Source organism: Pollicipes pollicipes, unplaced genomic scaffold (assembly GCF_011947565.3).
Source record: "Pollicipes pollicipes isolate AB1234 unplaced genomic scaffold, Ppol_2.1 Scaffold_1600;HRSCAF=1878_pilon_pilon_pilon, whole genome shotgun sequence".
NCBI lineage: Eukaryota > Metazoa > Arthropoda > Thecostraca > Pollicipedomorpha > Pollicipedidae > Pollicipes > Pollicipes pollicipes.
This window is the reverse complement of record NW_023595962.1, coordinates 10,760,903-10,832,402: the sequence shown is the minus strand read 5'-3', so window position 1 is coordinate 10,832,402 and position 71,500 is coordinate 10,760,903. Positions and strand designations below refer to the sequence as shown.

The following is a 71,500-nucleotide window of genomic DNA, read 5'->3' as shown; positions in this document are numbered from 1 at the left end:
ATCCCGTGCAGGTACAGCCCCCGTCCGCACGCCGCAGGCTACTCGTACCAGCCCCGCAGCTACGGCTACCAGCAGAGCGGCTACGGCTACCAGCCGGCCGGCTACGACCGCACGCCTCACGGCGGACACGGGGGCTACGCTGCCCCGGCCTACGGTCAGTCAGAGCTCAATTGAGGTCGGCTAGGGTCGGATACGTAGCGGCGAGTAGGCACAGTTGACTTCACGCTTTGTTCGAACTGACTGTGCTTGGCGCTTGGGCGCTCTGTTTTCAGGCAGCTTCAAGTAGTCACTAATGACGCTTAGAATGTTTACTCCCTCGCCATGTGTTGACGCATGATCTATGCAGAGATGCTAGGACTGTTTTCTTTTCACTTCGATGCTTTTGTTACGCCAGGTCGATTGTAAATAACCAATGAAGTACAAATGAGTTCCTTGCTAAAACGTATCATCGCCCCGGTAGACTACAGACCTAGACCTGTTGCAACCTTCTACAACATGAGGTACTGACTACCTCAGATAAATGTGACTACTCGGCCCCTCTTCTGGCGGGGCGTGTTTGTGACGGTATCGTCTCGTCCTTAAGGGATTGCCTCATAGCGACTGAATGCAATGTCTGACGAAGTGGGAGTACATTGCGGTACATTTGCGGTACATTGCACGGTGTGAGTGCAATGTATCACGAAATGAGTGTACATAAGGGAATGTTTCGTACATTTCAGAGCTCTCCCACTACTAGAGCGTTGACTGGCTCCCAGGAAAGAGGCCTAGATCTGCTGAACGTCTAGATAATGAAGGCGTCGATCCACTCTACCTTTCTCGGCTGCTAGAAACACTTTATTTATTGCACTGCATTGAACACAGGCAATGCATGCGCATGAATCATGTTTCTCGCTGTTGATGTCTGCTGCGGAGTGTGGAAGGAATGCAGAGTGATTTTGTGTCACGTACCTGACTTCAGCGAGTGTACCGAGAGATTTGTGCGCTGTAAATAAACTTTTGATTTGTGTTCTCTGTTTCTCCACGTTCACAGAGGACTGTGCTCAGCCAATTGTGAGATAACAAACCACTATCAGAATGTAACAGACAACGAGATGGTTTACCTCGTGATGACACTAAATCAGTAGCAATATGACGTCACGTTCGTACTTGCTTAACGTAAGCCGGCTAAGCTGCGACAGTGAATAACGCCAGGGCTGGTAAGTGCGTATGTTCTGCTGCGGATCAAATTCAATTGAGGCCAAATTGTTGCAAGCAGCAAGTGCAAGTGCGGCGCAGTATAAGGACATTGCCGTCAACAAAGTAGGCATAAGCCATTTGACGAAAAATGGCAAGAAAATCAGCACAATCAACTGCTGGCCTGGCTTGGCATATCATCTGACGCCTGTCTCATGACCACAATTCTCAATAACATTTAAACACAAGCATACGATGCACTCAGTAATACATTGACTTTCGATAAGTTTCAGGGAAAGGTGCTGCCACTAAGAGCACAGACGGACTAGCCCCACATTACGGAAAATCCTGGTCAGAAGAGTTTGTACTCAAACTCCACACTCGTGCTGGCTGGTATTCAGGCTGAGCCTTGGCCCACGACTGCATTTTCTTCTCTCGTCCGCCACGGAGTGACGAAGGGCCTGAAGCAGCCACAGCAGCTGCTGAATGCATGGCAGGACCCCGACCAGTTTTAGACGGCCTGAGGAAATGAGGCTCAATAATGCAGCATCTCCGAAGCCCGTGCACCCCATACCAAAAATAGGTGGGCGCTCCAGGCCCGTCAGCCAAGCCCATCCTCTAATAGCTGAATAAAAGTACCATAATAAAGGATGTGAATAGAAATACACGTCTTAAAGCCGTGGATAAAAAGACAAGGGCACCACGAGAACAGGCCAAAGCACACGCAGTCAAAAAAATTGATTCAGCGCACATCTAGCGTCGCCGCGCGCCACCTCTCGGAAGATCGGAGAACTACAAGTGAACACTGTCACGCAAGTGTTCTGTGGAGCAGTCAAACAAGGACATGATAAACAGTATATGTACTAAAAAGTGAACTTTTATTCTTTAGATAGTTTTTCTCCACTTAAACGGATACTACCAGCTGTAAGTGAGGTTACTTCATCACATCTGATGCTCTCTTCCAACTCTTCAAATGTATAACACTCCCTTGAAACATGCTCCAAGCCTGATGCGACTTATGTCGCCTGTCGCTCGCCTTTTGTATCGTCCCAGCATTGCTCATACAAGTCAATGTTGTGTTTCTGCACTACATGGGAAGGAGCAAGGAGCACATACTACACAGGAGCATAATGGACTCCGGATTCAGCTCAGAGCAAGGAGTAGACAGTTTAGTATGACACTGCATTCCTTTACGACACTGTTGCCAAACTGGGGCACTACTTTGTTAGAGCATATGCCATGTTTTGCTTAGATTTCATGTGGAATGCAAAGCTCTGCATCAACTTACCACAGCGTCTTTACATCTCTACATTTTGCACCCGTAATACATTTGACACGGTTTGAAAATACCTGCTTTTTGTGCCCTGAAACCGCTTTTGCCATGCTGCGTCGTATCTTGCAATTTCACAATCTTGTATACGCTGTGTTATTTGCCGGAAGTACGAGTCCCGCGAATGCTAGGCAGCGCGTACAACTTCGAGAGTCACCATCCTGCCATAACCGTGAAATCCCACTTGAGTTCCCTACCAAAATTGAGCACTGGAACTGCTCCTGACCATACCATGGATCCTAAGATTTGACTCAGTCTGTGGAAACGAATATTTAGGAAAATTTCGAATGTTCAACCACCAACAGATAGCCGTTTTAAAGAGACCACAGAAAAAGTGTGGGGGGGGGGAGAAATACATTCTCCGGCCCAGAACAGGGTTACATTGTGAGGTGAAAGCACATGTTTGTTCGTTTTGATTCCACTAAGTGTACACCACAGATTCTTGACATGCTACGATGAGGTGTTAAAACGGTAATGACATTTGACCTCCGCTGACTGCCTTTGACCTCCGCTGACTAGACATGACAGGCACACCATGCGACCAAACTTGGAGATAAAGCTCTAGACCACGCACGGGATGCCGTTTGATGTTTTGAGGCCTTAAATCTCCCAAACTTAGGCTCCAACCCCTTTGTTGGCCTGATTCATTGGTGTGTAAAATCATTTTTCACTAACCAGTCCCACTCATTTATTTTGTAAAACAACGCCCTCCACACGTGCCACGGGGAATGCGAATATCGGTTCAGGTCAAGCCTGTGAAGTCGCGTACGACTCAATCTTTAAGACAGCGCTTTAAAAGATGAGAGAGTCATTTATCTCTCTCAGGCCAAAGTTAGAATGTTGGACAAAGTCACCTGCTGTGTAAAATCTCCTCAATACGCCTTCATCGTTGTTGCGTCTTACATATTGTCAGTGGCTATATTCTCAGTGTTCCATGATCATCGGGCACGAGTTGACGGTGGACCGGAGTGGACCGGCCTTGCCCCGGGCACTGGTCGGACTAGAGTCTTGAGTCACCTGAGTCATTACTGGTTACTGCCTGTTACCTAACTATCACGCGGAAGGCATTGTCAAGCGCCTCCAGGCCTGGGTGCAGCTCTTCAGCCAAAAACTGTATTAAAACATCTAATATGCTCACAGCATATCTATTAAGCGCTCGATCTCTTCTAACAAAGATCAATGCCGAATGCCATTTTTTTCGGGGATGCAAAATTGGTTCAAAACACAAATTACGTTACCTACAAACTTCTAGCACTTCTGGCGTTCCAAATAACATCTGTTCGGAACATCAAAAATACCAAAACACCTCACCTAAACAGGAAATCCCGTCTGACCTCAACATCAAAGAGGCTCAGAACATCTGATCAGCTGAGGCCACCGACTGGCAATTGGCCTGCTGGAAATCTAATGTGCCAAGCAAAGTCAGGTACAACAGGTGAAATAAATTATAAGATGATTTGCTATGCCTCAAGTAGAAATATGCCCAAAAAGGTTTTGGATTATGACCCAAGGATCTCATATGCACCTGGAGTCCCATGAAATCCGGGTTCCTCCCATGGGGTCAAGGGCACAGCCAGACTCTTGGTGGGGGACGGAGGACACAGTGTTAATGTGGGGTCCTGCTAGGGAAATGGCTCTCCCCGAAAAATGGGTAACCGGATTTCGCCAACTTTATGTCAACGGTGGCCAAAATTTATGTGTTCCAGTTATATCTGCAATTTTGTTCAACTGAAACAGTGATATGTTGAGTGACTATGTTAAAGCTTTGAAACTTCTTTTTCTTAATTGGCTGAACAGAGTATTCTCCGGGAAATGCTGTATACGCATGCCGTGACAAGACCTGACCTGAATATCACCATCACCAAGGAGGAAGATGTCCTGCAGCTGCACGGTCCAGTTACCGTAATAGAAATGGACTTAATTGGTGTTGCAAGATCTCACCTGTCTCGGACCTCTCTGCCCTACATTATTACCAGGTAAACGATATTTAGGTCAGTGGCTCTGACGTATTCTGCATGCGAGATTGTTTGGGAGCGTTCGATGCGAGCATTGACAGCATTGATGCCACATTTTCAACATCGTCACTTCATACATTGTGACATCTTTGGAAGAAAGTGTTGGAGTCACAGATTCATCTAATGCACAATCCATTAACGACGACGAGAGCGGCAGTTATAGTTTCGTCGATAATGACAACAGTTTAAGCAGTCATTAAATCCATCATCTTCACATATATGGCGCTTGCGACTCGCCGATTGAAAAAGCACATCAAGTAAATAATACAAATGTTATAGAACCTTTCTCCCCGATGGTTGGTGAGGGATGCAAACTTGCGCAAGAAATTTGGCCAAATGGTCCCAGGCGTGTCGTGCAAGCGAGCCTGAATTCTCAGTAGACTCATGGGTATTTATTGCGGATGTTTCGACACCAACGTTATGTCTGTAGCATATATAGTTACTGAGGAGCGCTATGTTTTATTAGAGTCACTCAACGGCAATTTGCTGCCGGCGCGGACGGCGGGCGGGAACCGAGATATTTTCCGTTGGTGTGTGGCAGTGACGTTACCGTCACGTAACGGGACTTTGCATCATCAGTGTTGCCTTCAAACACATGAAACCCATCTCAGGTTGCTCCAAGTTGATCAAAAGCGCTTCCCTATAGTTGCAATTCTGCAATGGTGTGTGGCGCCGTAAACATAGGCGTGCTTAAGGCCATTTTTATTCGAAACACTTTAAAATGGCAGGGCTGGGGTAATCGTTTTCTGCCCTTCGCCCCTGGCCTCGTATATGAACACTGGGTCAGTCCCGTTGATATGCAAGATAAAACACCTCGAGCATGAGTGGGCCTGCGAGTGCTCCACCCAGCACTCATTTCTCAGCACAGAAATCTTCATCTAAACGCTGCCTCACATCGTGTGCACCACCGCGGTGGCAAAGAGACGCCTCTGTGTGATCGCACATGAGAAAGACCGCACACCCAACTATCACAGGTCATGACCGGAGTGAAGATTGCCTGCCAGAGTACCACGCCCCGGCTACGCCCCTCCCCCCTCTCAAGTCAGCCGAGGGGACGGTGGGTCTCTGGGTGGGTGTCAACCTTGGCGCGTGCCAACGCCCCGTGCTAGAGGCGGGAAAGTGGTGTGGCGCTGTCGGCGGTATATAAGGGAGACGCAGAGCTCATGTGCAGTCAGTGAACGTTGCAGTCGGACTCACAAGCGTTAAGCATGTTCAGTAAGGTGAGTTGGGGCCGTGTGGACAGGAGCCGCCACATCAGGTAACGAGCACATATAGCCTGTATTTGTGCACCCTCGAATGGGCTGATGCATTAACTTGTCCCGCAATATTTCGGATTCTAAGACAACCGAATGCTTATCTTGATTACAAAATTAGGTGATTTCGCATAACATGTGCAGTGTGTGTGTGTGGAAGTAGGTGATTCAATGAGGTAACATCGCATTTAATCTAATGATTATCACCCGTCAGCAATTAACTATTGTATCGATACCACACTATCTTGACAACTATGCATCTGACAACATGCATCAAGTCTGCTCATACGTTTTTTTATATTCCATTCGAGTTTGAGACAACAAAGAGCGTAAGGTATACTTAGCCGACTGGCGTTGCTTGCTAAAGACGACTGTTTCCAATAGTTTCAGCAGTTAACAAATGAATGTTCAGACTCAATCGACGTCGATTGGTTAAAAAACGAGGTTTGGGTTTTGAAGCTTCCTTTGAGGACAGCGACGCGACAGTACAGAGGGCAGAGGGTAGTTTTCTTTAAAGTTGTCTTTTAAGATTGGTATTCAACTACGCTATCGAGTGTTCTAGCGGAGGGACACTACGTAAGCTATACTTGGCTATATATATATAAGCTATATATAGCTATATATAAGCTATAAAAATGGATTTCGGCTTACATAAAGAGAAACTTGCGTCGTGCTCTCTCACTTGATCTTGGTGCCATAATTTACTAGAGTTTTCTTTTGGTGATGCAATTATTTTAAAAGCCTTGGATTTTGCGTGCTGTCTTTTGGGGTGCTAATGATGAAACAAAATCACCGAGCCATCGAATACCTTCAGATCTTCCAGAACATCGTCATCATGTTTATAGAGCTTTTTAGCTGGAGACAAGGAGACAAAACATTTTCATACCACACACAGCCATACAATATTACAGATCAGGGTCATGGGATAAGGTCGGGTCAGTTCAGGTTCAGATCAGATCAAAGGAAGGTTATCACCTCGATGTTTTTTGGTTCAGTTTGATCACGTAATGTAGATAATTCACATGCTTGAAAATACGTAAGGCATACCAACTCGTTTCTGTCTGGCTGCACTTATTACTGAGATACATATGTGAGGTATTTTTCTACCGAATATTTTGGCAAAACTTCTATGGCCTCAAACGGCCATCTCATCTCACGTCACCTCAAAAGGTCATCTGGTAAACACCGAACAGCCGGGCTGGCCGTAGGTGTCAAAAATTCAACTCGTTAGACGAGACATCTTCGAATGAATTAATGTGGTGTAGTTTCTATGAGTCTACCCAAGTGGTTACTTTTTTCACTGCTTTAGTAGTGTAATATCAACGTGTATTTAATCAAACAATAATCCACTCGGACGGGATTCGCCAGTAACATGAGAGACTGAATAAATGAACGATTGCCAAGCTTCATACTTACCCCGTTAACACTACGAGTGCAGGATACCAGGGTGACTGGTCCGAGCCAGAACCTTACTCCGTACCACATGTAACGGAATTTTCGACTTGATCTTGCCTGAATGGCCCTCCTTTACTGACCCATTGTTATGCTGGTGACTTTGTAATGTGTCTGTCCCGTTTTGCCCTGTCATGTACTGCCTTGTCCTGTCCTACCTCTACCTGTCCTGCCACGCCATGCCTTGACTTGATCGGCCGCTCCGTCGGCAGCTGTTTGTGGTGGGCCTTCTGGCCACGGCCTGCCTGGCCGCCGAGGAGAAGAAGGCGACTGAGGACCTGAAGACGGACAGCTCGTCCACCAGCTTCTCCCACAGCAGCCTCGGCTCGGTGCAGTTAGTCGCTGATCGATGTCACCTCCTTTGGCCATACGCTGGGGAGAACTAACCAGCTGAGATGCCGGCAGTAAGTGAAGAGTCTTATCCATGGAAATGGGGGTGGGAGGGGAGAGGGGGCAGAATCGTGCCATATTCATCATATTATAATGATTTGGATGAAATTAGTTTGAGCACACCTTTTCCGAGCCAATTTTACATTTTCGTGCGGCATGCACACACGGGCAACGTATAACCGACTCCATGTATTTTTTTTAGGAATTCAGCTGACTTCGTTTGACATCTCGGCCTCGTTTCAGCTCCGGAGTGTCCACGTACCACGCTCCTTCCACCACCTACGCCCCTGCCAGCTCCTACCGCGCGGCGTCGGCTGGCTACGCCTCTGGCTCGTCCTACCAAGCTCCGTCCCCCACTTACTCTTCCAGTTCGTCGTACCACGGTCCGTCTACTGGCTACTCGTCGGGCTCCTCGTACCACGCTCCGTCCCCCTCGTACTCGTCCAGCTCGTCATACCACGCTCCATCTACTGGCTACTCGTCGGGGTCCTCGTACCACGCTCCGTCCCCCTCTTACTCGTCGGGCTCCTCGTACCACGCTCCGTCCCCCTCTTACTCGTCTAGCTCCTCGTCCTACCGCGCTCCGTCTACTAGCCACTCGTCGGGCCCCTCGTACCACGCCGAGCCGGCCTACTCGCCCAGCTCCTCCTACCACGGCGCCGCCCCCAGCTACGCCCCCGTCTCGCCCTACCACAGCCCGGCTAGCTACGCCTCGGAGGGGTACGCCGCGCCCCATCAGAGCAGCTATCGCCCGAGCTACCAGCCCGTGCAGACGTACCACCAGTCGGCCTACGCATCGGCTCGCCCCAGCTACGGCTCCGGCTACGCCCCTGCCGCCGGCTACGGCCACGCCGCCGGCTACCAGGGCGTGACCTACGCCGGTCACGACCAGGGTTACGGCCACGGCAACGCGTGAGTGTGCAGCGGGGCTGGGCGCGCCACAGAGAGCCGTGGTGTGCTCATGCTTACAGTTGCGGTGCGGCACATTGAACAAAAAACAGCGAGATGATTTTTGTTATATTTGGTACAGCAAGCTGTGCCACAGAAGGCAATCAGCACTGATGTGCCTTTCCACATCCACTTTAAGCCAGCATCAAGATCGCTTCACTATGAGTATTTTTTCGAATGAGACAACGTAGAACAGTGACAGCTAAGATCCCCTCCCCCCACGCCATTGACGCGGCCTCGTTATCCCGTGCAGGTACAGCCCCCGTCCGCACGCCGCGGGCTACTCGTACCAGCCCCGCAGCTACGGCTACCAGCAGAGCGGCCACGGCTACCAGCCGGCCGGCTACGACCGCACGCCTTACGGCGGACACGGAGGCTACACTGCCCCGGCCTACGGTCAGTCGGGGCTCAGTTGAGGTCGGCTAGGGTTGGATATGTAACGGCGAGTAGGCACAGTTGACTTCACGCTTTGTTCGAACTGACTGTGCTTGGCGCCTGGGCGCTCTGTTTTCAGGCAGCTCCAAGTATTCACTAATGGCGCTTATAACGTTTACTTCCTCGTCATTTGTTTACGTATGATCTATGCAGAGATACTAAGACTGTTTCCGTTTCACTCGATGCTTCTCTTACGCCAGGATGACTCTATAACCAATTAACTACGAATGCGTTCATTACCTGACGTCTCATCACCCCGATAGATTACAGACTTCGACCTGGTGCAATCTTGTGCAACACTGGGTACTGACTACCTCAAATAAATGTGACTACTCGGCCGTTCTTTTGTCTGGGAGTGTTTGTGGCGGTATTGCCCAGTAACAGAGATTGCTTCATATGGAGTGAGCGCAATATCACACGAAGTGAGTGTACATAAGTGTTTGTGTTATGCATTTCAGAGCCCTCTCACTACTAGAGCGCTGACAGGCTCACATGAAGGAGGCCTAGATCTGCTGAAGAAGGCCAAGATGATGAAGGGTTCGGTCAACTCTGCCTTGTTCGGCTGCTAGAAACACTTTATTTATTGCACTGCATTGAATACAGGCAATGCATGTGTATGAATCATGTTTCGCGCTGTTTTTGTCTGCTGCTGAATGTCGGACGCGTGTAGAGTGAGTTTCGTCACGTACCTGACTTCAGCGAGTGTGTCGAGTGATTTGTGCGCTGTAAATAAACTCTTGATTCGTATCCTCTCCTTCTTCACGTTCACAGAGGACTGTCTTCATTTGGTCTCGAGACAGCATACCACTATCAGAGAGCACCAGACAACTAGTCTGCTTGTCTCATGATACCACTAAATTAGTGTCAATTTGACGTCATGTTCGCACTTGCATAATGTAAGCTAGCCAAAAAGGAACAGTGGATAACGTCAGGGCTGGTACGTGCTTATTTTCATTTGCCGATCAAGTTGAATGCAGGCAAGATTATTACCAGCGGCAAGTGCAAGTGCAGTGCAGTATAAGCAGATTGTTACCAGAAACGCAGAGCAGCACCTTGTGAAAAAAACGACAGCAAAGTATTAAAATTAGTTGCTGGCTTGGGTTGGCATATCATCGATTGGCTGTCTCATCACCACAACTCTCACTGTTATCTACACACAAACGCACAAACGCTCAGTGATAAGATAACATCCGATTAGTTTCAGGGAAAACGGTTGCCACTAAGAGTGTGGACAGACCAGCCCAGATTACGGATAAGCCTGGTCAGAAGAGTATCTACCCACACTCACATTCCCACACTCACACCCTCACACACTCACACTCCCACACACTCACACTCCCACACCCCCCGCTCGGGATGCCGGGTATCCAGACTGAGCCTCGGTTTACGACTGCATTTCTTCTCCCGATCGCCACAAAATGACGAAGGATCTCAACGGCCAGAGCAGCTGAACGCATGACAAGACCTGCACCACTTCAGACGGCCTTGGAAGATGAGGCTCAACATTGGAGCATCCCCGAGGCCGTGTCCCCCTCACGAAAATGATGTGCACACCTCAAGTCCAACCCCCAAACCATGACTATTCGCTGCGCGGGACTTACATGACGTTCCAGGGCTGATGCGACATGTGTTGTCTGGTGCTCGCCTGTTGCATTGTCCCAGCAGCGTTCATACCGGTCTCCGTTGGGCTTCTGAGCCACATGTGTATGAAAGAGAAATATAATGGTTCCGGATTGGGCTCAGAATAAGGAGAAATTTGGTGCAAATGTGCTTGGGAGATTGGGCTAAGAGCGAAGCGGGAGGATACAGGATAATCTTGGGATACACTTACAAGGGTACACTTGGGTAATGGAAAGATGGAGTATACGATTGTTGGATGTCATACGACCTTACGCACGATTGTAATCATTCGATTTTAAGATGTAGACCGGCGTGCGCAGGTCTTCACCCAACGCCTCTCCAGTGTGTGCTCCCTGACGGACCAGCGTGCGCGGGTCTCCACCTGCGCCTCCCCAGTGTGTGCCCCCTGGCGGACCAGCATGCGTGAGTCTCCACCCACGCCTCCCCAGTGTGTGCTCCCTGGCGGACCAGCGTGCGCGGGTCTCCACCTCCGTCTCCCCGGTGTGTGCCCCCTAGCGGCCCAGTATGTGCAGGTCTCCATCCCCGCCTCCCCAGTGTGTGCTCCCTGACGGACCAGCGTACGCGGATGTTACTCCTCGTCGGCGTGGCCTCTGCCGGCAGTTCGCACGGCACACTGTGTTTGCCGGGGCGTGTCTTCAGCCTTGGCAGCGGCGCAACCCCGACAGTCCGGCCGACCCGCTGACGCCCCGGCCCACCCCTCCCCCCCCCCCCTCTACTGCATGGTTCAGGGACCTCCCCCGCACTGTTTTACGCTCCCACGGCTGGCACTCCAGCCAGCGTCATACTCTTCCGGCAGTTTTTGTCTCACGCACACTAGCTAATAGGCGGGGCAGGCTTCTGCGTTACAATTTTGTGTTGTGCAGGCCGGGGTGGATGGATTTGAGCTCAGGACGTCGACTGCTTGCTAATGCACTGGTGAAGCCTGCTGGAGGCTCTATACTACGTGAATTAGTGGTGTCTACCCAACAGTAATGCAAAGCATCAATTCATTGCAATTAACCACTTCTTTGGCATCGAAGCATGTTTTATTTAATCTCTGGGACAATCTCATCGATATAAAAGCTACACAGATCTTCAGCACTTACAAAACACAGCAGCAAAATAGCAGGAGTGCTGCAGTACGCTTTTGGCATCGCGACGATTCTTGCTGAATTCTTGGAAAAACAAATGTTAAAAAATCTTGCTGATTCTCGTTGCGTGCCATCATGGCACAAGTTGTGAAATTCAGAGTAAGCCAATAGAAATTGTGAGGTACAAAAACCAAAGTTAGCAAGCATCATTAGAACTCCAGTCCTTTGCAAGCATATCAGCGTTGTGATTTCACCCGAAAGATTCGTAATAGGACGACTGCATCACGCGTTCTGGATTAGCGTAAGTACATGTCATTTCCATGAAGACGACATTTTAATATGACGGAACATCGTTGATACATTATTCAGCCAAGATACACATAATCTAGCGTTACCAAGATTAACAAGGCTTGCCAAGGCTTAACGGGGCAAGACTATGTTCACAAGGCTTGAAATTGTTGGGTTATGTTGTGCAACATATACTGGGTTCGTTGACACTGAGAGGCATCTACTTATCTGCCACCCGTCTCCCCACTGGACCGTCATCTCCTCTCTCAACCAAGCGACCGTTGTCTGGGAGCTTGGCCTTGGACAGAGCCCGAACGACACCAGTGCCACCTCCAGGAACACAGCAGCGCCACCTCTAGAGGCGAGGGGAGCGCTGCCCCCTCCGGACGGTCGAAGCGCCACGGCGAGAGCTGCGGTAAAGGCTGAGACTGTATCTGGGGTGTGAGACGGTGAGAGTGTGAGTGTGAGACTGTATCTAGGGTGTGAGACTGTGATAGTGTGAGTGTGAGACTGTATCTGGGGTTGAGTGAGAATCGCTACGCCAGCGTCTTTCCTTTGGCCCCAAGGGGTCATTTGAAGCCAGGAGCAAGATCCTGGACCACAAAAGCCCTTTGACTTTTCGATAAACTTTGCATCAGGGATCTACTATCGTAGAAGAACTTTTCACAATGTATCTCAGATCCCGGAAGATCCTGAACCTAAGATTAGTGCTTCGATCATATCAATCTTCTCTCTTCACTGTATTTCGGCTCGTCTCGTCCTTAATTTTTCGGTTGGACACATATAAGCAGCCTCAACCTGCATGTTTTTTAGACCATGGACTGGACATTTTGAGCCTTCGTGGCCCATTGCATGTCATTTAGCGAGCATTACGATACAGTCATTAATATTTGTCCAGAAAATGCAACTACGAGTGATTGCAGTTGACAACCAAACATAATTTCCATGATGGATGGAGCCATTGGTGTATGCGAAATGGTGCGATCCCCATGGATGGACCCATCAGCGTGTCAGGAATGGTGCGATCCCCATGGGCGGCGCCATCAGTGTGTCAGGAGTGGTGCGATCCCCATGGGTGTGGCCATCAGTGCGTCAGAAATGGTGCAATCCCTCAAAAATGGTGCGATCCTCAGGCCTTCTTGGCTTCAGCTGGCACGTAAAAATGCGGCGCTTCTCATGTTGTGAAAATGTCTGACTATAGATGCCAAAAACCCTCTGTTGTTTTGGAAAAATCGACCATGGCAGCCGTGAAAGTCATGCCAGGCACTTCAGACGTTCTAGATCTTATCAGCTTGTCCAAGCCAACACAAATAATTGGGATGGATGCCTGTCAACCACAAGCCAGCAAAATCCATGCATCGACCAGTCTCATTTGATGCATGCAATGGCAGAGGCAGCAGCCTTTGGCAGCTTGAGGTCTTGAGATAGTCTTATGAGACCCCGACATCTGGGCAGGGTCCAGATTGTCCTAATACGTGATCGCTGCACAACTTTAATGCCTCAGAACGAATAGTCTTCAAATATCAACAGCCAATGGCACAATCATGATCACGAGAATCGCCACCGACTACCGTGACTACCGTGACTACCGAGACGGAACCACCTACCTGCCGGCTGTGCAGCGACGGGTCCGAGGTGACAACTTCCGGCGACTCCTGAGCCTATTAACAACGCGACTACAACCATCTCCGCTCCAGTTCTGGGGCGGACAAGCTAGCAAGCCAGCGGCAAGCCTGTGTTCTGCAATGAATCGCCAGCTGCTCCGCCTATTGGTGACCCTGGCGGTCGCCCAAGTTATCGTGCGGGCCGCCTTGCTGGCCCCAAATCCCTGGCTCCCGGCTCGGCGCGTGCCCTCGGGCCATGCGGGGTCAGCTGTTGAGTGCGGACCGCGCCAGGTCACCGCGGCGGCCAGGGGCGAGCCCAGGGTTGCCTTGGCCGGCTTGGGTGCGGGCGTGAGCGCGGGCCGGCCCTCTGGTGGCCGCGGGCCTGACTCGGGTGACAGCCGGCCGGCGCGCCGGGGCAAGCGATCGCGGCGCCGGGGCTATAGGGGAGGGGTGAGGTGGCGGGCGCGCGGCGAGTGCCGTGCGGGTGAACTACACATCGCGCAGTTAAGCATACAAAGTTCGAAACCCAAACTGCCAGATCTACGTCACAGTATAACTGATATGCATCAGTTTGATATTCTCACACTCAGTGAAACGTGGCTGTGGCCGTCTGTCCCCGCCCGGCTGCCGAACATTGATGGGTACCGGCTGTACCGACACGACCGGCCTGCAGACAGCGGACTGCCTAGGGGTTACGGAGGGGTCGCAGTTCTGGCGCGAGACTTGTTTGATGTGGCTGTTCTGAAAACGCCTCATACTGTTAGTTCATCGAATCTTGAGATTATTTGAACCCTTGTCCGACCCGCTAAAGCAAAGCAGATTATTTTCGGGTCGTTGTACCGACATCCCACTAACACAGGTGTCTGATGATCTCGATGATTTGGAGAACCAGCTACAATGTATAATGTGCACACATGACTGCCCAATAGTGATCGCCGGTGATTTAAACATCAACCTGATTGCCTCGAGCACAGGCACCGGCTATCAGAAATCGATGCAACTGTTAAGGTCTTACAATCTGCATATGTGTAACGATTCCTGTCCAACGTACCGTCCCGCTGGCTCGCTGTTAGATGTTACGATCACAAATCACAAGGACCTCATCCAACGCTGTGGTGTCACCGCCTGTCAATGTAGTCCGCATGACTTCACGCGAATATTGCTGAAAGTATCGGAAGGGAAACGCCAAACCAATGTCATCACACCCCGCTGCCTGAATCGAGTCGATTTTGATTATTTCAATGATTTGCTTGTGAATGCCGACTGGTCTCTCGTCTATGGAAGTGCGACGACGTCTGAGAAGTGGGACTCATTTCTGGGAGTGTTTACACCCCATTTGAATGCCGTCGCGCCTGCCCGGCGCGTTAAACTGCGCTGTCAATCCGCCCCGCCTGTCTCAGTTGATACGCGTGTGTTGACGGTTCGTCGTCGCGTCGCTCTAGCGTGCCGTTCGCGTGCTGAGTACAAGGCACTCAATAAGCAGACACGGGCAGCTATTAGACGGGACTGTCGCGATCATATTAGGAAGCAGATTTCTGAAGCAGGTCACTCCGGCATGTGGCGGTGCGTTAAATCGGTTATTGGCAGTAAACAGGGTACGTCAGCCACACCTAACATTCATCCTGATACTCTGAATGACTACTTTGTGAAGGTAGGGCCTACGACTGCCGCCAGCGTCCCGAACCAGGGCACAGCATTGCCAGTCAGGCTCCCCCGAGTTATGACATGCTCATTTAAGGTGCGTCCTGTGTCATGCGATGAGCTGCTTGCAGCTATGTCTACGATGAACCCGACGACATCCTGTGGGCTAGATGAACTTAGGACGCAGCTCTTGCAGAAGTCTTTTCGTGGTGTCGGCTGTCCCCTACTTGACGTCATCAATAGCAGTCTCATTGAGGGAACGGTGCCCAGCGCCTGGAAACACGCTCTTGTCACAGCGCTCCCGAAAACCAGTAATTTGAACGATCCTACCCAATTTAGGCCAATCTCTGTAGTGCCAGCAATAGCAAAGAGAGTCGAGCGTGTTGTTCATCATCAGCTTAGCTCATATTTTAACGAGCGTGATTTATTTTCGCATACACAACACGGATATCGTACGAGTTTTTCAACAGAGACCTGTTACTGTAATGATTGATAAAATACTTACCGCGATGGATGCTGGGGAGATCGCTCTGCTTGTTTTCATAGATCTGTCAAAATGTTTTGACGTTGTGGATCACCAGCTTCTCTTATCCAAGCTTAAGATATACAATATTGACACGAAATGGTTTGAAAGCTACCTTTGCGGGCATACCCAACAGGTTCAGATCAGATATTTTCAGGGCATACTGCACGCTCTCGCAGTCTTCCGAATGGGATGGGGGTATTTCATGGTACCGCCCTCGGACCGCTCCTACATTCAATTTTCTCGAACGATCTAGCGTTATATTCGGAAGGTGCTGCAGTGATACAATATGCCGATGACACACAGATTTTGGTTATTGGAAAGAAAAGTGCAATGCAGCATCTTGTCGGAACCATGGAGAGTACTTTGTCAAATGTATTGGACTGGTTTAATAACCATTCTATGAAAGTCAATACAACAAAAACACAGTTAACAGTTTTCGGGACAAAGGCTATGCTGCGTAATATGCCCCTGTGCATGTCAAGTTTGGGTCAGCTGTCATCACTGAAAGCAATACTGTCAAAAACCTTAGTGTGGTGATGGACAGAAATCTCACATTTGAACCGCACATTGATCAGCTTGTTGCCAGGTCGACGGGCGCTCTGATGGCCCTATCCCATGCCAAGCATGTACTCCCAAGAGACACTCTTGTTTGCATTGTCGGAGCTCTAGTCCTTTCCTCCATTAGATACTGTATAGCACTGCATGGTACTCACGGAGCCACCCAGCTCCATCGCGTGCAAAAAGTCGTGAACCTCTGCGCGCGGGTTGTGAGCGGAAGGAGAAGGTGTGACCACATATCGGATGTTGTCAGGGATCTACGATGGCTTAGTGCTGATCAGCCCGTCAGACATCATATGTTGTGCCTGCTCGAAAAAGTCTTACTCACGGGTCAGCCACCAGATCAAGCCACGATGTTCACACATGCTGACCACACTCATGAAACGCGACAGGCTACCCAGCTGAGGCGCCCCGGGCCGGTGAGCAACTCCGGCACTCGCCGATTTAGCTACAGAGCACCGGATTTGTTTAACTGCCTGCCGCCCGACTTGCGCAATGTTCAGAGTCTAGGCCGCTTCAAGCGCCAACTTGTGGAGTTGCTACTGAGTGAGGCGAATGTTGGCACATGAGTGGGTGCGTGTGTGAATTCGATTGTGTGTGATGTTACAATGTGAATGCAGTAGTGTGATTCACCGAGATGATCCCTTGACCGATGTGTGATGTGTAAGGCTATTTTTACTAGGTTTCACATTGTCTCTTTTATGCCCGTTTTTATCAATGATAACGCGTAACTTTTAAAAAGCCACTGGATCTTGTGGAAAGTTACGAAATATATGGACATATATGGACAAATCAGCTGTTGCTAGCGTGCATTGTAGAGACAAAACACCATAACTGTACCTAAAAAAGCAAAAGGAAGAACATTTGACAAGACATAGCTTGCAGGCGCTTGCTATAGAAGCCACCGCAATTAATATTGCTCCTTGCCATGTTGAACGTGGGCTTTGTTGGCCTTCGCTTTGGGTTATTATTTTCTCGACCTTTTCTCAGGGAGTTTTTTGGTAATCTGTTGACACCGCGTTGTAAACTGAGGCAAAATGATGCGTGTGAACTAAACTGACATCCGGCTGTTTTAGCTTATACGGTGCGGTGTCCTTGTATTTGAACTGATTTCAGAAACAATTTCAAAGCATGATCCATGGCAGGCAACGGTATTGCCTTCGGACAGGGCTGTGCTTAATACTCAATTTGCCAGAGCTTGCATGCTTAAAAGCACATTTGTCTTCAACGTGAAAGTTGCAGAGCTCAGTACAAAGTTGACCTACATGCCACAGGGTCATTCACCATGCTGGCTCTTGGATTAGCACGTGCTAGACATTGGCAATGGCGTTGTTAAGTCCATTTTATGTCCAGCACATATAGCTTCCAACGGATTGGGTCGCTCTCTGTTTTAGGAATTCCTTGTGTGTGAAAATATATGTCCCATGCCGTTGACCCAAGTCAGTTGACACTCAAACCTGTGTTATCACTTCAGGCGTGACACTCCCAATCACCAATCGATATTACGGATTGAAAAATAGCCCAACCGCCACTTCCAGGGTAAACATACCCCAACAAGCCTCCAAACGATCCTCCTTGGCAACGCTTCTTGTACCCAATGACCAGTTGGAAGCATTACTAATAGATACAAAAATACCGTTGCTGTCACATGGCGTGCGGGATGTTACCTGGAATGACAACAAGCCCGATATGATCTGTTGTAACATACTTTATCCGGCGTTCCTAAGCATGCGCTCAATATTCAAGCTCGGCGCTACTCCTGATTTTTCCGCTGATTCCCCACAAGAAGGCATCCTTCAACCAATCTGACGATTATGCTAGGTTACCGTAGAACCGAGAACAGAAGAGTAATGGCATTGCAATGGAAAATCTGTGACGCCACTGCCAAGAACAAAAACTCGCCTGCCTACCACCCCGTCATCGTGGCGCCAAGACGCTGCTAACATGGCTAGCCAGCACGAACAAAAGCGTCTTGTTGACAGGTTTTATCCTTGTTCGATATTTTGGGACTGAGGAATTATCTCTATGACAGCTGATCCACGCGAAACTAGCCTCACTACTCACCACTTAACATTCGATCACTATCCCCTTCCGGTCAACATCATGTCCTGTACAGCGCAACACCAGGTTTTCGGCGGACGTTCAGCTCCCCCCACCCCCACCCCCACCTCAAATTGGGCTCCAGTCCTCTCCAACTTCAGGAAGACAATGATCCGAATCTGAGAAGAAACCTGTTTGTTGTCATATTGTGGGGTAGGTTGGGTCGTTTTTCACTGTCCAGTTCCCCCAACTTATGTTGCGAAACTATGTCTTTGTCAGGGGACAAAACGTCGAGGTGGACAAAACTCGAAACGGAAAAGGTTTTGAGGCCTACAAGAGTGAGAATCAGCTTGGTTGACATTCTAAGGGGCAAATAACTTCCATGGATAAACACCGACTGATGAAATTAAACAACAGACCGTCAAACCCAGGCGGGGGCTACAGTTGCACAGCGTGTAAAAGCTTTCCCAGTCCTGTCTGGCGAACGAGCGAAAGCCAAATTATCTCTTGAAGTGGACGACACAACTTGGGTGGTGGGCTCAGGGAATATGCAACAAGCTATGTTCTGCAGGTAACCGCAGCCTAAAGTCATCGATGCAAACCATCTGGAACGAATTTATTTCAAAAGAGGTACGAAGGTTAGGATGGTTTTAATGAATTGACACCTACCATGCCAGGAAATGGTACAGACTGCACTGAGATCCGCACGTGGATTCAATGGGATTCCCTACCTTGCATCCTTTGGTTTTCTACTTTGGGCTCGCCATCGTTCACCCGGCAAACACTCTTGGCAGGAAGCCAGCCTCTGACCCTTAAAGGCCGAGCCAAGCTGAACCCGCCCCAGGCTATCACGTGGCCGGCCTGCCACGGGTGCCCTGCTAACCTCCATCTTACCCATGCGGTTCCCTCTCTAGCCACTTCTGGGGCGGTGGCGGGCAGCGCAGGCCCCCGCGGCAGAAAGCGGCACACAGCGGCGGCGTCCGTCCTGAATCCGTTTTTCCGTTAGTCCTGTTTTCCGTTAGTCCGTTCCGTTTCCGTTAGTCCTGGTGCTAGACAGGCACGTGCCTGGCTCCCAGTGCTGGTCCCTGGTTCCCTCTTCCACCCTCTAAAATGAGATTTGACATAATTGGTTTTGGCTGGATATCTTGCGCAAGCACGGCGAGTGATGTTTTTTTTTATTGGCTGGAACCGCATATTCAGATGCGTCTCACGTCTTAGCCTCATGGGTAGTGATGCTGGCCTATGCCAATATTCTGGCTACACAGCTCTGTCCGAGGCGTTACACTTCCCAAAACCGGTGCAGTAAAGCCACAAGTCTCAGTGTGTTGGTATAATCGTCGTCCCAAAAGGAAGTCAGACAACATTATCAGCGTGAAAATAGGTAAGGTGCTTTTGTTATGCTCTGCTCACTTAGATTCTAAACATGTTTTTTATTCCGGAGGTGCCGTTTTTAGCACTCCAAATGTGTAATCGAACAACATCCGAGCGCACCATTGCTGCGCGCATAGTCTGCTTGGGCTGAATCAGCTGATTCCATGGTTCGCCCACATTTGGGCCAACACGCGATCTTCATAGGCGCGTAATACGCGGGCGTGTGACGCGCTCACCTAAGGCGTTACAGCTGACTACCTCAATAAGCGGAGCCTGGGTGCATAGGTCTGTGAAGAACTCGGCCCAGGGTTCGGCGACCTAGCGTACCTTTGACGTCAGTGGTGCCAAATTTTCCCGCGGGGTGCTGACCTTGCCGACAACCCATCACATTCAAACGGTAAAATACGGCCGTTCCCACGCACAGGGTTGATTAGTCTAACTCAGCCGGTGCACAGTCACAGCTGACAAAGGCCTCCCTTGCCAGCTGGCGTAACTCTGATGGTTGATTTGTGTTTTCCCACCGGGGCGCAGAGCTCCGCCTGGTCTGGGTAAAGTCACGTGACCCGGGGAGGCCGGCCTGGGGCAGGGTGATTGAAGCCGGGGTGACGTCATTAGGCAGGGTGACTGAAGCCGAAGTGACGTCACTGAGTCCGAGTGGTTGGAACCGCGGTGATGTCACTCTACAGGATGACTGAAGCGAGGTGACGCCATGGGGCAGGGTGACTGAAGTCTAAGTGGCGTCACTTAGTTAGGGTGAATGGAGTCAGGGTGACGTCGCTGAGATAGGGTGATTGAAGCCGGAGTGACGTCACTACTCTCTCGCAGAGCACGTGACACGGTTAGTTTTGTCGGTGTGTTCAAGACACTTATAACTAGGGGCGTAGTATTGCAAAAATCCGTTGTGGCGGGGGGAGCCGGTGAAAATAACTACACCTGGCTCGGCGCAAAAAAATCGGCGTTCTCGTTGTTCGCAGTTCACAGTTGGTTGACGTATCGAAATTCATGGCAACCAGACAGCTGGAGCATGCATTGTTGTCTGTCTCCTAGCGCAAAGAATGGCAACCAGACAGCTGGAGCATGCATAGTTGTCTGTCTCCTAGCGCAGACATCACAGCTTCAGTAACGTTTTCATTCATCCCCGCTTAAAAGAGTGCAAAAATAACTGCATGGGACCATGACAGTCATCTCTGCGAAAAGAACTGGTGGCTGAAGCTCAGTTCATTTTACAAGAAGTCGTGCGATCTAAAATGGCGTCATTTGCCTATCTCTGAACATTTCACGCAGCTGGCCGCCGGCTTCCGTCTGTGCCCCAGCATGCATTCGTTTTTTGTTCATAAGGGACGGGTAACGTGCGTACTATTATCCCGTCTTTTTGACGCGACGCAGGTGGTCACGCTTCTATTACGGCACGCCAGCAGCTGCACTTATGGCAACGCTCAGGGGCCCATGGCGCGACTGGGATCTGAACCCGGGCTCTTCACGTGGGAGACCGACGCTCTAACCACTCGGCCATCACGCACCGAGCACGTCACGTGTTCTTAACTCGTTCATACCACACCGGGCGTTTCACAAGGCAGGCGAGCACTGTGTATGAGTGACGTGGCTGTCCACAACTGGCAGTCTGCAGCGGTCTTTTTTCTGGATGTCGGCCGTTGAGCAATACGATTTTGACGCTCTTATTTTGTGGCAGCCAGCATCATGTGCATCATATGACGATAATATTTCGGAAGTACAAGTGGGTACAATGTTGTTTTTAGGCAATGTTATTGGGGGAAGCCATCTTAAGGCAAAGATTCTACGCCTGTTTTAGTGTCTGATATCACCATTTATACATAATTGCACGATTATCTCGCGAATGTCTAAAAACGCAGCAGTGGCATAATCAGGCAATTCAAAAACGGGGTGTCGTGCATTCTTCGTTACTAACTGACGAGTGCACACGGGCGTAATAGGCATTGAAGGGAAGGGTTGCGAGGGTAGCAAGTTATCCCTTATTTAACACCCCGCGTGTGCCACTGACAAAATAGCTACACTATGTGTTCTTACAATCTTCTCTATATCGTAAATCATGTTATCAATCACTGTAGCCTTGTCATCATAAACATAGCAGGACCAATAACTTGCACTTTGAACGCTGCCCAAAACATGTCTAAGTCTGTTACTGATGTTTCAAGCCGCTCGTTTTTGGAACGCTCTCATTTCTGGCTAAGTTAATATTGGTAACCACCTATAGCCGATGCACGACTTCACGCGGTGCGTTAATCCATGGGCATTCGTATGGTCCACACATTAAGACTACTTTAAGAAATAAAGGCGATAACAATTTAACACTATCATTAAAAGTGATGAAGATTTCTCCTACCTCTATGTCCCGGCCGCCGTCACCGCCAAACAACAATTACCTGCATCGTTCGACATCTTCAGCAGATGTTTGAGAACCACCGTTTATGTAACGTACAGCTTCGATCCACGAACACGCGACGTTACCAAATGAGAGGCATGGTCCCATGTCATCGTTTGCTGAGTGCGCCCGAGGTCGCTGGTGGGCAGGTGGCGCTCAAATTTTGTTTTACGGCTCGATGCAATCAGTTTGAGCACTCGCACGACGATATCGGATCGGCTTGTTTTGATATCACAGGACGAGCCAAGTTGCACCCCTCCTCGCATAGAATTTAGGTGAAGCATATTGCATGAAAATCCATTTAGATCCATAAAGCAATGTACCTTAGACCTCAACCTACGAAAGCTGACCTCAGATGCCCCCTGCTCTCGTAAGATTTTCCAAAGTAACATCTGTTCTATCAACTGGATAGGATTATTATCAACTGTTTTGCGCACTATGCTAACGTTTTGAGTAGCTGTGTTTACATAGTTTTTTACACATTATGTGAAAGTTTTAATTTTGACACCTTAGGCTTCATGCTCCTTGACCTCTTGTTCGAGATGATATTGGTGTAATTTTGCACATGATAAAAGACGCTTGCTTATGACAGAGAATGCAACCTAGAAACGTTTCGGCACTGCTCGTCTCGTCTTTATTACTTTGCATAACATTTCTATAGTTTTGGCTGTTTTTCAAGGCCAGGCCTGCCAAGGTCAAGGTGCGTCAAGCTGTGCCATTTGTGACCAAATTTTTCCTTTGAAGCTCATATCATTTAACTCAGCACTGACCGGACCCCTCGGCGACACGCCATTGGTGGAGGGGGAAATTTGACCCCGTTGCTTATCTCGAGAACAGCCGGGTCGGATTTTAGAAGTTCAAATCGCAATCCATAGCGCCGTAGCGTGCGGTCTCAGACCACACAGCAAACTTAATTTTAGTTGTGTGGTTAGGTCATAGGTCAAGGTCAAGTGCTTGAAATGTTCCATTGGAATATCTGACCGCTTCCACGACGAGCTTCATTTCGAGGCGTATTTCATGTGTGAAATCGTTGCGCCCTGCTCGAACATGCTACGTAGGAAGGTATCCACTGTCACGCGCGCCGTACCAGGTCTGGGGCCAAGGTACGTGCCGTGCAAATGAGGGCTGAAGCTTTGGTCTATATCTCTATTTTGGTTATTTATTTTCGTCATGTTTAAACCATCTAAGCGCGAAGTGAGGGAGCGTGGCCGCAATGATGGGTACCAGACACGTGATCAGAAACTGTTACATGTTCATAAACTGCAAGGTCAAGGTCAAATGGGTGAACTCGGTGGCGAATGAGCAGTTGGATCGATTTCCGCGTTGTTTTCGACACCTCAGCATTGCCGGCAGCGCAACCTGATACCCTTCAAACCCGCTACCAGGCACGTGGTCGTCGGTTTGCGTGTGAAACTGATAAACGGCTTCCGCTGTCCCGTCCCCGCGCCGCTGGAGCAGACCTGAGCCTCGCTGTCCGCCACCACGGGCCCGGGCCCACCACGGGCCCGTGCACGGGCACGGGCGACGTGCGCTGTGATGCATTTTAAGCCATAGCTCAGTCATTGGCACAGGTAATTGCTTGAAATTTGGTACGAAAAGCATCCATCGTCACATCTAGGACCCATTCTTTCCTGTTTCCATGATGTTGAGCATTAAACCAAAAAAAAAAAATGACAGACTGCACTTGTCACCAACATTTGTGTTATTTGACATGCCAATATTTCAATGTGCATCATGGAAACAGCACGGCAAGCAATGTGAATAATGGACTAATTGGTTCGCATTTCCCGCTTACAGAAGCTTTTTCGTTCGGTTTTTGTGTCAATTTGTCAATGGCTGTGCACGTTTGTCTAAAATCGGGTAACATGACGTCAATCTGACGTCACTCACGCTTGATCTATCATGCGGATGTTGGGCAGGGGGGCAAATTTGACCCTGCCCTCCCCCACTCCCTAGTCAATGCTGGGCTAAGCGACATTGAACAACACTGTTGTTATAAAGTCGAAGCACCGTTGTTCTCCATTGACACGATTGAATATAGTGGGACAGGTCAAAACAACAAATGACCTCTACTCTTTTGATCTGGCGTCACATATCACAGGCTGCATGTGTCAAAGTTCAGTAGCCCCCAACTGATAGAATTTTCCAAGACTGTTCAAATGCTGTGTTTCGCATTGCTGTACGATTCTAAAATCTTGAGATAACAGGCGGAGGAGTTTATAAAAGGCCAGCTCAACCACTATGACCTGATCTGAGCTAGCAAGCGTCACATTCATCATTGTTCAGCCACACCTATCTAATATATTTTTAGGAGAGCTTCCTGTGTCATTGTGTCCAGAGGGAGACGGTGAAAACTCTCTTTAGACAAGGGCTAAAACAGAAAGCGTCTGAAATTTCTGCGTCAGTTTCCGTTAGTCTATCAACAGCGTATCATTCGTGTTCCAGACCTCGATGTGTGCGGACGTCTCCGCTGCGGCGAGTGAGACGCATCTCATCTGGATCGAGCAGAACGCAGCGAACCACATGTATCTTCAGGTAAATTCTTTATTTTCTTTGCATGTACTCAGGTCAGCGTAGCTTGTCACTTTTTCTTGTGAAATAGCAGCAAAGCAGCACACGCATTCGCGCACGGAACTGTAAGGTTTATTTCGTGCCCAGCGGCACGCAGCCGGCACACGCCATCTCTCCTTGCTCCTCTTTGCCTTGTAAGCTGTGGTATTCCAAAATCACATACCAAGGCGTCTTATGATTTGCGGCTCGGTCTGATCGTCTGCGGCAGAGTCTGCGGCTGGGCAGGACCGCATGCTCGGGCACATAAGGTCCAATTAATCTTATTATCTCCGTTTCGTTCATGCAAGTGTTATGCAAGACCATTCGCGGAAAGAGCTCGTGGCTGCTACGACCGTGGATAAACCGCCTGAAACTATTTGCTTTTAGATATACGGTTCATCACGTCCCACGCGATATGGAGAGGTCTTCAGACCCCCCTGAGGTTTTTCTTGAGGAACTTGATAACCACTACAGTTATCATGCTGATGTTTTGGAAGCCGACGTCATGACGGGTCATGCTTTTTATCATTTTTGTAGCACTTTATTTGAATAGGTCGCGACCTATCATACATTTGCAAACGCATTTCCAGCCAGTTTTCTCGCCACATCAGCATGTCACCGTCCGCATGCCATGTATTTGTTTCGTGGCGCTATAAGATCCGCTGAAGCATGCCAAGTGTGTCTCCATGCACAAGGACGACATTCAGCACACCGGTGTTTACACGAGAAAGGCGGGAAGCCCTATTGTTGCGTCCCAACGCAAACACGTCGCTGGTGACTGCCTCCAGTCTCGGTGCCAGTGTAGGCGCATCAAACATCAGTTGGCCCGTTGTAAGCTATGTTTTAGTTCATTTTGCATTCCCGGTTAGGATTCCTCTTGCAAGTTAATCAATTCTTAGCCTCATGCTCGTCGTAACTAGAGGAACTGCCCAAATGTCTGTGTCATGCACCACAAAGCGTCCTTCTTAATCGAGATTTGTGTTTAACGCGTGGAACTGGTGGAAGCACAACTAGTGCTCGTTGATGCAACAACTCATGCTGACTTACGTCAGATACGAATGAGTCAATGGTGATCTATGTTTTGACCTTGAATACAACATTGGCATTGTGGAGATGAAATTCGTGCGACGTCTCTCTCTCTCTCTCTCTCTCTCTCTCTCTCCCTCTCTCTCCTCTCTCTCCTCTCTCTCTCTCTCTCTCTCTCTCTCTCTCTCTCTCTCTCTCTCTCTCTCTCTCTCTTCTCTCTCTCTCTCTCTCTCTCCTATCTCTCTCTCTCTCTCTCTCTCTCTCTCTTCTCTCTCCTCTCTTCTCTCTCTCTCTCTCTCTCTCTTCTCTCTCCTTCTCTCCTCTCTCTCTCTCTCTCTCTCTCTCTCTCTCTCTCTCTCTCTCTCTCTTCTCTCTCTCTCTCTCTCTCTCTCTCTCTCTCTCTCTCTCTCTCTCTCTCTCTCTCTCTCTCTCTCTCTCTCTCTCTCTCTCTCTCTCTCTCTCTCTCTCTCTCTCTCTCTCTCTCTCTCTCTCTCTCTCTCTCTCTCTCTCTCTCTCTCTCTCTCTCTCTCTCTCTCTCTCTCTCTCTCTCTCTCTCTCTCTCTCTCTCCTCTCTCTCTCTCTCTCCTCTCTCTCTCTCTCTCTCTCTCTCTCTCTCTCTCTCTCTCTCTCTCTCTCTCTCTCTCTCTCTCTCTCTCTCTTCTCTCTCCTCTCTCTCTCTCTCTCTCTCTCTCTCTCTCTCTCTCTCTCTCTCTCTCTCTCTCTCTCTCTCTCTCTCTCTCTCTCTCTCTCTCTCTCTCTCTCTCTCTCTCTCTCTCTCTCTCTCTCTCTCTCTCTCTCTCTCTCTCTCTCTCTCTCTCTCTCTCTCTCTCTCTCTCTCTCTCTCTCTCTCTCTCTCTCTCTCTCTCTCTCTCTCTCTCTCTCTCTCTCTCGGGGTTTTCAAAATCACGGAATCATGGAATCAGTCCGAACGCCGTAAGGCTGCGAGGGTGCAATCTTGCACTCTCATATCTGTCGCCGGAATGCGTGACAGCGCGCTCACTATTCTGAACGCATCGCTTTATGTGGGTAATGCAATCTATTTTCAATAATTCGGTTGGCAGTCTCCCTGCTGTTTTTTTTAAACAATACCCTAGCTCCACTGATACTAAGTAAATTTGTTTCTCTTCTCAGATTATGTTGCCATGACCAGACAATGTATCATTTGCTACAGGATAATAGTTAATAACTGTAACAATGTAATATGAAATGTAATGTTACGTATGATATATTAAATCAACTGTAACATGTATATCAAATAATGCAACGATGTCATGGATGTTATGATAACTGCAGGCACTAGCCACAATGCGAAACAGCGCATAGCAAGCTAGCATAAGCGGTAATGCACTGTTATCTTCTTTTTCCAGATTGAGTCCGAGCCTTGTGAATGTACGGGTTTCTGAGATCAGTGTCCATGCCAAGCGGCTCTTTGCCTCGCGAAAGCCGTGACCCACCAGCCGTTCGCGAAATTCCACGTCCGTGGTAGGATTTTGTGGTAAAGGCTTAATGTGCTGTAATCCCCAGCACAGTTTGACATGAGCTCTGCCGTCACATGACCTTAAGCGCGGCCGCCGCCAGTGATCGCAGGAATTTCAGCCGGTAGCGAATAACGAACGCCTCACGCGACTCGAACCCGCCCCGCCACGGGCGCTGAATGGGCAGGCGCTTCACCAACTGAGCCACAGGCGTAGATCTGAGCACCATGCTATTGCTCAATCGCTGAAGCATGAGAGGCCTTTACGCCCGAGTGTGGCGACATCATTTTTGAATAAAATTTTACGCCCTATCTAGAAAATTTGTGTTGCTTCTAAGTTTTGATTTTCCACGCTTTCAGATCTACGCGCATGCGTTATGAGACCACAAATTTTAATCCACCCGGCTCGACTGTAGGTGTACTGACGAAGAAGATATAAAATACACATCACGAATTGCAGATTATCTTGCATCGTGGTGAGGAGTTGTACCCTTCTAGTCTGGTAGTTTGAGTCAGCGATGCCCAGGCGTGAATAAGTACCGATCAGGGAAAGCGGTGGGGGTGGGCAGGGGAGGCAGTGCAACGGATGGGGAGAGCCCTTCCCATAACATTCCAGGTAATAAGTGCCCTGGACTAATGGGTGCTGACTTCAACAAGCGAGACTGGCCACCATATCTCTTACGGTCGTCGTTCGTACTTTCCAAGCTAGCCAGGTGTGTCTTTTGAGGCAATTCGATGACATAAATAACGGTGTCATCTAAAAACTTGGCTGCCCGGTGCGATGTAGCTGCTAATGCATTCAGAGCATCCATGTGGAAACTGCAAAAGTAAAAGCTACGGCATGTCTATTTTACGGCAAATCTACGAGTACCCTTGACCCACACAAATCGAAGTCACGCATTTTCGCAGACCACTTCGCCCAGATGCGTAGTCGTCATCAGCCTGGATCTGCGCCTGCCCGACAACGGTGCTCAACCATCGCACATTTAATCCGAAGTTGTCGGAGCTTAAATAGCAGTCTGCACGTTTAGCAACAGGGTGACTATTCGCGGGTTACGCCCTAAATTGGCTCCCAGCCAAAGGTTTCGTCGCTCCCGCATCCATTTTAGCGATAAAATGCAGCACCAAGCGACCCCAGATGTTGTGTGCGGCGTTTCCTTCTTACTCCCCTATGTCTTATTATGGTGTCGCACTCAGATCTGTAACGTTACAAACTCGATACTGACACCTTTTTCTTTAAGGTTCGGTAAAGCAGATTCGGGTTTTGCACGCGTTTACGGAACACGAATTTTAAGGCTTTGGAAGGGTCAAAAAAGTTTCAGGCGCTGGCAAGTTGTGTTAACAGGCCTGTTTAGTCCGGCGCCTGACAGGTTAAGCATAACATTGCACACCGTGCTCTGCAAACAAAATATAATTGACAGTGAATATAAAATGTACGGGAATCTTTCAACAAATCCTTCTTGACAGATGATATCCAGTGAAACTTTTTCGTGTCCATTCGCATTAAATCCCCGGTGTCTTAATCCTGTTGCTACTGGTTTCCCATAAGCTGACGTCATCGAACACCAACGCGCCAATGCACATTGAGATAAGCGTTGTGTTGGCGGAGTGTCCCGGCCGAAGTAGCTGGTTAACCCTGTGACCTTGAGCATACCGCGGGCGTGCCATTTGGCGGCTGCGCCGCATCAATGTGGTGAAAGTGACGTGGCGCTGAAATCCGCGATCTCCTGCACCGGAGGAGCCCACAGCAGTTGCCCGCACGTGCAGCAGCTGAGCGGAGCGCCGAGGACACTCCGGCTCCGGAAAGGCTCTGCCTCGCGCGACTGCAGTGACTTGAAATGCTTGATTTACAAGTGCATTGCGTCTATCAAGTGCTGTCTAGTGTACTATACAGCCTGTGAAGTTTTTCGTTGCCTTTTCTAGTCCATGCGTCGGGACCATCGGAAGGGACGTGCTTTGCGCCAACCCTGGTGTACCGTGACTTTCGCCTCGGAATTACGGTCAGCCCGGTCGGAATTCCAATCCCGTCCGCTTTGAAAGTGCCAGAAGTCCCAGCTCTGGCTGCAGCTCGAGAGACCTGAGCGCGTCATTTGTGAACACGAGTGGTGCATACCGAGTGGTACCACCGCGAATCTTGCAGAGCCGGTCCACACTCGGCCCATCTAGATCAAGGATGGTGCAGGTAAGAGGCCAACGGCTGAAGTGTTGACGATGACGAGGTGTAAAAACTGGAGAGTTTGACATCAGTTGGTCGTGAGCATACACTGCAAAGAATGGTAGCGGACAGCGGTGATTTAGTCGACATGACATGGCATGCTGGCATACCGTGTGTGCCATGGACGAGTTTGCTGTAGCCAACTTCACATAGGATCCCGATGGGATCCCGGAACTTCAGATAGGACAGTTTTACGGGCGAGGCTGAGGGCTGAATTAGTCTTAACGTCAGCTAAACAAGATTGTTATCGATTCGGCGGCACGACTAGGCCGGCCACACTTTTAAGGTGTTAATGCGCGTATTTGTTCCCAGAAACAAGAAGCACCGTTCTTTAAAAGTTGTGCTGTTAAGCTTTTGAGATACTTAGAGCCATGCAGGTTGTCATATCGATGTTTTTCAATTTTGCAGTGTGGCCACAATTGTATCTCTTCATTCATTGCACATGGCAAACCGGGATTTTGAAATTGTCATGAAGCTGAGCAGTGCGGAAAGAGAACAGATCCAAATCCTAGAGCCAGACGTCACAGCGGCTTGAGATGAACTGACGTTAATGGATGGAAGCGGCCCACAGGTGCGGCATTTGGCCAAAACCTAAGTGCCACTTTTGACCAAAACTGATCTCGAGTACAAAACACGGCCTTCCTGCTTTCAGTAAAATAGTCTGTGTTGGAAAATCATGAGCCAAATGTAGTGCGATCATTGTCGGGCCATAGCGTTTGTGAAGTTTTGTGCTGACGCAATACACCAGTTTATCTCCACCTGCCGTACCCATGAGAGGACGATAACCCACCTCACCATCCACTATCTATTCCAAAGGAGGCGGGGGCATGCGCTTATGTCAAGGTGTCATCACCATGGCAACAGTATTCATGTGTGACGTCACATCACTTGGCCTGTGCTGCAAATGGCGTCCACTTGGTGCTAAGCAGGTGCGCCTGGTAGGTTGCGGTTCTCACAGAAATGTCCGCTGTATATGCCTGCAAGCTGCAGGGTGCTTCCAGCAGCTCCATTGCGCGGTTTCACTGCAGAAAAAAGACAATGCTTGCGTGATGTTGAGCGAATACACACAAATATATTCTTTACATACAGCGTCAAAGCATCAATTATGCATATGTACCTAGCGTTTATTTGGTCACTGGAAACCAACTTTTAGTTGAAACAGCACAGTATTTTAGAAGTTATGTGCTCAACTGAAGGATGTGTGTCAAATAATGCCGCTGCTTTGGAATCTCACATTTCGGCAGAATATGACAGAATGTCCCATTGACACGGCAAGAGTTCGGCGTTTGCTGGCTTGAATGCGTTTCTAAGGTACAGGCTGAGTTGCACGATGTGTTTTACTTAGTCTTATTTGTTGTGTTCTCGAATGGCAATGAGATCAAGCCCTCAGTAAGCATGGGTTACTCGGTGGCTTCATACCGCCCTCCAAATGGCCCGAAATACGAGACGCTACGCCAGGCGAAATATTTCAGAGAGATTGCCACGGTCCCGTGAATTTCGTAGCACAGCACTGTTGTTGATGGCGCTAAGCAATACTTATCTGTGTGTCTGCTACACGCGTATGAGTTACCAACAGCCACAGGTAAAACTGCCCTCCCGGAGCATCCCAGACACACCGAGCATTAAACTCAAGCAACTAAATGGGGCGGAACAGGGGGCACGGATGAGACATTTGGAGCACAAATTTGCCCTGATTGCGACGTTGTAACACGCAAGATGGATTCCGAAGTCGCTCCTGCCCCCCCCCTCCCCCTCCCCCCCCCCCCCCCCCCCACCGGCATTGTCGAGTGAGCCGCTTAGTCTGCGGCTCAGCCGACACAAGAGTCCGCTGGTGACCGAGCGATGGCTTGCGAGCCATTCGTAGGTGTGAAAGGCCGGGTGAGAGTTAAATGATGATCTATGATTGGATTTACCCGGGGCAGTGAGTGCTGTTTCGTTACAAGCGACCGCCTGAAAGTCCGTGGTTTAAGGCAACTCACCCTGGCATATCCAGATCTGATGGCCGGATCACAAAATAGAAAAATATAGGAGAGTTTGTCCAACGTTACACGGGACTCGTCAATTTGACGTCTACACGTATCTGATGTCGCAGTTATCGCAAAAAGCGACACAAACCCTTTTTAAGGTTACGAAATTAAAATAGTCGCATTGTTGTGCTGTCACAAACTCCACAAACCTTTCCTCCTGGCGTATTAAATGTTAGTCATTTACAATCGATATTACAAAAATAGCATGCACATTTAGTCAGAATCTGGCTGCCAACTCCTCGCGTCAAAATATTGCATTCATGCGTTTATTCGATGCATTCACGCGCTGCTATTACCTTTGCAATGCCTTTTTAATGTGCGAAGACGTAGCATGCGCTGTGTCTGTGCAATCCTTAACAACGGTCATAGGGCTGCTAAATCCGGAGCCATCCACTTGATTTTTTACACCTAGTTCAATAGTAGAGTATATCCTCTTTTGTGCTTTGTGTGGGATTTTGAAGTGAGTTCAAAATGTTAATCGTAGTAATGCCTACAAGATTTTAAAAAATGTACGCAATTTGATTTGATTGGGTCGGATACCCGACTGAACCGTACTGGCTGCGGCGGCGCTGGAACGGGTGAATTACGGATGGCCTGGCTTCAAGCCTTCACGGGCCGCGATTGGACCAGGTGCCGAAAATTCCGTCTGCGAAGCTCTCTATCAAATGCTTTTATATTTTTTGGGTCGCGCCGACCGCAGCTGGTCGATTTCTCCGTCGCAGGATGTCGGCAGTCGAGCGGCGTGTCGGTCGATAGCGTCGGAAGCGACACGGCCGACGCAGCCGGCGGTGCGTCCGACTCGCTCTCGGCTGCTGCACATGACATTCTCAGCGGACGTGAGCGCCGACATGTCGGCGGGCCTGCCGGGCTGTGCGCCGAAGCAGCGTGTCTGTCGAGTCAGCTGGCGTCAGCTGGCGACAGCTGGCGACTGCAAAATTCGGCCTCGCGGCGTTTGTGGCGCTTTGCTTTACACCACATCTGACTCACGAGGTGTCTGAGTGTCGGTTCTGGTGTCTGCGGAAAGGTTGCAAATGCTGACAAAGGGCTGGTCTGACGGCGGGTGGGCTAAGGTGGCTTTGTAAAACCAATACTCCCATTGTTGTCTGTAGTGATCACGAAAGAATCACATCGTGTTGCCATGCTTTTTTGTATTTTGTTTGTCGTGCTTGACAATTCCGTTAAGGCCTGTAGCTTTAGTAACAGAATTTCTATGAATTGCATGCATTTTTAGAGCCTTGTTTCGTCGTGTTGTTCCAGAACCTTATGCAAGTTGTTATTATGAAGTAATGTTGTATATGAAGTAATGTTGCGTTTCAGTGAACATCAGGCCAAGGATGTAGTCTCAGGGGTGCGTTACGTCGGGACAAGTTTCGTGTTCTATGTATTTTGGCGCAAGTTTGGCAGTTTTCTTGTCAAACCCTTAAACTTGTTAAGCAGCATTGCAACATTGCACCATAAAATTTCTCAGTAGCAGAAATGCCGCGAAGAACTACCGCCGCCGTAGGTTTGTGTGTCGCATCATTTGCACCTGCGGTAATGTATCGACACGACGAAGTGGGAACCTTCAGTCTGATTTCACCCGTTCAAGTGTTCTGACGTCTTCTCTCCTTCTGGAATTATGGTGAGACTTGGCCTGTGAGTAGTGGCCAATATCAATTGTCGAGTATGTCCAGTAACGTGTAGGACAAAAGTCGCGCATAAGTGTCGGCAAAAGTGGCATGAGTAAAACCTATAAGGTTTTGCAATCAATAAAGGGAATATCAGTTACTGATGTAAGGTTGTTAATACTTTTTGAAGTGTTGTTGTGCGGCACTAATGCCATATTACCCGTTGCAGGAGAAGAAATGTTGCGTATAAGTAAAATACTGTACGTACTGCAACGTGCTGGATGCGTCTTTGCTGCAAAAGTAATGACAGACATGCGATTTTGCAGTGTGCATTTAATCTTGTAGCACTTATGTGATGTATGACTTTTTGCATTAGTAATACCGCTTATAAGCAATGGCCGTCCAATAATTTGCGGTAGACGTAATGACGGACGTATGTTTTGGAAGTAAACCGTTTGTTGTGTAGCATTCATAACGTGAATAAGTCTGCAGTTTAAGTGATGCCGAGTATAAGCAAAGCCTGTAGAAGCTTTGCGGTAGCAGTATTGTGTAGGAACAACACAGCACTCCTGTCGGTAGGACTTTTTTGCCTTCGCATAGCTGTCGTGACGCCGTTAGGGAGGAGAAAGAGCGATGCCCTCAATATTCTGTTTCTTACATGCGCTGTTTAATAACCACGGTTCTTGAGAGTGAGTGCTTCGCTCTCTGTGCAGCGTTTGCTCTTCAGAACGTGTAGTTATTGCTCTGCAGAGCGAGCAACAGGGGTCATAATGGCCAAGAGTTCTCACTTGGGGAACCCGGGTTCGTTCCCCGGCTGCGCCATGGCCCTGAGCGGTAATATGACATGTGCAGCCACTGACGCTCCATGGAAGTATGGGCAACGAGGCACGATGGGCTCCCCTCGAAAAAGAGCGAGCAATGCATATAATACAGTAAGACTTTGCTGTACAGGGCTTTGATTGGGCCTTTTTTACAATCTTCCTCATGCAACACGATTTTAAAAATATAAATAATTCAGCCTGACGTCATGTAAATCGTTCGGAGCGTCTTTTCGCAGATTACAACGCTTCTGGTGAGTTCTTGGCGGATTGGCCACATTATGAGTGGACCAATTGACCCTTAAGGGGCCCAAGTCCCCCGCGCCAAACCAAGTCCCATTATTGGTAAGCATAAAAGATGTGCTGATTTGAAAGCTGAAATTACCAGACAAAGCTGACCTAGACGATTTTTATTCTCATTGTTCCAGTCCGGAATCCACACACCACTTTCGAATGCTGTACACGGATATGCACGGGGTGGGATGTTATTGGAGAAATGTTTGGGCGTTCCGCCATAAGAAGATGGTGTTTACAGTATGGTATCATCATGATATCAAAGACAGGATGGTAATTAATCGTCAACTCGAAGCATAACTCAGCCAAGGCACAAATTATTGTTGCAATTTATATAATAGACATAATGCCCGACGGCCGTGCAACCACCGCTCATTTGTCCTCCTAAGCCGTCGCTGATCTTCCAGCCAGCACGCAACCCGCCTGCATGTCAACTACGAAGGCCTGAGACGACCAGCGCATTGTCTTTGTGACAGCAGCTTTTCAGTTGCATAATACCACTGCTTTGCCATGTTTTTATATAAAGACACACCATCCAGCGGTCTCGGTCACCTCGGTACACAATGTAAGATGTTTTTTGGGACGCTGAGTCAGATAATCTTGTGTGTTTAACCAGGCGCTACATAACTGGGACCCGGGATGGCCGTGTCGCGGGATTGTGCGACGCGTGAAACCCTCCGCGGTCCTCTTTGGCGAAGAGATGGAGGCAAAATTATCCGTTCAACTGGACGGCACATCCTGGGTAGTCGAGTTAGAGTAAACACAACAATCTTCGCTTAGCGGGTACCCTGAGCCTAAAGCCACCATGCCACCATGCAAACCATTCTTGATTTTTAAAAAGCCCTACGAGGTAGATGCGCGGTACATGCGTGGTAAGAAAGTGGGTATAATACAAGATATTTTAGGTGCAGTGCTTTTCGCGGTTTTTCGAAACATTGCCTGCTTGAATATGACCGCAGACTAAGTATCTAGCAAGCATGAGCCTTCGTTGACTGTCTGATGTCAGGATTTTCCCAAGTAAGTTGCACCGATAACACGTATTTTAGCCCAAAACGGCCGACTCACACGGCTGTTCAAGTCCACAAAGCTCGGACATACCATGACGGCAATCACGACGGACAAAGGCGGGCGGGTTTTCCAGGCTTGAAGCGACGCAAATGTGGAACAACAGCCCACAAAAAGTCAGAGTCACTCCGCGTCATGGGTGAATAGTACCATAACTTTGCAGGTCGTCAAATTGAAAGTATTCATCTCCTTGCTTTTTGGTATCTGAAACTAACCGAGCGTGCAGTATATGAAGGGAAATATGACATGTAAATGCATGCCATATTGGAATTCTGATCGCAATGGGTAATACAGCGTGCTTTTGGCTGGCATTAGCACAGTAATGGCGGCCAGGCAATGCACAGCAACGTCCGGCAAGTAATATGTCACCGTACATCGCTGTTCGAATTATTTGTGCTGTCAATGGATCATTTTCCAAACTGCATATCGCCCGCGCAAGCTCCACGCCTCCAGGCGCTGTGCGAATGTTGACTTACGATTCTAAATGCGGTCCGCATGAAACACAAAAAATTTGCCACAAAAAATTACCAACTACTAAGTCAATAGTTGGAGGGTAAGATGCTATTTGCCTCCAAAGGCATAAGCTCAACAGAAAACAAGCGTTAATCAATCGATTTTAATGTGTCACTGCACGTACTGCACTGTTTTACTGCACTGTTTTATGTTAACTGCACTGCACTGTAAAACGTGCTGCACGTAAACGAATTGCATTCTCACCATTACATTGTCTTGACAGTCTTCATGACAATGTGGTGATGACCTTTACCCCGAAGCGACCAATGACAAATGACCCCTATGACAATGTGATGATAACCTTTATCCCAAAGCGACCAGTGACGAATGACCTTTATGACAATGTGATGATGACCTTTACCCCAAAGCGACCAATGACAAATGACCTTTATGACAATGTGGTGATAGCGGCCAGCTCCCCTGGAAAACCCAACGACGCACAGGAAATGACTAATGTAACATTCGTGGGGCAAGTCAAAAAGTTCACGTGCTGATCGAAACCTCCGTTAGCCTAACTTTACGACAGGGCCGGCAGGGGGCAGGGGGGCGATGAACTGTTTGGCAAGCTGTTTGATCGGCTGTGCGGGGCCAGACGTGAACTGTTTGGTAAACTGTTTGATCGGCTGTGCGGGGCCAACCGTGAACTGTTTGGCAAGCTGTTTGATCGGCTGTGCGAGGCCAGACATGAACTGTTTGGTAAGCTGTTTGATCGGCTGTGCAGGGCCAGACGTGAACTGTTTGGCAAGCTGCAGCTGACTAAGTATTCACGTATCACACGGATCATTACCACGATAAGGACATGAGCATTTGAGAGGAGATGGACTGGCACGAACCAGTCCTAAGACCGATGCTCGATAGGATTAAACGCCCCCGAACAGGAGCCAGTTGAGAGTTAAGTGCTGGTTCCATAGGTCGGTGGCTCTCCAGTTTTGGCAGTCCACGTTACAGGATTTATTTCGCGGCAAGGCTTAGGCGAATTTTATTTCGCGGTAAGGCTTAGACAAATTAATCCGGAAAAATCTGTGCGTGTCCATGAATCTGGTATTTCTAGGCGCAGGCAGAAGAGGGTAATTTACTCGTGGTTGGACGAGCCGTACCTAATAAACTTCTTGCAGCCACAGCTAATGTGCTTAGTTACAGCGTGTGAATAGCAGTCGCGTTGTCAGCAAACTTACGTCAGCTGCAGACAAACCAGACCAGCTACTTATCCAGAGATTTGTCCGCTACCCGCAAATCGTGGGCCAAACAACCACAATAAAATGTTACAATGCTGCATTAAGCTAAGAGGAAAACATGCCGAAGTGCTCGGTATCACTGGCGGTCCAAGTGGTAACGAGTGGGTTCGTTTTGGGTAAATTGTCACTTACATACTTTTCACAACGAAGGCCTTCACCGCAATCAGAAGATTCAATTACAATCTACAATCTTGGGTTTCGCATAGAAATCATACCTATGCTTGTTACACGTGCATCTCAACTCAACCAGGCTTTGGAATACCTTTTGTCGGCAATGTTCAGGTGTATCGACTCAGCTGTCGTTGCTAAGAGACGATGTTGCAATTATGACATACCATTACGATGTAAATCCAGAGCGCTTACGTGGATAACCAATCACTAGCGAGTCGCAAATGAACTTGCGACGGAGTTCACATGCGCAGTGCCGAAGCTCATCATCACATGCTGTGATCACACGCTTGTCCCATTTCGGAAGCCAACAGTAGCTGGTAAGCTGCACCTCTCTCTCCTTCGTGCAAACAACGGGCGAGGTAGCCCTCTTTCTCACGGTTGCTGACAGAATGTACAACAATGATCCCATAGGAATTATCCAGATGCTTCACTCGAGCAGGCTGCCGTCCCTCAGGGGGTATCACCCCTGCAAAAAGCCGCCCTTCATGTCACTGTCTGCACGTCCCGATCATTTCAGCCCCTTCGCCACATCACGGCATGCCTTAAGCATGTCACCTGTGTGGATCGTGCTCTCTTCACCTATATCGATGCTTCATCATGCAGTCCAGGCGTCCGACGCCGCGCGGCTAAAGCGAGATCGCCGAATTCATCAGCGCCTAGCCGAGGAATGTGGCGTGGACGGGAGACCTGGAGCCGGACCTGGAGCGGGGAGGGGATGGGGGCAATCGCCATGGCAACCCATGCAGCCCCAGGGCGGGCTGCGAGCGCTGCACCAGTGCGGAACGCGAGGGTCGCTCCAGGGCGGGCTGCGAAGGCTGCACCAGTGCGGAACGCGAGGGCCGCTCCAGGGCGGGCTGCGAAGGCTGCACCAGTGCGGAACGCGAGGGCCGCTCCAGGGCGGGCTGCGAAGGCTGCACCAGTGCGGAATGCGAGGGTCGCACCGGGGCAGCCTCGTAGCCATTTCTTTGACCTGCTGCAGATAATGAGTCGCGTTTTTGCTTCTTCCAGGAAGAAACAAGTTTTGGGAAAACTGCTCTCCAGTATTCTCATGTCGTGCATGAGTTTTTGCAGTACAAGTAATGTCTTGCATAAGTAATGGCTGTATAACCATTTGCAGTAGAAGCGATAACGGATGTAAGCTTTTGTATAAGCTTTGTGACGTAGCACTAATGTCGTGTAAAAGTATTGGCAGAAGCAGCAATGCCGTAGCACTCTTGTCCGTAGAAGTTTTGCTGTAGCGCATCACGGCAATTTTCCTAACAAAATTCTCCTCATCAGAGTGCTATTGCCGGCAAGTTCACGGCATTAGGACGCTTCTTATCAAGAGATGTGATCTGTGCGATCACTATTCGTGTAGACAGAAACATCGCAGTGTAGGGAAAACGGCTCAGTTTAAGGGATATCTCATGTGAACCGGGCAGAGATATAACATTTTTATGTAAAGCGGGGATTTGTGGATAGGTAGACTGAATTTTGAACCTGCTTGACATGAGAACACGCGTCAGCAATGGCCAAATTACGTACTAACTCAACAAATTCACACAAAACCGCTAGGGCATCATCGGATACTCATTTAAAATGATGCAGATGCCAATTACTCCAGCGTTTCGTTCTATCGCATGCATGCATGGGCGTGGAAACGGTCCTGTGAGAGTTGCAAGAGAGCAGAGAAAATATGTTGTGGAGTTCGAAATTCATCCCCCAAATTGTGAAATTGATGGTAAACGATGGGCATAAAATAGGCAGTGAGCAAGTACAACCATCTGCATGCAGCCAAACCCTGGTACAGGTCGGCCTGATTGGTCATTTCACGGCTGACACACCCCGCATTTGGTCACAGCCCCCCCCCCCCCCCGCTCGGAGGCCTCAGAGGGTGTCGGAAGACCGGGCTGCGCCCGCCGCGCCTGAGCTGATATCTGGTGGTGGTGCATGGTGCTGCACGGCGCCACCCGCCCGATCAAACCTGCCGCACTGGACACTGGACACTCGCGCCCTTGAAGCCGCGCTGCCAGCACGCGCCACCACCGGTTTGCAGAACGTCCTCCGGCCCGGAGATTTCCTGCTGCGCCGGCCGCGGCAGCGTGCCTTGAAACGCACATTAGCATCCCTCGTTCGGGAGATTTGTGACTCCTGGTGCCGGGCACCTCCGTTCAGAAGATAACGCTTGGGCGAATTTCAATGGGCACGCGGCCTCAGCGCTACGCCGAATCGGCCGTTGCTTCAGTGTTCGGCTGCGGTTGGAGTTCCGTATTCGACTGCATGGAACCACACACCGTTATGTGGTGGCGGTCACACCCACCCCCGCTCAGGGTCTTGATTTGAGAGATATGGTGTTCCGAGTCGTGCACTCGCTATTTTATAACCGCATTTCTTGTGGGCGTGTGCATTGCTCGTAGTGCAATACCGGCTCCTAGCGATGCTGTGCTGTGCTCTACTGTACGGGTACTGCAGCCTGCAGCGCGAAAAAAGGCACGGCATCCACGTTTTAAGCAAACATTGACGACACGCAGTCTTTGCAACGCGCCAAATGTTAGCAAAGGTCATATCTGAGGCCCAGCCTCAGAGCATTCATGGAGGGGGGCCGAATAACAGTTTTTCCATAAGAAAAAAACCGGCACGATTTTGGCGATTCTTATGCTTTTGGACTTGGAGGATTCGGGTGTCGGATCAGAACAGAGCAGGGACAAAGGCTGGGGACATCTTTCAAAAGATGCAAGGCCAGTTTGAATGACACTGCGGCCTTCCACATGACGTGTCTCGTTGCTGGTGACGTCACTCCCAGTGTGAAAGGCTCACTGGTCATCAGTATACCGTCTCTCACTGCTGGTGGCGTCACTCCCAGCTTGAGAGGCTCAGTGGTCATCAGTATGGCGTCTCTCACTGCTAGTGACGTCACTGCCAGTTGTTCTATCCATTCCATCACGGGCCATTAGTACCTCCCGCTCTTCATCTTGAGAAGATGAACATTTGGTGGAAAGCTAACGATGATATTGGCCGACATGGGCTAGTCTTTCCATGAAATCGGCGATGAAAGTAACCCAGCCGCCATGTGACCCGTGAACACTGCGTTCCTCGACCTTGTAAAGATCATGGCTCACCTGAAGGCATGTATTCATCAACGTGCCTCTCTAAAATCACGTGATCATTTGAAAACATTCACGTGTTGTCAAAAATCATAGGTTTTCCGAGTTTGAACCTCTCCGTGTCTTGTGGATACCTTATTAGGCTTGTTTTAAGCTTCGCATGCAAATTCCATTTAGGCGATTTCCGCACGCCGCAGCACAAATAGCATGCAGCATCTGCTGAAGGGCTCTTGAAAAGATAGCCCACCATCCAGACTGCTGGCACGTTTGTTGCATTGGAAAGAAATGTGACCAGTTGCAGGTCCACAGTTAAAGGTGATCAGCCTGAAATGACACCCTATTTCGTTTACCACGATACGTTTACACGGTAAATAACGTCTTTCAACAAGTTGGAAGGCAATTCTGCAAGCCGCGGAGGCTCGCCAGCCCTGTTTGATTTGGCTGCCATTGGGGGCAAACAAACAGAACAGCCTATCGTTGACCATGCGGAAGGCACCTACAAGGCTGTCTGGTGAAGCGCTGGCGGTGAATGTGTCTGGCGGTGGAGGAGGACGGAGGAGCGCGGGGAGGGGGAGGCGGACGAGGGGTGATGCGTTTTGCGCGGTGTTCTTGAGAGAGACGTGCATTGTATGATGACACCTTTTCAGATTCCCACAAGTAATGACATTATTTGAAAATATAGGTACGGATATTAATTCCCACAATTAACTTCCGATAATTACGTAAGAATAACTTTGCAAATTATGTCACATTTTGCAGGCTTTTTTGCACGACCGTGGGACCACAACTGATTGTCATTTTGACATGATAGAGAAAACCGGCGTTTGTCTTTGTATCTTATTCAGTGAACTTACTTGCACGTGGCACATGCAGTGCGTGACGTATCATGTGTTTTCTAGCGTCGTGACAGGACAGTCCGCTAGCGTTAGGCCCCCGCCGGTGTCGGGAGGGGTTAAAGAGCGACCCTTCCCCATAAGGCTCTTTCGAGATAAGCGTTGCACCGTTTGGCGGATCGCGCTGAATTTTGACTGCCTTCTGGCGCATGTTTTCCGCAGCTTTTGTTTTAAGATTTTGGTCCTATCATGTCAAACCAAAGAGCTATGACGTCATAAAAAGCATGTTCGGGTCAGTTTTGAGCAAAACTGTCGAATATCGCACCTTAGCATGACATTATTCACGAAAGACGGCACATTTTGGGTGACTTGGATTACAACTTATCTGCACTGACATCTGCACACCACCTCTTGACCTTTCCAATGTCATGCGAAGGCACTGGCCGAGGTCGATCTCTGGTGACGCTCTTCAGGTTTAATGGGATTTCTTGAGGCCGTTAATTCGAACTCTTCATCGATTTGCCTTAATTCGAATTCGTCATCCAAGCTTCTCAAAATTGGCATCAAAAATGCAGACAAAAAATCTGCATATCGTTTTTTTGTAAATCATGAGCTCAAAACTGCAGTTTCGCTTACACATACGTTTATAATGTGGCAAAGCCAACACCACAAACATTGAGGCAGTGGTAGTGTTAGTCATTCAACACAGCTGAAACGTTAGGTCAATGAAGTTTTTTTAGAGCGTCTTGGCTACTAAGGGAGTTTCGCTGAACGCACAGGTCACGATCGGCAGCGCAGGCACCGATTTATGGGATTGGAAAGCAGCGCCTCACCATGGCAGACGACAGCGACGGTGAGGTTCTTTCCGATTCGGACGAATCTGGGTCTGAAGACCAACGGGATATGACATCGGCCGACACCGAGTTCTAAGAGGAGAGCGAGGCAACCCTGTCGGCGTTGTCAGATCCGCCAGCGCCGACAGCCCCTCTCTGGCCGACCGGTCCTCCAGCGCCGGCCTGCGATTGCTCTAAGGAGAGCACAGATGAGGACGAAGGGATTTGGACCGTTGGCGAAGATATGCTTCGCATGATAGATGTGCCGAACAAGCCGGCGAAGCACGGGCTGCTGATCCGAGCGGTGGCTGATGCCAGCTCTCAGTACATGCCACACATGCTGACGTATCTCCTGGCGAGGTCGGGCAGCCAGACCTAGGACTCGACGTGACCAACGCCGTCAGCGTCGTGAAGCATCTCGTGGCTCCGCTGAAGAACAGCGGCGGCAGCGTCACAGCAGATCACTTCTGCACCGACGTGGAGCTGTGTGAGGAACTGCTGGACGACAAGCTGACCTGTGTCAGCTGTCGTGCCGACTCGGCGGCACCTGCCGGAAGGGGTGAAGGAAACACGACAAGGCAACAGGAGAAGTCCCACGGATTTCTTTTCATCAGGGGACTCATGGTAACCTCTTACGCAAAGAAGAAGGGGAGGAGCGCGCTTCTGCTGTCCAGCCAGCACGTCCAGCTCCTTGTCGGCGCCAGCACCGACAAAAAGTCCACCGAGAGCAATGCTGTATTACAATCAAAACCAGAGGCGACGTTAGAAGGGTAGTAAGATGACCTCCTTACAATAATCATTTAGGTGGCATTCGTTAAGCCAATTAAATTTTCAATTACGAGGAAAATTTAAAAATACAATGTACTTAACAAATATCACTTATATAATTAATGCGGGGTCATCATGATGCCCTTTAAATACTTCCCATGCCTTACTTGCACAAGCACTGCACCATCTCAAAGGCGGTATTTACACCATCGACCAGATGCTCGGCCAATACACCAGTCGGATGCCGTGGAGGAAATTACCCGCGATGGTCTTCTTTCTGACGTCACCGCTCTGGACAATATTTTCGCACAAAATGACTGCAAGCAATGGCTCGACCAATATTCAATCCCGTCTTCCAACGTGAGGTTGGTGTTTGGTCTAACCTGAGCTATGACCTCCGCTTCAAATGTATATGGCCGCGTCTCATTACATTTGTAAGAAGTTGTGAAATGCGCTTACGTTTACTAGAAATCTACACCTGCTACATATTAGCATGTGCTCCTTGGAAAGTTGCTTGAGTTTCGAATTTTTGCAAAATTTGATCTTAGACGTGACCTAGCGGGGCACCCTTAAGAGATACTCTCAAGTGATCTAGTAAAAGTAATAGAAGACGCGTGAAACCATCTTTCCTATACGCGGGCGCCAAACTTTCTTGCACATACGAGGGTTAATAATGACGTCGGGTCGCCATTTTCAATGCACCATCACCGAAATGCGTACGTTTCACCGTTGCCAACCGCTACTCGCTGTTACCAATCATCAAACGACTGAATTCGTTGCGTTCCTTGTTATTGTACCGGACTTCCTGAGAACGCGCTAAAGAAGATGAATCAAGGCATTTTTGAGTCGGGTCGCCATTCATGAATCAATAAATTTTCATGTTTCATAATCAATATCTGATATAAAGTCATGCACATATACCCAAATTCATGGCGCTGGCTCCGGGAGTTCTCCCAGCAACAAGCTCTGCATAGCTGGGTGGACTCCCTGGAAATCCAGCCCAAAACCCAGCACAAAAATGACCAGGTAATTGCCCCCTCCGACTTGTGACTGTATAACCCTTACTAACACCGGGAATTGAGTGGTTGTAGATTATTGGGCGGTTGTAGCGGGCTGTCATTAGCTGATTTTGGCTAATGACTACTTTAAGCCTTTTCATCTATGATTTTTCCCTACCTCTCACATAACACAATTCCCTCGGGTCTGCTCCACCTCCTCGCCTGTTTTTTTAAGTTTGTAAAAAATAAAGAAAAAAAGCCAGTAAGGTCAGGAAAGGTCAAAACCACCGCGAAAGAAATCGTGAAAGGAATGGCTTACCAAGAAAAAGCTGAAGAGCACGACCAGTAAACATTGGATATGAAATGAGAACTTTACCGAAACGCAAAAATGCGTTGGCGAGGGACAGCGAAGTATTTGAGCGGGCAGATGAGCGAAAATAAGGCTTGCTAAGAGAACAGATAAGCATAATAAACAACATAGCGTCATAACACACGTCTTGAAATATGCGAGGAAGAACGTGAAAAAGATTTCAGCTGTTCTTCCGTGTTACAGCGTGGAAGTGTGCAGTTGTAGTATTCATAACTGATTAAGGCCGCAGTGTGGTACGATATCACCAAAACTTTAAGGCAATGGCCTTGCCAGGCAATGAAACTAGCGATAGTTACATGTGACGCCTCAGGCAATGCTTTACGTTTCATAGAATTTAATCACAAATCATTTTTTCATCACAACAAAGCATGTCATTCCAGCTTATATCAGGTTCAAGTGGACCATTTTCTTAGCTCTGGATCGGCAGGACATGAGGCAATGTGATAACAGAATTGACGACGAGCCATGGAGAAAACCTTGCGCGTCGGGGAATTACGCCATCTTCCCCCACATGCGGAGCCCTTTCAGCATCATCTCCACTTCTCCCATCCCCTGCATCCCCATGTGGGGAGCGTTTTAAACATCCTTCCCATCTATCCCATCCCCAACATCCCCACACAAGAGGCATTTGAACATTTCCCGTCAAGTGTCAAAGATCAGGTCCCATTTTCGAAGACTCCATCGCTCTCTGTTGTACTCCGTGACCGGATATCGTTACTCATGAGGAAAAATGAGCATCTATAAGCCATCAGGAGCGCATCCATCAGGGCTCATCATGAGACCATGGTTGATCTATAAGTAATTCATGCTATACTTACGTCCACATATAGATATGCAAGCCGTGGTCCTTGCTGCTAGGGACCAACGCTTTATTTGTCAGCCTCTTTCATATGTGTCGTTTGCATGTGTAGTCCGTCAAAGAATACTTGCCTTGACTCTCTTTTTTGTTACAGCTTAGTGATTTTTTTACACTGTTTTCAGGGAAGCGCGTTACGATGGCAAACCCTGATGGTGCTCATCGGGGTTCTTCATAGCCTGTTCCATCCAGCCCTGTCTGCGGACTTCGTGCAATTGGTAAGCTTATCCGGCGAAAAAACACTAATTAAAATGACTGTTCACGAATGTTACAATAATGCAGTGGGGTATTCGCTCATTGATAATCATTCGTGATTTGAAAAATAAAACAAACGCTAACTGAGCTTGCTCCTGTCGGTGCTGCAGTTGTTTTTGATACCCCTTTCTCTGTCTTCCTCACTCATTCTCGCTTCCTCCCTCTCTCCCTCCCTTCCTCCCTTCCTCCCTCCCTCCTCCCTCCTTCTCCCCTTTCTCCTTCTTCCCCTCCTCTCTCTCTTCCTCTCTGCCTTCCTCCCTCCCTTCCTCCCCCATTTCCTTCTCCCCCTTCCCGTTCCTCACTCCCCCTCACTCTCCTTCCTTCCCTCTATCCCTCTTTTTTCATTCTCCTACCATTCTTCCCTCCATCCCTCCTTTCTCCCTATCTCCTCTGTGTATTTCCTCACCATTCCTCTCCTCTCCTCTCATTCCCTACCCTCCCCTTCCTTCGCCCCCTCCTGCTTTTACCGTCTTCCTCCCAATCTCCCTCTCCTCACCCTCGCCCTCACCCTCGCCCCCGCCCTCGCCCTCGCCCCCGCCCTCGCCCTCGCCCTCGCCCTCGCCCTCGCCCTCGCCCTCGCCCTCGCCCTCGCCCTCGCCCTCGCCCTCGCCCTCGCCCCCGTACTCGCCCTCTCCCTCTCTCTCGTCCTCGCCCTCTCTCTCGTCCTCGCCCTTGCCCTCGCGCTGGCCCTCTCCCTCTCCCTCTCGCTCCCTTTCTCCCTCTGTCTCTCCCATCTCCCTCGCCCTCGCCCTCGTCCTTTCCCTCTCCTTCTCCCTCCCTTTCTCCCTCGGTCTCTCCCATCTCCCTCGCCCTCGCCCTTGCTCGCTCTCCCTGTCCTTCTCCCAGCCCCTCTGCCTCTCCCCTCCCCTTCCCTGGTAACCCTGTCGTGACCGGAGTCCCGTCTTCGCAGGCCGAGTATGACCCGAGCCGGGACGTTGGGGCGCCTCCCGGCACCGTCTGGCACAACGGCTCCTACCACTACATGCCGGCGCCGCCCGGCACCAGGCCGCCCTGCGCCCGCAACGGCATGACCTTTTGCAGCGAGATCCCCAACTACCCCTCGTGAGTGGTGTCCCTGCGTCCCCTGACTGCCCCCCACACTGTCCTTTGTGAGTGACGGTATGACCTTCTGCAGCGGGATTCCCAACTGCCCCTCGTGAGTGGTGCACGGGGCACGCGCTGCCCCTCGTGAGCGACGACATGGCCTGCAACCAGATCCCCAACTACCCCTCGTGAGTGGTGCACGGGGCACGCGCTGCCCCTCGTGAGCGACGGCATGACGTTCTGTTGCGAGATCCCCAACTTCCCCTCGTGAAGGACACACGGGACACGCACTGCCCCTCGTGAGCGACGAGATTCTGCAGCCAGAGGTCGCCGATGCTCCATGGAATGTGCGTGACGATGTGCGTTGCGTTCCCCCAAAACACGAACAGTTGATGCCCTCCGCTAGAGGAGGCGTCAGAAGCTGGCGCTGCGGGCCCTGCGCTTGCTTGTCACCGCAGCCGGCGGTCGGGCGGCGCCACCAGCGGGCCGCGCCCAGGCGGAAGGCATCTGCATCCATGTCGAGACCGCCGATTAGCACCCTGTGGTGGCGCGTGGGCCGGTATTTCATCGCAACGAGCTGAATTCGGCGAGATCGCGTCACGCCGGGGCCGCCCCAAGGCCGAGGTCACCTGGCGTGGCACGCAGGGGTGGGTTCGGCGTCACGAGCTTGGCCGGCCCGGGTGCCCGACAACAAGACAACATGGCAAAAAACCAGCCGCGTGAGCAAACAGCCGTAGTTGTGAGTAACTTAAGCTAATATCCTGCATAGGGAATATCATATATATATATATATATATATATATATATATATATATATATATATATATATATATATATATATATATATATATATATATATCTATGTGTGTGTGTGTGTGTGTGTGTGTGTGTGTGTGTGTGTGTGTGTGTGTGTGTGTGTGTGTGTGTGTGTGTGTGTGTGTGTGTGTGTGTGTGTGTGCATATGTATTCTTTTTTGCTATCTTTTGATGCGAGTATGCCCTTGTGTGTATGTGCGGATGGATGAGTGGATGTGCGTGTCTAGTTAATGGCACGGCACAATAACGCCGAAGGACTCGCGGAGCGACGCCCCTCCCAGACAAGGCGTGTCGCCGCGGCCAGCGCTGCGCAGGGCGCGGGTCCGGGCGCGCCGGCCCGCATCCGGCCGCCGCAAAGGTCAGCACCCGGATGAGGTGGAACTGACCTGACGGCGGCGGCGTGCACTGGACCGGTCACCCGGCGTGGGTGCGGTCAGCGTTAATCGGCCGGCCCGGCGGCGGACGGTGACGTCATGCGGTGGAGGTGACGTCAGACCGGCAGGCCTTGCGGTGCATGGCTGGAGAGGGAGGCGAGGGCGAGGGCGACGTTCAGCACACGACTCTCGCATGACACGGCGCTTGTGTGGACGCCTCGTGCCATGGACTCCGGCGCAGAGGAGGCGGTAGGGCTTCGTCTCCAGAGTTTTCCGGAGTTTTAACTCCCCTGTGGGAGTAATTTTACACCTTTACCCTACAAAAGGGGTCTCACTGACCCTCCCAAAGATCTAAAAACTAAGCAAGCTAAGACCACGGAAAAGTGGTGTTGAAAAGCTCTTGGAAAACTTCATCAGGCAGGTGTGACTCCTTACTGGTGAAAGCGACCTTGAATTTAGGTCATACGGTTCAAATTAGCACTTTACAGGCCCCTATTTTCTGCCAAGAAATAAGCATGCTGCGACAATGCATCAAATGGGGATGAACGGCTCCGCCAAGACATCATGCCATTAGCTGGGCACTAATGGACAAAGACAGGTGCGACCAGTGATGAGTCATGTCATGTCACGGGGGTGAACGAAGGCTATTATTGCAGTGGCCTGTGTGGCAGTGTCGAGAAGGACACAAGCCACATTAATGGAGAAAGCAGCTTAAGAAAGGTCTCGCAAAGATATGAGATGTGTCGTGAAGCTTTAACCTGTATGGCGTACAAACGTTCAAATCTGATCACAAAAAATACAGTTTAACCACCTTGACCTCGGATGACTTGAACTTGCACAAGCAATCAGAATGATGATAATGCGCTTCAGAGTGAGGACAAACTTGAATGTTGTTTATAAATTTGGGGGAGCATTTCCTGGTAAAAATGTCACGCTTTTGAGCAGAATGTCACAGATATAACCTTGCGAAAGAGTTCATAGGTCAAGAACCATCCAGGTCGCATACTTTAACATTTGTCAACATATGAACTATTGATTAAAAATCGGCCACCCAAACCTTCAGCACCGTTTTAAAAAGCACCGTTGAGAAGCTATTCCTGAAAGATGATCAAGGTTCTCAAAGCAATTTGTCGTAGAAACAGGGCTTATCTCAAGATTACGGCAATGGGCCGGGCCTCCATGTCATCTCCCCCAGTATTTGACCAGTGCCAGAGCCAGTGCTTTCTTGTGTGAAGGGAATCGCGCTGATGCTTCTTACATGACATGATGTTTGATTTGAGTCGACGGGATGCAAACTGCACGATAAAAACAAAGATGCGGCGATGATGAAAGCACATCTGGAAAGCTTGAAAAAGGCATGCAAAGTCAACTAAAACCCTCTTTTTCACGCTGGTCAAGTTTAGATATGAGCGCAGCACAGCCCCCGGAGGTCATAATGACCGGCGGCAGGCGGCTCCAGGACGAGGCCGAACGATATGAGAACACCCTATGCGACATAGCCAGCCGGAAAGGGGGCAGCTCCGAAACGCCGGCCATCGCCGACCTCGTGACACGCTCACTGACAGCGGTCCGAGGGGTGAACAGCGACCGGACCGCCCCCGGGGCATGGGGCTCGTTTAGGGCCCTTGAAGACGCCAATGTGGTCACAACGCGTATTAAGATTACCGATTCCTCGCCAGCCCAGCCATCTTACGATCTGTGGAAAATGACCTCGACCCTGCGCCCCCGACCTCGACACGCATATTGTGAATTGGCTAAAAGCCTGTGGACATCAAGATAAGCCGACAATTACTGACAAACAACCTTTTCCCATATTTTCGACAACACAGATAAATTGTATTTGCCTAAAATTTATGGCACGTTAAGCGCACCGGACTTGTAAAAGGAAATAACTGAAACTAACTTCCACGCAAAGGGAAGGACGTGGGTGACGCTGGAAGAATTGTTAAGATGAAGCAAGTAAGGTCCTATGCCGGCGAGGCAGCTTTTTTAGCGCGAGCAGCGGCACGCCATCGACTCCAACAGTTCTAGTTGAAGACATTGTACCCATAGCCTGGCTGTGCTTGCGCACAGTGGTCTCGGAGGGAGAGGCGGGACCCCATGGCTGCGTGCCTTCAGCTCGGCCGCGATTTTCGGACCGAGACGGAGTGACGATTTAAATCGTCAGCCATGGCAGCGGGCATTACCTTCTCGGCGCCACTTCCCCTTAGCGGGTCGAAGTCCAAACTCACGGATAGTGCGCCAGAAAATAACCTGATTGGTTAGCGCACTGGGGCGCAGAAAGTCACACTTAGCCTGAGCGCAGCAGCCCTTCACCCGGTTTACCAGGCGTCGATATCCAGTGAGGTCAGTCTGCACGCCGCACCCGCGCCTGGGACCGGTAAGCGTGGTCGCGCTCCCGCGGCACACACAGCCGATCGGGATTGTCCGCTATCCAGGGGCGGCGTGGACGACGTTGTCACTGTTATCAGAGGACGGTGCACGTCAATGGTACCTGACCAGACGCACGTGAGCTCCTCCAGATTCCCCGCCACATCCACGGCCAGGCACAACGGGTCCCAGTCTGCCTGCAGAAAATACAGGCCGAGCGCGCCTCAGCAGACTTTGTGTCAGGGACGAATACGAATAGAAACAGTACGCAAATGCTGCTGCCTTGAACGGGGCACCAACGATGGTAGTCAAATGGCCTGCAATCGACATCGGCGGCACCAGAACGATGTCCTCGAGATTTGGCATGTTGATGATGCCGTGGTCCAGGAGAGTCGCGGTCGGCTCAAGATCGGTCGGTGTGTTGATGAGCTGCACAGGTCTCAGATAATTTAAAACAGACGTAATGTGACGCATGGATGGCTGGTCGGAACCCATCAAGTCAATGTGAAAATCACCGAAACAACAAAAACAGCGTATCTAAATACTTATATATATATATATATATATATATATATATATATATATATATATATATATATATACGTACATATACTGTGTGTGTAAAAAATTATCAGCCTTAAAAACATTGATTGTTTTGCTTTGTCTTATAATGTGCAGTAACATGATAACACACAACTCAGCTAAATTCGGTCTAACATGGTCCAATGCTCCAAATGCAGAAAGCTTTGTGGATATAAGTTTTATCTTTTATTACCCGATTTGGCGTGTCTAGGGTCACAAAACTCGATGTTTGATACGATTTGACAGGCATTATCCACTGCCGTTGTTTCGCTGTGCCTCGCTTATATCTGAGGGTAGCGCAGTGGAGACTGCGCTCTTATAGACTGCTCCGCATTGCTATTCCAACACAGGTCACAGGTGCTAATGGGTAACGATCACGGTATGATTGTTCGTGATGGGAGCTATCAATACCGTGACAAGGGTCTGAGATCGCAGCTCCGGAGCTCGTAACAACACCGGGTCCGCTGGTCTGAGATCTCAGCTCCGGAGCTCGTAACAACACCGGGTCCGCTGGTCTGAGATCTCAGCATTGGAGCTCGTAACAACACCGGGTCCGCTGGTCTGAGATCTCAGCCTTGGAGTTCGTAACAACACCGGGTCCGCTGGTCTGAGACCTCAGCCTTTGAGCTCGTAACAGCACCGGGTCCGCTGGTCTGAGATCTCAGCTCCGGAGCTCGTAACAACACCGGGTCCGCTGGTCTGAGATCGCAGCTGCGAAGCTCGTAACAACACCGGGTCCGCTGGTCGGAAACCTCAGCTCTGCACGTGGCTCCATCTGTCCATGGTTCCTCGCGGGCTTTGCCGAGAAAAAGAAATTCAATTGGCGCTGATTTGAACTGAACTTGTGCTTACTGACACGCTTTGGTCCCAGCGAGAAGAGGTTAATGAACTGCTCGACGCGTGCGCGTGAAATTCAGATGCCTGTGTCGTTAACAGAGCAGGGCGCCGCGTTACAAAAGGCAGTCCTAATACCACAGCTCAGTACAGCGCGAGCGGTACACCACCGTAAACGCATCCATGAAATCATTGACGCCAACAGCGTGTGATTTCGGCGAAATTACGCCAGTCATTTGGAGCAATAGATACGCGAATGCTCTGAAGACTGTACACTGCGGTCTGTATGCGCCTGTCACAAAAGATTCTGACGAAGTTTAGTAAAGAACCATGTCTTAAAGAAGGGGCATAATGTTTCAATAATTCACTGAAACACGCATGACATCACGCTGTTTTGAGTGGGACCATTACATTTTTACGCTCGCTCCACTGTGCCCCCGCAGCGCGTACATCCCAAAGCGCGAGCGCCAGTATGTTCCGCACCACCTGCAGAAGCACTCCCTTCACCCTTCGCTTGATCCTGATGGCTAGTTGGGTCTTGCTGCTGGCTCTCTTAAGTCCCGCGTGCACCAGTTACTTGAGGATGCTTCAAAGTGCCTCGATGGATAGAATGTTGGGTATGTTTCAAGGACTGTCTTTCCTCGCGACGCCGAGATCTGGTGTTTGCCCATATATGCGATGGCGTGTTGTTGGCAGTACGGAGTGGCAAGGTCCAGCCAGGTCTTTCTCAGACTAACGCATGTCCAGAAATGGCTTCAAACAATGCTTCACGTGCCACCTATCTACGTCACGTGATTCGTGCTGGGTATCGTTCGGGGGCATACATCCATTCTTCATAATAAGGGGCTGAGGGACACACCTCGTGCTGGTCGTAATCCACACTGAAGAGTGAAGCGATGTGGCGACGCTTCTTCGGCGCAACCGCACCCAGAGGAGCACTTGACCTTGCTATCCGTGTTGACACCCGGTTCCTAGAGTGTTGAGAGCCTGAGAAGCCGAAGTAGACTCCCTCATCCATGATGATATCTCTACCTTTCTGCGCGCTTGCAGGAGTGCGGTAGAGCATCTCCTCTTTACCTTATTCTTCCGCTCGTTTGTCTGCAGGAACGCCTTGGCTCTGTTGTAGTAGGTCATACCACACTTGTTTATGATGGTCTGGTGCACATAGGGCATCAAGATCTTGCATTTGGTGGCCACGACTCTCGTAGAGCCCAGCTCTCTTGCCTCACCCTGCACCGTCCCAGGTTTCGACACTTGGACGACTTTTCAGGCACTTTCAGGCTTCTGTTTAACTGTCTGGCAATTTCTTACTCTTGTAGTATCTTACATACCTGTGCACTCGTAAGACATTCCGAGACATAGTGTTGCACAGGCCACGCCATCCCATCTTCTATGTCCTGCCCATAAAATTGTGCAACTCGTCCAGCGTGGTGTACGGCTTGCTTTCGCAATCACCGCGAGCAGTGGTATCTTACTGGCCCACAATTGTCACCAGCTGGAGAAAAAATATCACGTGTTTTCAAACTGTGTCAAAATTGCTTGTCTTATTTTTCTTAAGACGAGAAACATTCGCCACGAAGCTTTGTCGCAAGAGGTAGGGAACTCACGTTAGTTAGTGGGAGTTATTTGGAGATTTAGAGTGCGGAACATTTGCATACAGCCGGGCTATTACATGCAGGCGGACCGTTGTTGACCAGCCTATTGTCCTTTAGGCCATGGTGATGCAGACTAATGCAGATGCTGCCATTGCTCTTAGCTTGCTGGCCCATTGCTTATGGTTGAACTGAATGCGTGGACATCACATTTGCAGATATGCATTTACAACCGGCTTCGTTGATGTACTTGATGTGTTCGAACTTGGAATCGATGTCAACAGCGAATGAGAATATCTTATGACCAGCACATCACTTTTCCTTGACTTTTATTTCCTTACGCAATTGGCCACTGATTTATTGATGATTTCCGTCGTTCTTGCGTCGTCCTGATGGCGGCAGCTGAGGTCGGGTATCGCCAGAGCACACCATCTGATGACTGCAAGACTTTAGCATTAGCCTGGTGTCTGTGATATGGAAATCAACACGTGAGGTGGGAAAACCGTGCTCCCACAAATACTCTCTGGCTTGTCGTGGCTGCTCGACCACTGGTCTGAGCGGCGATCTAAATGGCGATTACGAATGCTGCTCTTCTTATATTAATGTGAAGATTTTCATATTTCTGCTGTCTGTTAACATAAATTTGCGTCGCTTGGTTTTTGTGAACAACGCTTGAGCCGACTTTTCGTTAAAAACCCTTTAGAAGCGGTCTGATATAAGCAAATCTGGTCTTTACGAGACGAAGTCTCAGAAAGCCTAGAATTGTCCATCCCGGTGGCTCAGTTGTTTAGAGTGCCTGCCTTCCGATCTACCCACCCATGGCAGGGTGGGTTTGAGCCGCTTCAGGGCGCTCGCTATTTGCCCTTGACAGGTATGGCCTGCGGCCGGTGGCAGCGGTCGCGCTAAAGGTCAGTTGACGTCAGAGGGCAGGACGGACCGCGCCGAACATTGCGGCACGTTAAGCTTTCGGCGCTAAATTCTGCTGTTGCCTGGAATTGTGCGATCGGATGGTGGGGCTTAGGGCTCATACAACAAGCACTGCTTAGCATGAGCACTGATCCCAGAAATCCATCCACTGAAAAGGTTCGGATCAAATTTATAAAAAAGTAGCGGGAGGAGGATTCGTTACGCACATCCTGGCACATGCCTGCTATCCGCCCTAGACGCTGGAATTTACAAAACCGCCTTGACAAAGCCGCCCGAACAACGATAGCCGCCTTGCTCTCTCTCCTCTCTCTCCTCCTCTCTCTCTCTCTCTCTCTCTCTCTCTCTCTCTCTCTCTCGCTCTCTATATCTCTCTCGCCTCTCTCTCTCTCTCTTCTCTCTCTCCCTCTTCCTCTCTCTCTCTCGCTCTCTCTCTCTCTTCTCCTCCTCTCTCTCTCTCTTCTTCTCTCTCTCTATTCTCTCTCTCTCTCTCTCTCTCTTCTCTCTCTCTCTCTCTCTCTCTTCTCCTCTCTCTCTCTCTTCTCTCTCTCTCTCTCTCTCTCTTCTCTCTTCTCTCTCTCTCTCTCCTCTCTCTTCTCTTCTCTCCTCTCTCTCCTCTATCTCTCTCTCTCCTCTCTCTCGCTCTCTCTCTCTCTCTCTCTCTCTCTCTCTCTCTCTCTCTCTCTCTCTCCTCTCTCTCTCTCTCTATCTCTCTATCTTCTCTCTTCTCTCTCTCTATCTCTCTTCTCTCTCTCTCTCTCTCTCTCTCTCTCTCTCTCTCTCTCTCTCTCTCTCGCTCTCTGGCTCCCTCCCTCTCTCCCTCTCCCTCTCCCCTCTCTCCCTCCCTCATCTCTACCCCCATGACCCATACCTCTTCATATGCTGCAAGACGACGCTGGCCAGCTGTCACCCAGGTTTCGAGCCAGTGGAGGCCCTTCCAGCACCGTCCGTGTACTCCCACTCCAAGCGCCGCTGACACCAGCCGGTACCCGCAGGCGGATGGTTTTCCCATTGCGACAATGCAGGGCGCCGCAACGAGGTCATTAGGCCGCTCCCCGCAGCTGCGCGCAGAACCAATCAGCAGCAGCGCGCGCGCCCGTCTCTGGCGGGGACCCGCTGTTCACCGCAATGGCGCGCCTGACCGGGTGGAATCTCGACAATGGGGGCGCGTAGGCGCGACCACGAATCAGACTGAGATAAATCGTCACTGTTGAAAAGGTGCTAGATGAATTCAGGTCAACATCTGTCCGTGAAGACGTTTGGCGGTCGGGACCAGTAGCGAGCACCTGCGAATTGTTGGGTGTTGGGGGTGGGGACTCTCGACAGCAGCTAGTTCGTCAGTTTGTGCTCATGACGTAACCGACCACATAATTTACTAGCAAAAACTGCTTACAGACCGCCCGTGGCAGGAGTGTAGTTAAAATATTCCTCAGGGAGAAGTACCCAATACGTACTGAACGCAAACAAATTTAGACCGAATTTCTGCGGAACGGCTTCATGTTTAGTGTAAACCTTCTATGATAAGACAGCAGTATTAGCCTTATTTCTCGGATAAAAACCAGGAGAATTGAGATATAGTTGGGTGGACTTTTCGGCAATATGCCGAAAATCAATGAATTCACTTCTGCCATTGTTTCGATAAAGGCATAGTGCCGAAATATCAACCCAACTAATCTCCATTCCCCTGGTTTTTCTCCGACGAATAAGGCTAATACTACTGTCTTATCTATGTGAATAATGTCCCTCGCTAATGCACCGAACAACTTAGACAAACCTTCTATGAGATGGCAAAGTGAGAAAGGCACCGCTGATTCGCAAACGCGAGTTTCTCTGCACACTCCTGTGGCGCTCCCATTCTTCTCGGACTCTTTCACAAGGCTCCTTGCTTACCAGTCACAAGGAGTGATGAAATCGCTTGGAAATCCCCCACCTCTGCATGCATAAATCCAATTTTATATCACGCTAGAGCGATATTGCCGCGTCGCTGGCGATGCCCGGTACGAATCTGATTGCGACACGTGTTCTGGAAGTGAGAGGGCTAAATCAAGATTGGCCAAGTTCCTTTAAATATTTAGCTCATTTGGCACAGAGAATGCGACACCATAAGATAAAACAGCTGCCCATTAATTTTACAAATCGACAGCATTGCCTGAAGGTACTAATTCATTCTGGTTAGCTCCCTAGCACCGACAGTGGTTCGCACAAGCTTCGGCTGTGCATCCCGCCCTCTCCCGGTATGTTCGGGTTGGGGCTGACGGGAGAGACGAGAGAAGGGTCGTTCTGTAATTCATGCACGCTTTACAACACTTGCTTATGTCTCAAGTCATCTCGGTCTCTTGACAGAGCAGCTAGATAAAACAGCTGCCGAAGACAGCCGAAGACACTCGCTGTTTACTTTGCACGACACATATATTTGCCAACTAGCTATCTTGCTTTTTGGTTGGCAGCTGTGGTCGATGCTGTTGGACCCGATTTGGGCAAAGCCTGTTATTAAGTTTCAAACTAGGTCATTGACCTATGCTGACCTTTCTGAGATCGCAATATCATGTCGGTGCTAGAATCCAGCGCTGATCGAAAGAGTGAGGTACGAAAAAGAAACACAAGTAAGCATGGTTCAGAAATCAAGGCCATGTAAGTTAGTGAGATGGTTATCCCAATGTAACATGTTCGGTTGGTAGTTACCAGTTGGGGTCGTGTAAGTGACATTATGATGTTGGTGTGGCAAATGTGGCTGGGAAATATCAGCCATGATGCACTGTATTTTAGAATGCGGTTGAAATTAGGTCAGTGACCTTGTGATGCATTTTGAACTTTAAGGTCGCTGTTATGTGTAAAAAAGTGCTACAGTTAGATCATTGGCACCCAAATTTACGACAATGGTGGTACTCAAACGGATAGCACGGGAAAGGAAAGCCCAAGGTCAGGTTGGGTTAGTGACCAATGACTTGACAGCATGATGACCTATGATGACCACAGAATGTCATTGAGGTTCAAGTGATGCTATATCGTTGAGTGCGCAAACTGGGAAGGTCACAGGAAAACTCAGTTACGTTGCATTGTTGGAATGCTTCCAGTTTATCCATGTTTGTGTCCGACATCTTCAGATTTAAAGTGTTTTAGATCATTTGTTTGACAAGACTTTGACTGAAAAATATCAGAACACCCGTGCAATTCCTGTAAGACAAGGCGACACTTATTTCTGATGCCGCAGGAATTCTCCCCAACCATCCACAAGAACTGTTCAACCGAACGGCAGGATGAACGTGGTGCTATCCAGTCTTGGACGTTCTCTTGACACGGTCTGCAGACAACGCATGCGTCACCAAATTTCGAATAAAAGAAACGCACTCTGACATATCCTTGCAATTTACATGTGTACATCCAAGACCCACAAAAAAACTCTAGAAATACTCTAAGACATTAGCTACGGTGACCTGTGATCCACATCACGGGCCATCCACCGCAGTACGGACCATATCGCGCATAAAGGCCAAAGCAACGGATATACACAGGCTAGTTTTAACTTAAGTCACAGAGGGTGCTCCACATTTGTGAGGTGTTTTAACTCGGCATTGGCTAGAGGTCCAATTTGCCCCCTTCCCCCCGCCCAATAACCGTAATCATTAAAAATGCCTTGAATGTCGCTGCAAAATTTTCAGTACTTCTACACCTTGTGTCAAACTGACAACTATAAGATCATGATAGATTCAAAGTCAGTGATGTCGGAGTGCCGTTGTGTTTGCAGATTTTTGTACAAAAGCGTATAGATGTAGGCAAAAAAAAGAAGCCACAGAAGCCAAGCGAAAGAGCACTTTTAACATATGTAAAAGGAAAATGTGAGCAATTTATTTCATCATTTATATGCCTTATCCTTGTGTTGTTTTAATGTATGCAATGAAATATTGGCATGCCAGACAACAGAAATATTGATAAAAAGTGCACTCAACATTTTTGGTCTCACACTCAAAATTATGGAGATATGAAAAAAGACTCCTAAACACCATTATGGGCGACAGCAATAATGAACTTATAGCCTACACATATACCCATATTTTGGCCCCTCTCCTGGTGTTGTTGCAAAATTGCCCGTGGATTTAAGGCGCTGGCCTGTGTTCACATGCTCGATAGTGACACTATTGTTAAAGTGAGTGTTCCACATCGGTATGGGTTTTTTAGCTGAAAAACCCATCTTGAACGCATTAGGTGCAGTTCACAGCCTTGCCCTACTTGTCCCGGCATTGACCGGGGGTCAAATCTACCCCCTGATTTAAGCACAAGTATGACTTGAACCATTGACCGGAGGGGGCAGATCTGAACCTTCTGCTCATTTTACAAAACGTCGGCCGTATCCAAAAATTTAAATCGCAATCGATGGCGCCATGGCGTGCAGTCTCATACAAAGAAAATATACAAAACATTGAGTTTAGGTGCGTATCAAGGTCACAAGTCAAGGTCAAATAAAACGAAATTTTCCCTGGAATATCCGACCGCTTCCACAGCACATTTCACTTATAAGCACATTTTGGTATATTTCTTTTCATGAAATTTGAGCCATCTACACGCTAAGTGGCAGAGCTTAGCCGCAATTATGGGTATAAGACACATGGGCAGGAGCTGTTACCTGTTCTTAAACCGTCCAGGGTCAAGGTCAAATAATTAACTTCGGTGGTGAATAAACGGTTTGATCGATTTTCGCGTTGTTTTCGACAGTCCAGTCCTGCCGATAGTGCTACCTGACACCCTTCAACGCAGCCGCCAGTCACGTGTCGTTGGTTTGCGTGTGAAACTAACTGATAAACGACTTCCGCCGCCCAGTCAACGTGTCGGTGCGGCAGAGCTGAGCCCCGCCGCTCGCCGCCGCCGGCCGGGCGCCTCGTTACGGGCAGCATGCACTGTGATTCATTTCAAGCCATAGCTCAGTCATTACTTCAAATTTTTGCTTGAAACTTTGTACACACACCCTTCATAGCTGTGTCTAGGGCACCTATTTTCCTGTTTGCAAAGTTTTGGGTATGAGACCAGAAAATATTGAGTGTACTTTTCACGAATATTTATGTTATTTGGTATACCAATATTTCAACGTTTAACAAACATTGAAACAAACGACGATGAGGCTTATGAATGATGGACTATTGGCTCACACTTCTCGCTAACGGATGTAAGATATATACTTTTGTTCAGCTTGTGTGTCAATTTATATTTGGCTGTGTGCTTTTGTGAAAAACGGCAATCATGACGTCACTGTGACATCCCTAATGATTGATTTGCTATCTTTTCACAGTTGTTATGGCGGCGCAATGCATATAACTCCTCAACTGACAACTATTAAAAATTTCACAATGATATCTCGAGGCGTTTTTTAATTATCACGAATAATGGACGGGGGGCAGATTTGACCCCCCTCAGTCAATGCCGGGTCAATAAAGGTTAGGCTGTGACCTGTACCAAATACATTCAAGATGACTATTTCAGCTCAAAAACCCACACAGATGTGTAACACTCAGTTTAAGAGTAGTGCCCTAATCGAAAATGTGACTACAGGTCAGCACCTTAAGCGCACGGACAGTTATGCTGCAACACCACGAAAAGGGCCAAAACACAAGTACATAACAATCTTTGCTTCAGCAAACACGTCCAGCACCGCCAACGGTATCTATTGGCAAGTTGAAGTACTACAAGTGAGTCAGTGTGTCGGTTAGGGTGGCAATTTTCCACGGCCAGTTTTGTAGCACTGCTGGCGTGATGCAAACGTTTCATGATGCAATCAAACAATAACGTACTGAGGAGCATATGTACGAGGTAGTGAAATTTAGTTGTCCTAAACATTCTTTTCAATTCAAAAGCATACCAGTAATGTAAAGTGAGTTTATTTCACCATAGCTGATGCTTGCTTCAATATTTTTGGATGTGAAACATTCCTTTTAACCAAGCTATCAACCAGCATCCAAACCCCGAAAATCTTCCAACAAAACAAAACAAATTATGATATGCCTCGAATCATCCTATATCGACGACGAATAATGCTGTCAGGTAAAAGATCCCTGAAAACTGGCGGCATAGAATGCAGAGTGGTCAGGTCCAATCCAGGACCACCTAAAACCGCACTTGGCGCACGCTAACCTGTACAGACCAACGTGGCCATCAGAAGGGGCAGGTGCGTCGCATGTGCCTCCGGATTAGATAGCATTTCAACTCAACCAATACACTCGTCCTCAGCAAAAAAAACAATACTTTTGTGTGTCCTCGATTGTCCTTGTACGCCCATTTGCCTGGGTGATTTGTATCGCTCTTGTGTTGTCATCTGTTGCCCTATAGCTGTCATCAAGTGTTCCGTTAATCGCGATGTACGGAATGTTTGTCAGGTTCAGATGATCAAACCTGTTAGAATGCCTCGGCATATACAAACTTTTGCATAAGTGTCCCATAAATGTCCCACGTTTCGGCTTCTTGTCGTGCTTTGTGTGATTTGTTATGGTCCTACCATAAAATGTGCATTTTAAAACTTACACAAGCTTATAAAACCTAAAAACTATACAACTCATAAAAATTATGTCTGTCGCAAGAACACAAAGGTGCGCTAAGTTAATGTTTTTCACTCGAGTTTAAAACTACAGCCAAGACTGTCAGGTATGATACTGTTCTCTTCGTGCTCCAGCGTTGAGAACAGTTTTTGAACAGCCACACTGCAGCTAGATCATTTGCTCGTCAGGTACGCAAAACATGAAAACTAATACAGTTGCTCGCTGGCTCATATCATCCCTCCAATGCATTTTACATTTATAGCGAAAGGGAGCAAGTGAGAAGGGGCAGAACGCAAAAGAGAATAAAAGAGGTAGTACGCACGTAGTTTAGTGGTCGGGACAGTTGCCGCGAAAGCGGGGATCCAGGTTCTATCCCCAGCTAATCCCCAACTTTTCCGTACGTACCAGATGAGCAATGTCATCTACCTACCAAGAGTTCGTCCATGCTCTGTCCAAACAGGTGGAGTACGGAGAGAAAACAGACACCCCATACGTAAATAGCTCGTTGGTCGTGGCAATCAACTGACCTTCACTGTAGCCTGCTTCCGTCTGTTCGTGAAAACCAATGAGAGATTACAGCACCATGATGAGCTGACAGTGCACAATATCATTCCAGGGAAATCATCAAGCGGCTTCTGGTCAATTGGAAGTACGATTTGTCGTCGGTGTTCGTCAGTGAGAACAGTGACACGCTCACCAGCTCACCGCCGTAAGTGAGACATGCTCGCCGTTGCCTTCCATGCCGGTGAGGCATATACGCCGCTTTTCCAAACGTTTAAAGTGAGAACGACGCCAGCATCGTAACCAATAAGTCAGGTCATCTGTTCAATATCCCTCTGTGCTGCATTTGAAGAACAAGGAAACCAAAAAGCAATACTAATGATGCAGCGGCATTAAACAGGAGGCATCAACGTGAAAATGAACGACTTGCTGGTGGGCAGGAATGTGCCTGGATCCTAAGAGTGGGTCCAGGATACCATGGAGTGCCATGTTTATGGGATCCTGGGATCTGTTTGGGGTTTCCAGGCACATGTTGGGTGGTGATATTCAGCGATACATTGTACATTGACATACAATACATTGAATACAGCTTTTACCTTTGGCTGCACCATTTGTTTTTGTCTGGTAGCGCGGAAAATGCAATCGCTTTTGTACGGAAAAGCTGTGCTGCATCGCTCTTTCATACGGACGTTGTGATTCCTTGAGTGTTGCGTTCTCACGCATCTACTTTTTTGACGCTTCCACGTGGGTGGGTGCGGAGCCGTGTTGCAATCATGGCTCTGATCGCCCATGCCAAACGAGCCATCTTTGTAACCACGGCAGTGCGTCTGCATAACAGTGGTGCCTTCAAACCCAGTCTGGAATACTGTGCCTGTAATCTCAGCCGGCTACAGCTCAACTAAGTAGCTCAAAGTACACGTCTATGCAGCGCTCTAGAGGCTTACGTTTTGTTGCAACAGTTAGATTTTGCGGGCCTTGCTTTTTCGCTCGTGAGATTCATTCAGCTTCTTGTACTCAACATCATGCCAGATGACGACAGTGTTGACGGGCCGTAGATTGGAATTGGCTTGATGACAGATTTACGGGTATCGTCCGTCGTTCTTCTACACGCCGTCACCACTTGCCATGTTCATGCCACAGCTCCGACGTTTGCCCTCAGGCAGAGCGACGCCCAAAGCCCGTCTTCATCGAATCCCCGAAGCTACCAGTCGCCCTTCGCTGCCCGCGCCCGCCCATCGCCGACCCAGCCCAAGGCCAGTCGGGACCGGCCGCCAATCAACTTCAAGGCCGCCGAGCTCAGCGCCAATCAGGGCTCGATCCAGCGTACGGCCGGCGGTTTCCTCTACTCGGCCCCGCCTTCCGAACAGCAGCGCAGCCAATCGGGGTACAACTACGACACCCCCTCTAACCGGTCACCTGGGAGTGAGTACCCACAGGACAGTGCAGCGATGTCGACGTGCGGCAGCGGCTGTGACGTCACTGGAGGCGGGCGCTCGGCACCGACTGACAGCATGCGGCATGATGGCACGGCGGGGCTACAAGCCTGCGGACCGGAGCAGCTGTGGTGGCGCAAACGGCATGAGATGCGGGATTCGGGCTAGTCGGAGTAGCCCGCGTAACCTGTGTTTAATTGCGTGTTTGATGGTGGTCCTTTTGAACAATCCGATCGGCGCTTGACGGTCTCACTGGCATCGTCGGTTAGGCTGGGCGGACCGTCGGCTGTGCTGGACGGCCTCACTGGCATCGTCGGTAGGCTAGACGGTCTCGGCCGGTGTCGTCGGTTAGGCTGGACGGTCTCACTGGCATCGTCGTTTGGGCTGGGCGGACGTCAGCTGTGCTGGACGGGCCTCACTCGGCATCGTCGGTTGGGCTGGACGGTCTCGCCGGTGTCGTCGGTTAGGCTGGACGGTCTCACTGGCATCGTCGGTTGGGCTGGGCGGACCGTCGGCTGTGCTGGACGACTTCACTGGCATCGTCGGCTAGGCTGGACGGTCTCGCCAGCATCGTCTGTTAGGCTGAACGGTCTCGCCGGCATCGTCGGTTGGGCTGGACGGTCCCAACGGCATCGTTGGTTAGTCTGGACGGTCTCGCCGGCGTTCTCGGTTGCGCTGGACGGTCTCGCTGACGTCGTCGGTTGGGCTGGACGGTCTCGTCAGCATCGTCGGATGAGCTGAACGGTCTCGCCGGCATCGTCGGTTAGGCTGGACGGCCTCGCCAGCGTTGTCGGCTAGGCCGGACGGTCTCGCCGGCGTTTTCGGTTGTGCTGGACGGTCTCGCCAGCACCGTCGGCTAGGCTGGACGGCCTCGCCGGCGTCGTCCGTTGGGCTGGACGGTCTCGCCGGCGTTTTCGGTTGGGCTGGACGGTCTCGCCGGCGTTGTCGGTTGGGCTGGACGGTCTCGCCAGCATCGTCCGTTAGGCTAGACGGGAGAAGCGAAACCCGATAGCTCAGATTCAGTGGCAGGTAACTTCCTAAAATTATTAGAATTCAATTTGTCCGGTGACTGGTGAATTCCAGCATCTCGGCACCGAAACCACTTCGCACTCTTGCACAAGTCAGCTGAATGTTTGCCACTTGGAAGCTACTACAGTTACACAATCGTTACACCATAACGTTGGCGTGGTAACCAGACAGGGACGAACATGGCTGCATGCGCCTGCTTACACAAGAGTCAGGTCTACATCACTAATGCTGTCTAATTGGTGCGCCCAAATGCAGTCATGATGACGTCACTCCACGGCGTCAAGCTGATGTCTTGTAGGTCGGTTGGACGTCGCTTGCCGTTACGGTTGTCAAGCCCCAGATCAGGTTTCAACTACACACATATTCTGGGTATGAAACGTCAGTCACTGCTGATGCTACAGTACCACAAAGAAAAGGGCAACTTTAGAGGTTCTCCGTAAATTTTGCTACCCACTTTTGACTATTTTCTAACCTCTTCTCTCCCTGGTTACGCACTGGTTACTCCTGGCGAACCCTTGCCACTTGGTTAAGCTGTGTTTAGCGTGATGTCCCCAAAAACGTAGCTTCTATTTTGGATATGGTTAATGCAGAGATGCGAAAAAAACGTGCGTGTCGATTGTCAGAACCGAAAGACAACGGCATCTGGCTGTTAGACTTGAATGCTTCGAAAAATAATTTTGCGTGGTTCGTAACCACGCCTGAACGTAACGATACGCGATAGTAAGCAAGCGAATGTTTTATCGTTCCTGGCAGTCTAGCAATGTCAAGTCAGTGATGTCAGTCAGATGATCAGTTGAGCTAAATTCCTGTCGCCCGAAGTACACAAAAAAGACATGATATGCATGGAGCATGCAAGTACAAATGTTTGCTCACATGAAAGCGTATGTAAGGGTGCTTTGCTCTGCATGAATTCCAGGGACTTGAATTTGGTATATTGCGTAGTATGTAGATATGCATAGAATTGCAGGTGTTCAGCTGACCTTGGCGGAACGTTATTCGTTCTCACCGGCGATGACCGTTTTCTAAGGTTACAAATCGTACTTTTCAACATCACGGCAAGGCCTGGGTCCACAGTGTAAAATGTCACGCCGGCTCGTTCAGCTGTCCACATCGCGCACATGATGTTGTGGAGAGGGCGAGCAGATTGTATGCGCGTCACACAACAGACTCATAACGTCGGGGATTTTTACTGACCGTGTTTCAGGTACGGTTTCTCCATCGCCCGCCAGAAGCGCCAAGCGGACTCCTCCGAAGGTTCTCAGCTCTGCCCCACCTCAGGTAACTTGCTGAACAGGTAACTCGCTCAGGTAACTCGCTCAGGTACTTCACTGAACAGGTAACTTGCTCAGGTAACTCGCTCTGGTAACTCGCTGAACATGTAGCTTGCTCAGGTAACTCGCTCTGGTAACTCGCTGGACAGTTAACTCGCTCAGGTAACTCGCTCTGTAACTCAAGTAACTCTGTCCCACCTCAGGTAACTCCCTCAGGTAACTCGCCCCGAACTGAGCCTGACGACTGAACTGAGATCTTAGTCTGAAAACTGAAAACTGAGTCCGAGAACTGAACCTGAGAACTGTGTGAGAAGTGAGCCTCAAAACCGAATGAGAACTTAGTCTAAGAACTGAGTCTGAGAACTGAGTCTAAGGACTGAGTCGGAAAACTGAGTCCGAAAAGTAAGTTTGAGAATTGACTGAGAACTGAGCCTCAGAACTGAGAACTAGACAGAGAACTGTGTGAGAACTGAGAACTGGGAGGCGTCACCCGGCATTGAAGCAACGTGCAGTGCGGACGGCTCTACGAGTCCATAAGGCACAAACAATATGCAAGCTTCATCTCCCAAATAGAGGGGCGAGGCTTCCTGAACAAAATTTGCAAACTCCTGCGGTCTATGAACCAGAATTCGCTGTCATCAGGCTGATGTGACAATTCGATCCAATTTGACGTGTTTTTGAGAAACGAGGTGCAATGCCAAGAACACTGTGCGCCTCCGTATCTTGCTGGGGAGGATCAACGCCAATTACGAGTTTTTAGTCCGCTCGTATGGAAATTGAATCTACTTTCCTCAATAACCTCGACGGGTTGTGGTTATTCAAACATCCGGTATCCTACGTTTTCTATCTTTCCTATCCTATCTTATCTTTCCTATCCTATCCTATCTTTCCTATCCTATCCTATCTTTCGTTTTATAGAATAAAGCCCGCTTAATATACGAACGCCATGACATGCTCTTTACTGGCGCTTTTTTGTGTATGTACTTGCATCAAAAAGAAAGGAAAAAGTATGGTTGTTGAATTATATTTTTCAGCTACTTCAGCTTTGATGGGTTAGAATTTTCTGGCCTGTTTTTGCATTTTGGCGATATTCTTCAGCAGATAGTGCGAAATTTGGGTCTACTCATCGCGACTCAACACTGGATCTCCAGGATACCAGTACAGTATGCTAGTCATAGCATCATGGGGGCCTAAAAGATTGTCCGCACTCTTAACTGATTTTGATGTACTATGATGATCGGTGATGTGTTCAGCTTTATTTTGGGAAGCGGGTGTATCAATATTTGTGTACGTCCCGGTGGAGCCATTTTTCACTATCTGGCGCATAATGTCACCAAGCTGCAAGAAGCGGCCAGACATTTCTCACTCACTAAAGCTGGAACAGCTGAAAAGCATCCTTCCACAAATACCCAGCGCTTAAGAAAAGCAAAACAACAGGGCAAGTATAACTGTGTCGACAAGGAGAGACAGACGCTTTGTCAGGACATATATACACACATACATAAATGAATGAATAACTATATATATATATATATATATATATATATATATATATATATATATATATATATATATATATATATGAATACATATTCAAGTTTACAAACGCATATATACATACACGAATATATATATATATATATATATATATATATATATATATCTCTCTCTCTCTCTCTCTCTCTCTCTCTCTCTTCTCTCTCGCTCTCTCTCCTCTCTCTCTCTCTCTCTCCTCTCTCTCTCTCTCTCTCTCTCTCTCTCCTCTCTCTCTCTCCTCTCTCTCTCTCCTCTTCTCTCTCTCTCTCTCTCTCTCCTCTCTCTCTCTCTCTCTCTCTCTATCTCTCTCTCTCTCTCTCTCTCCTCTCTTCTTCTCTTCTCTCTCTCTCCTCTCTCTCTCTCTCTCTCTCTCTCTCTCTCTCTCTCTCTCTCTCTCTCTCTCTCTCTCTCTCCTCTCTCTCTCTCTCTCTCTCTCGCTCTCTCTCTCTCTCTCTCTCTCTCTCTCTCTCTCTCTCTCTCTCTCTCTCTCTTCTCTCTCTCCTCTCTCTCTCTCTCGCTCTCTCTCCTCTTCTCTCTCTTCTCTCTCTCTCTCTCTCTCTTCCTCTCTCCTCTCTCTCTCTCTCTATCTCTCTCTCTCTCTCTCTCTCTCTCTCTCTCTCTCTCTCTCTCTTATCTCTCTCTCGCTCTCTACTCCTTCGTCTCTCTCTCTCTTCTCTCTCTCTCTCTCTATCTCTCTCTACTATCTATCTATCTATCTATCTATCTATCTATCTATCTATCTATTTATCTATCTATCTATATATATATAGGCGGGGCTGTCCCATGGTCGATCCAGAGGCCCTTATGGGAATGCATCATATGATCTAGGTTCCCCCCCTGATGCCTCCTAACCCGCGTAGTTGGATACTGACGCAGGAACCCACATTGACGCAAAAAGATCCCTGATCGCCGCAGGTGGTCCCATGATTGAAATGCAGATCCCAGTCGTTCGGGCCCTTCAGGCTCTTCAGCCTTCCAATTTGGCCCTAGGTCTATGGTCCTGAGTGTTCGTCGGTCCCTCTTCGGGCCTTCTCAAACAAGGCCCGTGACCGACTCGCAGTCACCTGCCGACACATGACCCCTGACCTCTGGCCGGCACAGAGGCCCTCATTGTTTCAGGGATCCAGACTGTTGCAGTTCGCGGGTTGCGGCCTTGCTGTTGTTTGAGAAATGGGCCCCCAAGCCCCAGACCGGCACGGAGCCGACTGTTCGGTGTCGGTAGCTTCTGGCCGGCATAGAATCCTGCATTGTCTCTGGAGTCCTCAACTGGTGCAAGAAGCCCTCTGACTGTCATTTGAGGGCCCACTCCCATGGGCCAGGGCTCCTAAATATGACCCCAGCCATCTATTCCTACCCTTAGGCCCTTCAATCGGACTATTGATCGTCGGTTCCAGCGGGCCGTCCGGTCTCTCTTCGGGCATCCTCGAACACTGCCTCTCACCGATTCGGGCCCCCTTGCCAACACAGGCGTGGCCCCTGCTTGGGAAATGTGCCCTCAGACCCATACCGACACGGAGCCAACTGTGCGGCACTGATGGTGTCTGACCATCATCTAGGCCCTCATCGACCCAGGGGGCCCCCGATCGGCGCAAAGGGCCCCAGGGCTCTCGGGGCCCCTCAGGGACACGTACCCTTGTGCTCCTTGCCTCCACCATTACACAGGGCAAGCGAAAAGGACCCAACACCAATGTGATGGACTCCTGAACGATCGGGAGCGTCCGGCGTGTTGCCGCGTTGCCATAGCATGTTGCCCCTGGCTAGAGCCCCGGCCAGAGTGCAGGACCCTCCGAGCAGACGAGAGGAGCACAGTGTCCCTACACAATGGCCCTGATAAATCAAGAGTGCCCCGGCGTGTTAGCTAGTAGGGCCCAACAGCAGCGTGGGGCTCTCCGACCAAATGCAAAGAGATCAAGGGCAACATGGAAGGCTCCTTAACGATCGGATTGACCTGGCGAGTGAACACCAGGGCCCCGGGAACAGTGCAAGGCCTCTGGACAATCTAATGAGACCCACAACATCTCTAAATAACCACCCTTTCAATCAGCGAATAACTATTTTTGTCTGTTCACGGGCCCTTCACTTTTGCTTGCGACCATTCTTGGTCGTCTGGAGGCCAAACACGTCCAATTTGATTGTGCTTTGTTCTAAAAAAAAAACTACGTTTGCACGGTTGGCTACGGGCTCCTTTGGAGTCGACGGGCTCCTTCGGGCCCAAAGGGGCATGGCCCCGCGCCCCCTCCCCTCTGGATCTGCCACTGCATAACAATGTATTCCATGAACCCAAGATCATGGGTGGGTAAGACGTCAAATGACGTAGCGCTCGTCTTCGAGAGTAGCTCCTCATGAGCAAAGCTCAAAACACGACAAATTCGGACCATCTGCCATGCCCTCTGATTGGTTCTCAGGCCAGTTCGTCACGCCAAAGGCGGGGCTTAACAACCGCGGCGAGTGGAGGTTCGTCGTCAACATGGAAGAGCTAGACGTGCGCTACACTCAGCTGGTTCGCGCCGAGCGCTGCATGTGAGTCCACCGGCCGGGCCGACCGACCAATGGCGACACGCCTCTGAGGTATGACGCTACAATGACGTCGGAAGTCCGTGACGCTGTAGGTCAGCTGTGTGATCATCTCTCTGCTGTGGTTTTAGCATTGCTCGATGGACCTTGTGACGGGAAAACAACGCCGGCCTACCGATGATCATAACGCCGGCCTACCGATGGTCATAACGCCGGCCTACCGATGGTCATAACGCCGGCCTACCGATTATCATAACGTCGGCCTACCGATGGTCATAGCGCCGGCCTGCCAATAGTCATAACACCGGCCTATCGATAGTCATAACGCCAGCCTACCGATGGTCATAACGCCGGCCTACCGATGGTATTATATTTGTCCAAGGAGTCCTTATCTATACGTTGAAGAAGACCCACGATTCTCCCTTACCTCATTATATTAAAGCCTCAGGTTCAACGCCATGGTAACGACACAGGCCTCTGGTGATGACACATTGCACCTGTAATTCTGAGATATCTGGGGCAGGCGAAGATGTGGCAGGAGGCAGAAAACCGGTACTATGTCTTGAAAGAGTTAGCCTTTTCAAAATAAATTTACGTACTATTTTTGTGTTCGGTGAGAGCTTATAGTGTTTATCTTTCTGCTACGTATGACAATGTCTTTATAAACTAGAACTGGCCGCAACATGGAACGGCGTCCCTAGAAAGCCCGCTTTTTAACTATAGTCGGCGATCCAGTATGTAACACTAGGCTACAGCGAGTTCATCAGTGTTAGTTTAAATCGTTCGCTTGTGCCTATGATTTGTTAACAATTTGATCAAACCTTAGTGGCATTTATCGAGTCAATGTTGTGAAGAAAGCATCCATGGCATCTAATAAGATCCGATATTTTTCCAGGACGTATGCATAGTGCCGGGCCAAGAGCGTTAACTCTCGTGAAGATCACGGGCCACCCATCTGTATCACATGCCTTGTTCTGTGACGTCTGTGGTGACCTCTCCCTGCCACCCACCTTGTCCAATGACCTCTCCATGCCCCCTCTTGTCCGTTGCGGTCAGTTGTGACCACTCCCAGCCACCCCTTGTCCATTGAGGTCAGGTGTGACCGCTCCCGGCCACCCCCTCGTCCGGTGACGTCTGTGGTGACCTCTGGCCCGTCCGGTACCATCTTTGATGACCTCTGCTGTTACCCCAGATCGGACCGCTGCTTGGGTCTTTGCACAGTTCCTGCGGGCATGGCGGCCACGTGCCAGCAGCAGTACGTGCAGAAGAAGATGGTGGGCCTTGACCCAAGTGGCTCGCAAGTCTACACCGACCTTTACTGGATACCGCACTGTTGCGTCTGTCAGATTAGCTAGCCGCCGGCCGGGCTCGATCCCCGCTGGAGAGCGGGCGCCGCCGGCCGGGCTCGATCCCCGCTGGAGAGCGGGCGCCGCCGGCCGGGCTCGATCCCCGCTGGAGAGCGGGCGCCGCCGGCCAGGCTCGATCCCCGCTGGCGACCAGACGCCGCCGGCCAGGCTCGATCCTCGCTGGTGACGGAGCACCGCCGGCCGGGCCCGATCCGCGCTGGTAACGGAGCACCGCCGGCCGGGCCCGATCCGCGCTGGTGACGAGGTGCCGCCGGCCGGGCGGAACACGACAGGAGGAGGAGGGCGCGGGGAGGTGACACGGCTCGAGTGGGGCGCCGTCGCCGACGGCACCCGCTGAAGGAGGGTGGATCGGAACTCGAGAGTTAGGTCTAATGAGTGTCGTTAAGTCTAATGTGTGCCGTTAGATCTGATGAGTGCCATTAGGTCTAGTGAGTGCCGTTAGGTCTAATGAATGCCGTTAGATCTAGTGAGTGCCGCTAGGTCTGATGAGTGCCGTTAGGTCTAGTGAGTGCCGTTAGGTCTAATGAATGTCTTTAGGTCTGGTGAGTGCTGTGTGTGTATGTGGGGGCGCCAGGTGGCAGGCACACCGCGGGCCAGCCGTCGACGGAGGGGGCGCTGGTGTCGCCTCTGTCCGCCTGGCGCGCACGCGGCGCTGTCAGGACTGTGATGGATGGGTGTGGCCTATCACCTACCCCCCCCCCCCCTCACCGTGGGCGCACCCCCCACCAGTCGTCAGTGTGATCGGTGTGTAAGAGATGTTCATGTTCGTCGAGCGTGATGCGGCATAGGCAATTACCGACGAGAACCGCTGATGAAGATCGGTGTAATCGATGTGATTTCGTGATCATCACCGGTGGCGTGATCTGTATACAATCGATTCTGCGCCGAAAGGCTCTGGTCCTCTCAATTCAGGCCCTTCCGTTCGGTGTGTATGTGCGTTTGAGGGAAGAGATGTGCTGCTTGCCCATCTCCCGAGCGTTTGCTATTTTTTGATGTCATATCTTTACATTTAAGAAGAGGCAACGGGAAGCCCTATGTAGTCGGTTAGTATTTCTTGGCCTCCAGCCGTCATGCCTGAAGTCCCCATTCATACCCACATCAATCAGACTTGTCTTCGACTCAAGAATAACTTGGAGCTGAATTTCATAGCACACAAAACCAGGCTTAGCAGGGGACGCCCCACAATTCCGGGCCGGCGGTGCCTAAGTTGGACGAGGAATTGAGTCGACCATGTTTTTTTTTTAGTTGGTGTGAGCCATCATTGAGTCGACTCAAACAGTGTATAACATGACCCTAATAATATGTAAAACTGCATGCCGGATAAAAAACGCATACTGAATACAAAACTTTGCATCACACATTCTTTGATGTAATATAGCCATGCTGTACGAAAACAGCGGTCTATACGGCCAGAAAGCATTTTTAAGGGCATACTTTTTGCCTCTCAAAGGCATGTCGGACATGCAGAGGCATGTGATTCGCCTCTTCTGCGCGCAGTCATCGAATTTGAACATGGTGAGCTTCAGTACGCGGCGCCAGAAGGATTCTTGAGCAGCCGAAGCTCGCGTGACACTGCCTGCTCTCGAAGCTGTCATTTGTCATTGTCAGTTCTCGAAGCTGGCATTCTAATGCCACGGCCCGACGCACGCTCCCCGACACCAGCGCC

The 71,500-nt window shown here is 49.7% G+C and overlaps 3 protein-coding genes across 3 annotated transcripts in view; all 3 read left to right on the top strand.

Annotated features, from left to right (window-relative positions):
- The window catches only part of LOC119093751 (DNA-directed RNA polymerase II subunit rpb1-like), a 4,201-nt gene extending 3,915 nt beyond the window's left edge, over positions 1–286 (top strand). Inside the window, exons 4-5 of the mRNA XM_037216758.1 lie at positions 12–154; positions 273–286. Of these exons, the coding sequence (XP_037072653.1) occupies positions 12–154; positions 273–286 (157 nt within the window). The remainder of the gene's footprint in view (positions 1–11; positions 155–272) is intronic.
- A 5,440-nt stretch (positions 287–5,726) lies between these two features.
- On the top strand, positions 5,727–8,977 carry LOC119093740 (DNA-directed RNA polymerase II subunit RPB1-like). The gene is made up of 4 exons (XM_037216747.1): positions 5,727–5,738; positions 7,436–7,557; positions 8,208–8,525; positions 8,815–8,977. The coding sequence occupies exons 1-4, from the start codon at positions 5,727–5,729 to the stop codon at positions 8,975–8,977; spliced, it is 615 nt and encodes a 204-aa protein (XP_037072642.1).
- A 19,984-nt stretch (positions 8,978–28,961) lies between these two features.
- Positions 28,962–69,829, top strand: LOC119089721 (protein spaetzle 5). The gene is made up of 8 exons (XM_037212534.1): positions 28,962–29,368; positions 44,998–45,090; positions 46,038–46,189; positions 60,800–60,892; positions 61,844–62,068; positions 64,351–64,424; positions 68,359–68,473; positions 69,660–69,829. Exons 1-8 carry the CDS (start codon positions 29,360–29,362, stop codon positions 69,820–69,822), a joined length of 924 nt encoding a protein of 307 aa, XP_037068429.1. The 5' UTR covers positions 28,962–29,359; the 3' UTR covers positions 69,823–69,829.
- Positions 69,830–71,500: the final 1,671 nt, after the last annotated feature.

What these genes read in the sequence shown, in the direction of transcription:
- LOC119093740 (XM_037216747.1), top strand. An exon ending in AGCAGCCTCGGCTCGGTGCA is followed by an intron (nt 7,558 to 8,207) that starts GTTAGTCGCTGA and finishes TCCGTCTACTAG; the next exon opens with CCACTCGTCGGGCCCCTCGT. An exon ending in GGTTACGGCCACGGCAACGC is followed by an intron (nt 8,526 to 8,814) that starts GTGAGTGTGCAG and finishes TATCCCGTGCAG; the next exon opens with GTACAGCCCCCGTCCGCACG.
- LOC119089721 (XM_037212534.1), top strand. An exon ending in TCAGCTCTGCCCCACCTCAG is followed by an intron (nt 64,425 to 68,358) that starts GTAACTTGCTGA and finishes ATTGGTTCTCAG; the next exon opens with GCCAGTTCGTCACGCCAAAG. An exon ending in GTTCGCGCCGAGCGCTGCAT is followed by an intron (nt 68,474 to 69,659) that starts GTGAGTCCACCG and finishes CTGTTACCCCAG; the next exon opens with ATCGGACCGCTGCTTGGGTC.